Source organism: Carex rostrata, chromosome 9 (assembly GCF_964058835.1).
Source record: "Carex rostrata chromosome 9, lpCarRost1.2, whole genome shotgun sequence".
NCBI lineage: Eukaryota > Viridiplantae > Streptophyta > Magnoliopsida > Poales > Cyperaceae > Carex > Carex rostrata.
The window spans coordinates 7,119,484-7,191,572 of NC_135926.1; the positions used below are offsets into that span (position 1 = coordinate 7,119,484).

The following is a 72,089-nucleotide window of genomic DNA, read 5'->3' on the forward strand; positions in this document are numbered from 1 at the left end:
ATATATATATATATATAGGATTTGGCTAATATGCTATGGGTAGCTAAGAGGCCTCCCGTGCTACGGCTCAATATTCGACTTTTCAAAATCCTAACGGTCGATCCGAACCGTTCATCTTGTTCTCCATATTAATATGTGTTTGGAGACCAAATTTTACATTTTTTGGAAATTTTTTACTATTTTTTTAGATTTATTGAATATCGCTGTTTTTTATGGTCCAGATTTGTCTGAAAAACAACGATTTTCAATAAATCTAAAAAAATAGTAAAAAATTTCCAAAAAATGTAAAATTTGGTCTCCAAGCACATATTGATGCGCGCAAAAGCATATGCACAAAGTTTCAATACAAAGATGTACTTTTTAAACCTTTAACACACGTTTGAGTTAAATTGCAAGTGCACAATTCTATCAAAGTAGTATTTGAGGTATTGAACCACAGGGAGTACGATAAAAACTTAGTTTAAACTTTAGTAATAAATTTCAGAAAATAAAATAAAGTAAAGTGCAATAAAAGTAAATTGGGGGGTTTGTTCTAACAATTCCTAAATTTGGGTTCAATACCCGAATAGAGAGTTTTTAAAACAATAAGAGTAAATGAATGAAAAAGAAAGGAATTGATTTATTTTCAAGATTTAGAGATCTATGGGTCTTTGGTCTACATTCCCTTGCTAACTATATCTATTCGGTATTTGTTTAAGTTCATGTATGATTTGATGAGGTTTCTAACCTAATATGTCATTAAGGGTCACTTTCGTGAATTAATAACGTGTCTAAGTAATTCGGACTTCACGGTTAGGTCCTTCACCCTAGCTACTTAGACCATAAGCTCTTGTTAGTCTCTGATCTCCTCAAATATTGATACTTCACGATTAAGTCCTTCATACCAATACCCGATTCGATTTGAGATGTCCTAATTAGGGTTTTCCTTCACGGTTAGGTTCTTCACCAAATTCCTAACCTTAATTTCTATAGTTCCGGCTTAGATTACAAATTGGTTACAATCCTAATCTAAACCTAGGGTATTTGCATTCATAATTTGGTACTCTCCTCTCGTCCTAACTTCTTTGGATCCTTTGACAAAGAGATACCAAAGCGGGACTACTGCGATTTCAAGTACTAATTATGTAATTAACACAAATGATAAATCACAGAAATTAACATCAAATCTCATAAAACAATCATAACAAAGACAAATAACCGAATAAGATACAATTAAACAAGTTCATGCATTGACCTAAACCCCTAGAGAGAGAACTACTCCCTCATGGAGAGATCCATTACAAAAATTGGCAAAGTAAGAAGAAATGAAATAAAAGAAGTAGTTACACCCTTTAACAAATCAAAAATATCTATCTTGCCGACTTCTTGCTCAGGAAACCCTTATTCTCTTTGCTTGAAAGCTTCCTTTTTCTCCAGAATTTATCGCTAAGTATTGTGTATAGAGAGAGAATGAAAGAGGAAGAGATGATTATGGATGGATAGAGATGATGAATGATTTTGATCTTTGCGAAGAGATGCATTGAATGGATAATGAATCCCCTCTTTTATAACTAAAGACCATGTCCAATTCAGAGGCTAGGAAGTGGAGTTAGTGGGTGCTATATTTGGATTGTTTTCCAGGATTGCATTGTCCACATTTGGCTGTAAAAACGTGTCCTTCGTGCGCCAAAAATAGAAACTGTGTAATTTTGGCTGTCTGCGAGTTTAGTGCGTCCAAATGACTCCAAATTTCCTTTTTTAGTTTCTCATGTTGTAGATCTTCTTCCTAGCTTTCCAAAAAGTGGTCGCAAGCCTAAATCGGAGTTACGAGTCAAAAGTTATGGCTATTTTAAGATCAGGCTCCAGTTATGCGTTCTGCTACAGTGTGTCCGCACTGCTACAGTACCATCCGTACTGCGGCTGCATCGAGATCCGTGCATCCGCACGGATTTTGATGTATAGCTTATTATACCTTTTTAAAATTGGCGCGCGTCCAGAAATCCATCTAAGTACTTATTGTGGCCATATCGCAAACTGTGTGTTTTCTTCGGTTTTCTTCATTTTTCTTCATTTCCTGCAAGTTAAAACCAAGCAAACACAGTAACTTGATCCTAGGTGTATTCTATTCACTTTATATTCAAAATACAAGATATTTGGTGTTATTTTGTGATAAAAATCAGATCGAATATGTATATAATTTAGGCCTATCACATATTAATATGGAAAATAAGATAAACAATTCGGATCGACCGTTCGAATTTTGAAAAGTCGAATATTGAGCCGTAGCACGGGAGGCCTCTTAAATGAGTTTATAAAAAAAAATTGTATATATGTGTATATGTGTATATGTATATGTGTATATTATACATATATTATAAAAACCAGAATAAAGGTCAAATTCTTAATTAGTGTTATATTTAGACTTGTGATATCCAACTGACAAATAAAATCAAAGTTCACCAAAAAAAAAAAAATCAAAGTTATAAAAATTTACGACATCACTTATATCAAATATTTTATTTTTTGGCATACACTATAAATAAGAAAACTTTTTTTTTCACAAAATTATTCAAATCAAAATACTAAAAAAAAAAAAAAATGTGAACAGTGAACCGCCCGTGCCACGGGCGCCCCGCTAGTTGACCCGCCAGTGGGACAGACGGTCCGCTTTTGTTTTGGGCCGCCCGTGGGCCTGACAGTTGGGGCATTTTTAAAAAGAAATTCAATGTGGGGGTATTTTTAAAATTAATTTTTTTTAAGGATATTAATAAAAATGGCCGGATATATTGGCACTAAAATTGATGTGCCTTTTGCTAACATTAGCATGAATAACTATTATGCAAGTAAATGTTACTGTTTGAAAAATACATCCAACTTAATTAATGATCTTATAACTTAAAATGATGTCTCAATTGATTAAAAAGATTAATAAAGGTAAATCTGTATCCCAACTATAAATATTCGAACAAAATGTTGATGCATTTTTTCAAATCAGCATAAATAGATTCATGTTGCAACTAGTTTTTTTGGAAGCTTGACAGTGGCTTATCATATTACGAACAAAATGTTGATGAATCTGTAACTCCGAAATTATCAAGTATTGCGATCAAACAAACTAAAAAAATATTACTATCAACCACATGCAGTATTAGAACTATTGGTGTTCTATATAATAGATTGATGTATCGTTAGTATAATTAGAGTGAGGTTGCGGTAAATTGTAAATTAAGAATCATTTTTACTTCATATATACAATTTTTGATTCAGAGTTCAAATAGTTAATTTGAACATTAAATAGATTTCTATACAAAAATATTCTTGAAGAACAAATTTCACATTTTTTTAATCTTTTTATTTTTTTTTCAGACAGGTAAAAAATTGTTCTTCTTCGATGATTCAAAATCTTCGAAAAACATTAATTTTTCTACACATCTACAAAAATAGTAAAAAATTATAAAATATAAATTTGATCTACGAGTACATTTTAATAAATAAATTATATTAAACAGTTTGAATCGACTGTTTTGAATTTAAAAAAAAATTATAAATATAAAATAAAACAAAACTCTCACTTCAAACTCATTATACTCCAACTCGTATGATTAATATATTTTTCTCGTGTAATGAGAATATCTCATGAATATATGTTACCTTTCCCTATTACATATCTTAAATAATGTCCAAATTGATTAAAGTACCAAAAGACGTATGCATAACGCTATGAATCTAACTTAACAATATATATTTGCACCGTTTCTAATAAACGCAAATAAATTATTTTACAATTAAAAAAACTAGCTTTTATCTATTTGATCTAGTAGTAAAAACACATAACTTCTATTTAAAATTCACAAAGCGAAACTTTCTTATATGATATAAATATGAGTTTGAAAAAAAAAATTAGTAAGCTAGTTAGCTAGACATCCATCTTTCAATTTAAAAAATATATATTTTACAAGTAAATCTATAAATGATACTTTTGGATAATATATATTTAAAAGAAGAGTGATGCTTCTATGGACATAAGGACCTATTTGTAAAATGAACATATTTTTATTTTCAAAGTTCAAACAGTCGATCCGAACCGTTCATCTTGTTCTCCATATTAATATGTGCTTGGAGAAAAATGTAAATTTTGGTCTCCAAGCACATATTAATATGGAGAACAAGATGAACGGTTCGGATCGACTGTTTAAACTTTGAAAATAAAAATATGTTCATTTTACAAATAGGTCCTTATGTCCATAGAAGCCTTTGCCTTAAAAGAAAATTACTTTCCTGGACGAGGAAAGTAATTTTAGAATTTGTAAGGGTATAGATGAATTCTACCAAGCACCTCGGAGACTGACCAGAGCTATCGGAGGAAAACCCTCGATTCCTCTCCCTATAATACTCGATTCTCATCTCTTGCTGCGCGCAATCTCGCCTCTCTCGTCCGATCACCCCATTTCTCACTTTATCGCAACAAGACAATCTCCGGTGGGTCCAAACCGCTACCACAACCATGTACAGAGCCGCCGCTTCCCATCTCAGATCTCTCAAGGTTCGATCTCGCTAACCTAATAAGTTCCATTAGATCTCTCTATCCTCTCTCTGGGCTTTATTTTTCTTTGATCCAATGGTGACAATTTGTGAAATGAGGATCAACGATTGATGCTGCTTTGGTCGTTTTGTAAGGAAATATGTAGTCATCAGTATAATCAGTTGATAACTTGCAAAGTTTATCGATTAGCTGTGCCGATAGAGTGATGCCTAGTACCTAACACACAAAATCGATTGGTCAATACATAAGATGCTGATATAAGAGCAAAAGGTTTCAGTCTGTATGAACGTGTTCAATGCTCAGGGCTATTTTTTCGCTGTTTATCAAAATGCTATATAACACGACTCAGCTTAAGTTCAGCGGTTGACTAGTCAAACATGATTAGTCCTTAACTAACTCTGTTTACTAGGCTGTTACTAATTCAGTTAGATAGTTTGTTACTGTACTGTCCAGTATCTATAAACAATGAGTTGTAAATAATAGATACAAGAAAACCATGCAAATCAATTTCAATCACTCTCTGTCTTTCTGTTCTCTGTATCACACATCTATTTTGTATCTTCTCTGATCGTTTATGATATCAGAGCCATTTCACTTGTCCATAAAATTTCTTTCTTGAAATCATGGCTACAAGTAGCCTACGGGCATGTTTCTCAATTAAAAAACGTAGCTCCCCTACCTCACAGCCTACACCTCCCTCTCCAATCTTGAATGATCGAGTAATACAAATTACCATTCCCGTCTCTACAAAATTAGACAGGGACAATTTTCTTACTTGGAAATCACAAATTGAGCCAATTATCAATGAATTTGGCCTTTCACACCATCTGGATACTTCAGTGTCGCCTCCAGCAAGAAATCTGGTAATTGAAGGTGTCCCACAAATCAACCTGAGCTTCCTCTCATGGGACAAGCAAGATCAGATCTTGCTCAGATGGCTCCGTTCTTCGATCACCGAACCAGTGCTCTCTCAATACGCGACATGTCAGACTGCTGGCCAGCTTTGGACTTCACTTCACAGAGTATTTGTTGTTACTCTACAGTATATAAACAACAAGTTGTAAAGAATAGATACAAGAAAACAATGCATATCAATTTAAATCATTCTGTCTTTCTCTTCTCTGTATCACACATCTTCTTTGTATCTTTTCTGATCGTGTACTATAACTTCATATAATGTTGCTCCTTTTTATTAAAGCATATCTCATCAAGATGTATGCTATAACTATCATATCTAGACTAGTCTTCTACAAAACTAGTGAAGAAAGACTTTAAGCTAAATCACTTTTACTATAACTATGAAATTGTTGTATTTAATATAATAACTGTTTGAATCATTTTCTCCTTTCCTTCTCAGTGTGTGACATACCCTGGAAATGTGAGTGCACCAATTAGATATGCATGCACAAGTTCTGGGAATAATAGACAAGTACTCTTCCCAGAGTAATGAAAATACAAATACCTTGTGCTTCTATCTTGTACAAGACTTTTTTAAATATCTCTTTTTTTCTTCTGCGAAAAAGAAAAATATCAATGCAAGTCTATGGCAGCAAGAAATTTTCTAAATGATTTTTATTTTTCATATGGTAGCATGGTGGGCTCTTCAGGCGACTTGCTGGCGGTGAATCCTGCTACAGTCAGTTGGCAGCTCTTGATGCCCCACTGCCTGGATTCTCTCTCCCGGATACTCTGCCTGATTATGTGGAGCCCGGAAAGACCAAAATTACTACTTTGTCGAATGGTGTTAAAATTGCCTCTGAGACATCCCCGGTACGTCTCCTTTTTCCTTTCTGCTTGGGAGCTGGGAAAACTGTATGTAGGGGGTTGCTTTACTATTTTGTGACACATTGATACCAATTTATTTGATCATGTTTATTTTACCCAAACTTATTGGGTCTATTTGCACTGTTGAGGGCTTGAGGCTACTTGAGAAGGATTTAGGTTTAGGGGAGCTTTTGCTTTGCTGAACTTAGAATATGTTGTAAATTTACTAAACTGGTTGAGGCACAGATTAACTGGCTTATTCATGTTAATATTGGCTGGTTTTAGTCTCTGTTGGGTATACTATGCACCTTTTAGCTGGAAAAAATGAATTCAGTGCATTAGACACCGCTAAAATTAAATCCAGCCTCATTTTTTTTTTTTTTTTTTTTTTTTTTTTTTTTTAAGTATAAGCCTGTAAGCACACAGACCCCACTTGCAGGCCTCCAAATTAAACCCCCGAACTGAAAACCTACTGGGACTTGATGCATGAATTTGCACTATAGGAGACTTCCACTAACATGAGACTGTAGCCTCAGTGGCAATTAGGCCTCAATTTAAGTCAAATTAAGCACTAACCTCTAGTCTGTAAGTAATAATCCATTGTGAAATAATGTTTGTTGGGACTCGGTTGGTGTGGAGTGTAACTAGATCATTTTACCCTCTCAGTATACATGATCAATGTTTAATTCATCCTTTACCAGGCAGGAAGGAGAATGAAGGAAAAGAAAGTAAAGAGAATGATGCTTTGTACATACCAAAATAAATGTAATCGTGCCAAATTGACCTCCTATAAAATTGACGGAATTACATTTTGAATTGAATAAATGCACCCTTGTTATACATAATATGAAGGGAATGGCATTGACTTTATGATGAATTATTGTTGTGCAGAATCCCGTTGCCTCAATTGGGATATACATTAACAGTGGGTCAGTTTATGAGACTCCCGGCACAATGGGCGTCTCACACCTGCTAGAGAAGATGGCATTTAAGACGACAACTAACAGGAGCCACCTACGGCTAATTCGGGAGATAGAGGCGATTGGAGGGAATGTTACAGCCTCAGCTTCACGGGAACAGATGAGCTACACCTATGATGCCCTCAAGACCCACCTGCCTGCAATGGTTGAAGTGCTTGTTGATAGCGTTAGGAACCCAGCATTCCTCGATTGGGAGGTGAAAGAACAGGTATTATTCTATTTTGTTTTAGTGTTTTGATCCAATAGTTGCAATCCAGGCTGTCTGGCTTTGATGAGATGACCATGGTTAATTCTTGGATCATCCAAAATGGCTGAACCTGGCAGTATTTTTAGATGGATTTTTTTTTTCTCTGTGGTTAAGAGGAGAGGGGGAGGGTATTGAGGGGGTATTAAATTGTGATTGAGGGGGAGGGTACTGAGGGTATTAAATTGTGATTCTCTCAGTTTTTTTTATTAGTTTTTTTTCTGCTAGTTAGGACGTGATTCAACTGTAAGATGCCAACCAAACAAACTGCACCCTTTTTATTGAAGCACCATGTACCAAGATGGTACTCAATAGTTACTTCTGGTTGCGTACTCTAAATATTTGAAAGCAGATGTTAGTGTAACTGCTGTTACAAATCTATTGCCTTAGATCTTATATTTTCATGTTTTCATCCGCACTTATGTTTTAGCATAATTTCTGTCATTTTCTCTGCACTTAAACAAAAGAGTGCTAGAAATTTTTTGAGAGCTGTTCAGTTATAATTCTTTTTTTTATATTAAAACTGTAGCTAAACAAACTAAAGGCGGAGCTAGAAGAAGCAGCAGAGAACCCTCAAGGGGTACTTTTGGAGGCAATTCACTCTGCTGGCTTTTCTGGTGCACTTGCTAACCCTCTGACTGCTCCAGAATCTGCGATTAGCCAATTGGATGCAAATGTCTTGGAAGAATTTGTTTGTGTAAGAGTCATTTTAAACTAGGTTTTAGTTTATCACGGTGTTGTATGCTACTTTTATTAGGTTTTAAATATTGTGCAAATCTCATCCCAGTTGTCATTATGTAACTACCTGATCATGTAAATTTTCGATTTTAGTCTATACATAGCCAGCTTTAATTGTTGAACCTGCATGGTATTATTGTGTCAACTTCCAAAATAATCCTCTATATAAACCAGATTAACTACTGCCTTTACCTAATTCAGATCAAAATAACCTCACTTCTGCAACAAGGACTGAACTAAAGTACAGTTTAACACAAAGTTTGTCTCAACTTACTCTTAATTGCCCAATTAGGCACACACCTGCCAAGAAAAACATAAATGATAGTTAAAGAGAAGGAAAATATTTCCTGGTTCATATTAGCTCTAAAGCGGGAAACATATTCTTGCTAAATTTTGAGAAGTCTTTGTGGAACTAATATTAAATTTTTGCAGGAAAACTACATTGCACCACGTATAGTTCTAGCGGCATCAGGTGTGGACCATGAAGAGCTGTTGTCTCTCGCTGAGCCACTCTTAGGTGACCTTGCAGCAAAGCCACTCCCCCAGGAGCCAAAGTCCGTCTATGTCGGTGGTGACTACAGACATCAAGCTGATCCTTCGGTTTGTTTCATCTTTTGTATCAATTCAATTGAACATCATTGTGCATGAAATGCCATTTTATTTAGGATACATGATATTGTCCTGCCTTGAGACCTTTTTATATTCTCTTCTAGTGGTTATTTTGCTTCATGTTGTCTTTTTCTTTGGGGAAGAGTTTGGTTGGACGGCTAGGGAGTATTATTGTGGTGCTTGGTGGCTTGTATTAAACCATTGGTGTATTAAATGGTACTTGTGCTTGTGGTGCTCGGTGGAATCTTATATTAATCATTAGTGTATTAAATGATATATTTGCTTGGCCTGGTCATTATTGTGTATGGTTCCTCATGAAGATGTTCCGTTGGTAATCAGTTGGAAGTTGCTGCATGTGACCTGAACGAAACAATTAACATAAAATAAAAGCATATAATAAAAACGAGTGTTTCTGTTTTTTTATTATGGTATTCTCAGCCAAACTTCTAAACTTTACTTTTTGATGTAATTGGGTAAAATAGAGCACGCATGTAGCCCTAGCTTTTGAGGTGCCTGGTGGTTGGCGCAAAGATAAGGATGCCATGACTCTCTCAGTCCTTCAGGTATGGAAAAACAAAATAAAAGTATCCGTAATTCCCATTTTTATGTAATACGCATTATCGTCTTTGCCATTTATCCTTTGTTAAAGCTCTTAACCTTCATTTATGCAATTAAAATGTGATGTAAACTAATTGTACCACTTACCAAACCCAATAAAGTGAAATAATTCTTATTCTGACTTCAGTTCTGCAAAATGAAAACAAGTCAATGTAAAATAGTAAACAAACAACAGAAAGTTGGTGAAATTGGCACTGGACCTTGTGATGACAGAAAATATGGCAACGCTAAATCAGTACACTTATTTTTTATTCTAAGATGTGTGGAACTCTGTCGTTTTAAATAGACTTTAATGGGAGGAGGTGGCTCGTTTTCTGCTGGTGGCCCTGGAAAAGGAATGCACTCCCGGCTGTGTAAGTTATTCTTTTTTGGTTGTTGTACCTTTTTTTTTTTTGATAACTCAATTAGTCGCAACCCGAATGCAAGTTGTGCATGCACTTTTCTCTGTTGAAGCATAGATATCAATGCTTGCATACATGCATACCATTTGATCTGCACCATGGGTTGTCTATTACTTTAAAAATGCTGGAGCTATGCATATATGGTACTTGAGCAATTTCTCAACTGGAACCATGGTAAATAGCTAGATGAAGCATTTAAATTTTCTTCCTCAAACGATTTTATAGAGTGCACTTTATGACCTGCAAGTGAAGCACATATATTTAATATAAACTTTTTAGGATTTACTTAAGTTCCTAATGTCAATAAATTTTGATCCTTTCTTCTTTTTTTCTTTGCCCCAGATCTACGGGTGTTGAATGAGTTCTCACAGGTTCAGTCATTTTCTGCCTTCAATAGCATTTACAATAATACTGGCATTTTTGGAATCCATGCAACAACTGTAAGTTCTGTTTTCTTTAATTTGTGTCCTTACTTTTACATCTTGTAATTGGGAATAGGGTTTTAAGAATTTACGTGTCCCATTAATTTAGAAATCACCGGCATCTTATATTTACATTTAATAAATGTCTATTACTTTGCGATTAGCATCCAACTATGGCTTAGGCTGAAATGTTAACAAGCTCCATTATGTGTTGACAAATCGATCCATGACTGTATAAAAAAATTTCTTCTGTAATATTCAATTTAACTAAAATCTAGCAAAATAGATCGAAGTGCTAAGTTTCAAGTTTATATGGAATTATGGTGAATATAATTTGGTTTAGTCTGATATGAAAAAGATCCAGGCAAATGGTCATTTTTGTTGTAACATTGTTTCAGTGGTTTAGTGTGCAGTTTGCAAATTACTTGGAAAAATATGGGAGGTATATTTAATTGCAAATATTATAAATAGTGCGTGTTTGCATATTAAAGACTTGTACCATTCACTGGTAATGTTATCCAACAATAAAGATACAGTTGTAATTCAATAGATTCTTACCAAATTAGTGTCTCCAATTTGCAATGGTCATTCTAGCTATATAAGAAATATTATAAAGAACCGTTTCAATAAAGAATGCTAAGATTTATTAATGATATTTTGTTAGTAATTTTATTATTTCTTAATATTGATCCAAATTATTTTGATCTCTATTACTAAAAATAGTGAAACTTTATTAAAATAATCGGTTTTCAATGTTGGTTAGACCTTAAACTCAGGTCAATAATATGAGGTTTTTCTTCTTTTTTATTCTGTCTATACCTGATATGAGAATTGTCGCTTACAATATTGAAGTACATTTTTAATACAATAACCTCAAGAGTGGCTTCATTGTATCTGTTTTCTTTTTGCCAAAATATTTAGGGCTCAGAATTTGCCCCTAAAGCTGTAGATTTGGCAGTTAGAGAGTTCCTATCTGTTGCCACTCCAGGACAAGGTATGACCTCCCTTCTTTTTCTGTAATAATTTATATTCTTGGTACATTTCTTTTCCCTGTACAATTCTTAATGAATTCCTTCTATTATTTTCTGGATCAGTGGACCAGGCACAGCTGGATCGTGCCAAAAAGTCTACTAAGTCAGCTATTTTGATGAACCTGGAGTCCAGAGTATGTCTCTACTTATGTATATTTTCTATTTGTTTGTACCTTTTGTGTTTTCTAGTGAGCATATAATTTGGATTATTTTTAATAATTTTGTCTTTGCCTTCTGTGTAGAGTGTAGCCTGTGAAGATATTGGAAGGCAGATTTTGACTTATGGTGAAAGGTAAGCCATTTTCCCAGAAGAGGTCATGCTAACATTAGTTGCAAGTCTGCTCTTTTGAATTCTAATTCACCATAAGGTTGCTTTTCATGTTGATTAAGATAAATAGAAGATTCAGTCTCAAACCAAATAATTACTGGAGTAGGGTTAAAATGCCCCCCATTGTTTTTGTGCCCCAATCATGCCTCACATCCTTATCTCTGTTTTCAAATCCAAACAGTCGGTCTGAACTGCTTAACATGATCTCCATATTAAAATGTGCCTAGCGACCAATTTTGTTTTTTTTTTAGAATTTTTTACTAATTTTTTAGATAGGTACAAGATCACTGTTTTTGGATGGTCCAAAATCTTCCGAAAAACAGTGATTTTGTATTTATCTAAAGAATAGTAAAAAAATTCCAAAAAATATAAAAATTGGTCTCCAAGAACATTTTAATATGGAGATTGAGCGGTTCAGATTGACTATTGGACTTTGAAAACGGAGATAAGGATGTGAGGCATGATTGGGGCATTTTAACCCCACTCTAATTACTGTTCAAATTAACTGTCCTTATTATTTTGGTGCAATTATGTATGCCCATGCCAAAAGTCAAGGTGTCATTTTATAATCCTTTGAAGCCTAAGTTTAAATGTCAAAATGTACCTCCGAAAGATGGAACCTCTGCCTCTTATCTCTTTAGGCCCTGTTCGGCAGCAAAACGCAAATTACTGTTCACGTGGGGAAAAAAAAATTCAATCAGACCGAATATTTTTTTCCCATGTGAACAGTATTTTTCAGTTCAAAATTTTTAATTCCTATTCCCAATAGGGCTGCCGAACAGGGCCTAATCAGTGAAAAACAGTGGGAAAGGAGTAATTTGGACATCTTTTAAAGAAAATAAGGATACTGTTGGATAGTGAGATTTTGCATTTTTTTTTTTTTTTTTTATGGGGCATAATTGAAATATCCTTTATTCTGATGCAGGAAACCTGTGGATAATTTCCTGAAAGCAATAGATGCTGTAACATTGAAAGATATAAGTTCACTTGCTGAAAAGATGATTTCTTCTCCTCTTACCATGGCCTCATGGGGTGATGGTATGTTAATTGTCCTTTAACAACTGTTGCAACTCTTTCTTAACCTTGACATTTCTTTCTGGTGTTCTCTTGTGAAATGAAAACTATCAGCGCATCTTTAAGGAATGACAAAAATAATCTATAATATAACCTCATAACATACTTGGGCGTGTTTGAATTTTTGGGAAGAAAATTGTATGGGAAGTGTATTTGGAGACATGGCAGGGACATTTTGTAAAGTTACGAGCGAAAATTTATCTGTTGGATGGGTGCGTATGAAATTTCCCATGATGCTTTTTGAATATCTATTTGTGACATTTTTTTTTTCTTTTTCAGTTATTCATATGCCGAGCTATGAATCTGTCAGCCGCAAGTTCCACGCCAAATGAGTTCCTTGAACTTTTGTTGTTTTTGTTTCCTTTTTCTTGTCATTTTAGAAAATTCAAATGGTTTCTTTTGTTTAGTGCCCTGTTTGTGAGGGGGAGTGGGTTAATAAAGACCACAAAGGATAAGAAAAGGTCCAACTGGATTGGTCAATTGGTAATATACTTGGACAGATTTAATTTCTTAGAAATCTCTGTTGTATATCATTTTTGCAATTGCTAACAGTCGGAACTAAATAAGTATATTTGAATCCAGAACGTTACAGATAATGAATTTGCAATTTCTTTTAGCAAAACAGGCTGAGATACTGCAGTATCTGATGATGTTATATGCACTGTTCAAATTTCTGCCTTGAATTATTGTTCTGTTGAATGTGAAATCAATTCATTTCAAATTTTCGTGCTTGCGTCTGCTAATTGTGGTAGGAATTGTAGTCTTTTGCACTAAAATAGCTTTGGTTGTAATTTCATGTGTAGCTTGGAATTAATCCGGTTTTTAGTGTTTTAATAAGCAATGATGGATAATAGAAACATGCATAGTTACCTTTAATCTTTTGTCATATTTTTCTTGGTATGTATGATATAAGAAAAAAAAGGATTGAAATGAACTCTTTGTGACAGCTAGGTTTTATCTCTTGTCAAATTAATATTATTTCCCACAGTTCTACGGGAGTCTAACAGGAATCTTAAGTTTCAATTTGGGGTGTTCATCAGGTCGGTTTAATGGGTTTTAAATTGAACCGAGAGAATTCAGTTTAAATGGTTGGTTTTTCTGGTTAAATGATTTGGTTTGGTTCATTTTTTAAGACCAGTTTAATACTTTGGTTTGGTTCGGGTCGGTTTGCTTTTTTATTATCCAATAAAAGTTTAATTTGCCTATTTTAATTCGGTTTGGAGTGAGGTTCGATGAACACCCCTAGTTTCAATTGCAAGGAAGTTATAACCTGTAACTCGTTTATAATATATATGGCTCAGAACTAGAAGCCCCATTATATCCCAGTAACATTCTTTCCATTTCCATCAGAGAGCTTTTAAAATGAAACTAACATCTTACCCGTGCGTTGCAACGGAAACAAATTATTTCATTATAAAATATTATAAAATAAAGAAGATCAAGCGTTTCATTATTTCATTATTTGCGTGACCTTTTTGAAAATCAACCGTTCAAATACGTGCTGCACAAATCTCAAAGCAATAATAATACTAATACGATACGGATACAGCGATACGACAATTTTCAAAAATGAAGGATACGATACGGCTATTAATATATATATATATATATATATTTATTATTTTATATATGATATTTATATAATTATAATTTAAATCAAATTTGTAGAGAAAAATAGTTAAATACTATATTTATCTACAAGATAACACATGTGAACTCTAGTGTAGTGGTAAGAATTTTAGCACCAACAGAAGCTAACTGGGTTCGAATCCCGCCTTCAGCAGAAAAAAAGGGTGCGCGGTGCACAGGCTCAGTCCGCAGGCGCCGTGCGTGGTTCAGAAGTGCAATCCACGAGTGCGGCGCGCGGTCTACAGGCTCTGAGATCATATGCGGCGCGACCAGTGCACGCTTAAGTGTTGAAGCATTGCCAACCAATTTTTTTTGTTAAATAATAAAAAGGAACAACTACTAAGAACTTCGAAGTCTTAACACCCCTCACATACAATAAAGACATTCTTGTGCTGTTATTACTGACAAAGAAAAAATCTCAATAACTCTAGAATACCTACTTTAGCATGTACTCCAGATACTGACAAAACCCTGACACCAACACAAAATGGTGCACCATTTTCATAATTCAGATCCAGTGCGGTACCCTAACGTGTACAATGAGATCTGCATCATCTGTTTTAAAGCGGACCCCCCCTACAAAGAAGAGTAACCAAAGGAACAACCGTTTATGGAGATGCCGCCTTGCTCGGGTTGTAGCGTTTTCATGTAGCATTTGGACCCACGAGATTTATTTATTTTTTTCCTCTTCTCCTCGGGTAGTGATTCCATTGAGCACTCTGAGAAACCTCGCCTCTCAAACCTGTTACCAGTTAGCACACATGGGTTCATCCATTTCAGTTTCAATTACCATAACTACATTTATACTAACTGCAAATTTAGCAAGCCAATTCATAAAAAGAAAAAAGAGTTTGTGTTCATGTTATGGTAGAAAAGCAAGTTGGTTGAGATTCGTGCCAATTTTTCAGTTTATCTAAAGAAAAGAATCTGAGACCTCTGAGATTTCTCAAATTTTCAGTTTATCTAAAGCCAGGCCAATTTTTTTTGCAGTGTCTATTTGGAATGCAGGGGGGGCAGTATTATTATGCTTTGAGATCCGTGAGGAAAATATTTGAACGGTCCAGATTTTCCAAAGATCATCTCAAAGTTTGAGATATCTCAGAGGATGAGAATTCGTTTGCCTTTTAGGCAGTTAAAGGAGGACTTGGTCACATAAGGAATGATTAAAAACTTGGTTCAAGGTCAAATAAAAATTGGTGATTTCATTTTTTTCTTTTTTCTTTGGAAAGTTACAAATAAGCATTTGTTCATTGGTTTCAGCAGAAAACAGTTCTGATCCTTTCATTAGGCACAGATGAACAGAGTTGCACTTGAAGCACAAAAGCTACAAGTCACAATTACTTGAAGCAAGAAAAAATACCAGTCCAAGGCACGCGTAGTAAGCAGGAAAAGCCTCTCCAGTCCAAGAGATGCAGCCTTCTTTTCAATATAATCTGACAAATAAAAAACTTTATGTTTTGGTCTATATAATATCAAAAAAATATTAATAAAAAAATTAGAAAGATAAAAAGTTTTATTCTTTGTATTTTTTGATAAAAAAAATTAAACTTTGTATTAACAAAGAAAAAGTATTTCTCATATTAAACTACATTTCTTTTAGTTCCGATTTTTTTGTTGTATATGCTTAATATTCTCATTCTAATAGCAGACTTAATTTGAAATGTATACATTTCATTCCAAATTCAAAAAAGAAGAGACCAACAATCCAACCTTTTTAGTTAATCTATTGGAATATTCAATAACCAATTAAAGAGCAAAGGAATAACCAGAGAGAGAGAGAGCTACCGAGAAGCTTATCTCCTTGACCAGTTCCACGACATTCAGGAGATACCGCAAAGGCGGCAACCTCGGCACATTTATCAGAAAGAAAAGGGAACAGTGCTGCACATGCTATCAATGATCCATCTCTTTCCACCACTACATAGTTTCCAATTGACGCAACCAGCTGTACCAGTTTTAAACAGTGTTAACGCTATGAGTACCACATATTTTTATAAATAAATCAATGGATCAAGAAGAAAACCTCGTCATCCGTTCGGTAAATTAAAGCACCAGAATCTTCTAGAGGTTTCAAAAGTAGCTTGATTCCTGCTATATCACCCTCTGTTGCTATCCTTGCTCCTTCGTACATATCACTAAAGTCATAAATGATAATTAGTAAGGAACTATAGTCCACTCCCAGTTTCCCAACAAAAGAAAGTACAGAAAAAAAAAAATCAAGTTACAATTTACAAATCGTGTAGTGGTAAAAAGCCTAGTGTACTGAGTCTCAGTTCATGCAATCAAAATCAAACATTAGAGCTGCGAAAGAGAAATTCAAGAGCAGCAACTTATGGTCTTAACAGATTAATAGGGTTATTTGGTGAGTGAGGCTATGGTACTATGCATAGCGCGGATTGGTCCGTACTATGAATCAATATCTATGCTTTTGAAGTTCAAATAGTCGATCTTAGCCATTCAACATGATCCCCATATGAAAATATACTTGCAGACTAAATGTTACATTTTTTACAATTTTTTTACTATTTTTTTAGATAGTTAGAAAATCACTACTTCAGAATCATCTAGAATTTTTAGATCAAGAGATTTTCTGCCTATCTAAAAAAATAGTAAAAAATAGTAAAAAAAATGTAAAATTTGATCTACAAGTATATTTTCTTATGGGGATCATATTGAACAGTTCAGATTGGACTTTCAAAATGGAGACATTGATCCATAGCACGTACCAATCCACGCTGTGCATAGTACCATAGCTTCACTCTTATTTGGTGCATAGTTTAAGAGCCCAAACAAGGACCTCACTGTTCTATAGTAACTGTTCATGGGTCTGGTACAAGGAAATAAGTCCCTATTTGGTTCTTATCCAGGTGCTTTGCCAAATGATCCCTCCTCTAGCTAAGTACAAGTTTTTTTCTTACGTATGCACCAGGTAATTAGTTGAATATATATATACCTGGCAACCATAGTACCCACTCCATCCCTGGTAAATAGCTCCAGTAGTAACGCTCCATGGCGTCTCCCATCTACCAAATGCACTCTCTGGACCCCACCCTACAAAACCCAAGAAACCAATCAAGCATTGTATAGTTAGTAGAGCGAGGCTATGGTACTATGCATAGCGCAGATTGATCTGTACTATGGATCAATTACTCTTGCAATGTCCAAAAAGTTGATCCGAATTGTTCAACATGATCACCATATGAAAGTGTACTTGTAAATCAAAATAGATGTTTAACTTTTGTACTATTTTTTTTAGATAGGTAGAAAAAGATGATCTAAAGATTCTAGACCATTCAAGAGTAGTGATTTTTGACATGTCCAAAAAAAAAATAGTAATTTTTTTTTCTAAAAAATATAAAATTTAGTATGCAAGTACATTGTCATAAGATCATGTTAAACGGTTCAGATCGACTGTCTAGACTTTGAAAACAGAAATATTGATCCATAGCATGGACCAATCCGCGCTATGCATAGTACAGCCTCACTCTAGTCAATAAATAAAGACAAATTAACTAGGTAAGGAAAGACCCTATATAACCAAGACTCCTCTACCTGACAAACAAAAGCAGCAGCAGTCAATTCAGAGAAGTAACCATTCAACCTACTTTGCCTCTCTTCACCACCTATAGCGAATCCCTGTTGACCTCCAGTCCACAACCCATTTCCATTATCAAACCCGACTCCATTTTGAAATCTGGCATTATATGCTCTGACCCGGTTAAAGAGATCACTAGTACCAGTACTTGCAGTTGAACTCTTGTTAACATATGTTGCTGCCGTAGGGCTCTGCTCCGCTCTCTTTCGGATCAACATGTCGGCATCTTGTAGTGTCATGAAGCGAATCAGACGATTATTCTCATCAGATATCTCACCATCTATTATACATATCAGTTTTTCGGCCTGTAGTGCCAGAGCACTTGCAGTTGCCACCTCGTATGTGCTGTACTTGTTTGGTACATGAAATACATTAGTAAAATAGAAAACTATCAACTACAAAGTATCACTCAATTCATCAACTCTACTCACAAATACTAGAAAAGAAAACAATGAGTAGGAATAAAATGCCCCACTGTTTTTGTGCCCCAATCATACCTCACATGATCTCCATATAAAAATGTGCTTGGAGACCAAAATTTATATTTTTTGGGGAATTTTACTTTTTGGTTTTAGATAGGTACAAAATCACCATTTTTGGATGGTCCAGAATCTTCTGAAAAAAGAGTGATTTTATACCTATCTAAAAAAAATAGTAAAAAATTTCCAAAAAATATAAAATTTGGTCTCCAAGCACATGTTTATATAGAGATCATGTTGAGCGGTTCTGATCGACTATTTGGGCTTTGAAATCAGAGATAAGGATATGAGGCAATGGGACATTTTAACCCTACTCAGAAAATAATAGGAGGAATCAAAGAAAATGTGCGTACTTGCAGTTAAGAATCTCGCCTGAGCTCGCATATCCCAAGTTGCTAACAACTACAATACAGTCTCGCTCCAATCTCTCTTTGATGCTCTCCACATTTATCTTTTTCACTAAACCGGTTGCTCCAAAATCAACACCTTCAACTACACCCCTTCTCTAACAACCCAAAATATACATTCAAACACAGAGAAACAGTATAAGGATGAGTGAGGCTATGGTACTATGCATAGCGCACTTTGGTCCGTACTATGGATGCATATCTCCATTTTCAAAGTCCAACTGTTGATCTGAACCACTCAAATGATTTTTATTTGAAGATGAACTTGGAGGCCAAAATTTATATTCTTTTAGATGGGAGAAAATCACTACTTTCGGATGGTCCAAAATCTTTAAATCAAGTGATATTGTACCTATTTAAAAAAATAGTAAAAAGTATCCAAAAAATGTAAAATTTGGCCTCCAAGTTCATTTTTCAATGGAGATTGTGATGAACGGTTCGGATCTACAATTTGGACTTCGAATATGAAGGTATGGATCCATAGTACGGACAAAAGTGCGCTATGCATAGTACCATAACCTCACTCGTATAAGGTTTACTTAACTTCTAACAAAAAATGGTGAGACAGAAGCAAAGTTCAAGAGGCACCACAAAAAATGTACTTGGAGGCCAAATTTTATATATTTTTTTTAATTTTTTTACTATTTTTTTGGATAGGTAGAAAATCACTACTTTCGAATGGTCCAAGATCTAAAAAATGTAAAATTTGGCCTCCAACTGCATTTTCATATAAAGATTGTGATGAACGGATCGGATCAATTATTTGGACTTCGAAAATGAAGATATGGATCCATAGTACGGACCAAAGTGCGCTATGCACAGTATGATATCCTTCACTCATACAAGTTACTTAACTTTTTCTAAAAAAGAAAATGGTGAGAAAGAAGAGAAAAAAAGAGGCACCACACCTTAGCAGCGAGGAAATTGCCACTTGCTACTGCTACGCCAAGTTCATGCCACCGGCTGTTATCTCCATGCCGGCGCAAATTCAACATGGGCGGGCCTGGGGACAGTTTGGCCTCTATTGTCAGACGTACTCTCCCTGCTGCTACTACAGCAGCTTCTAGAGATTCGCTATCAGTGATTCTATATGGGCCCACATACTTCCCCTCACTTCCTCTCTGCTTCAAGATATTATCTATTTGCACCCATGTCCCCGGAACAATCACAAATCTGATCCCCAGTCCATGTAGCAGTGAAATATCCTATTATACAAAAAAAATTATGTATAATTGGATTTTTATTTGGTGAGAGATTAGACAAAATTGATATTCGATATTTAACTTTCAACTTAACAAACAATGTTAGAGAAATGTCAGTGGTTGAAGGTTTTGGCACAGTAGGTGCTCAATGAAATGTCCAAGAAAAGGAAACATGGTCCTTTGAACATTAAATAACAAGCAAGTCATTCTATACAATTTACTCCAAACGAGGACAAAAGCCAGTTTAAACAATTTTTGTTCTGAAAAGCATGGTTCATACTTAGCAGTTGGCACATAAAACCCAAAATAATTAAAAAAAAAATTAATTGGGATAGTTAGAAACAAGTAATTAGGTTGGAGTAAAAAAAATGTACTATAAGATATTCCCGGAAACATTCTGCTACTCTCTTCCAATTATGAAATCTTTATCTATATTAAATATAGATAAAATGCATCTGATTGGGTGCTAAAGATTCATGATTGAACCTAGATTTTATGAACTGAATGATAAAATGTTTGATTTAATACACTTGAGGTTAAAAAAAAATCAGAAATTTTTTTTGTTTTGTAATAGGAGTATTTTATTAGTCGTAATAGTCTATTATGACTAAAAATAATATGTTCCCAGAATTGATAAATTAGTATTAAATTACAATCCAAGAAGTGATAAATACTTGGGCATCGATTTGTAAACCTACTATTTGCTGGGTCCAGATTCCCTAAAGTTTGAGATTGCATCCGAACCGTCCAATCAGAATCCAGGCCAATACGGTGCGAGGTGGAATGCACAGGGCCCTTTTAATATCTGTGCCAAAACAGATCGGACAGTTCGGATTAAAACCCAAAATTTGGGGTATTTTTAAGGGATCCGAATTCCTATTTGCCAAGATGACAAGTCAAAGTAATACCTGGAGAATGGTGTCTAAATGGGGGCTATCCATAATCTCACCAGAGATAACAACAACAAAGGTGCTTCCTCTGTGGCCTCTTATATACGGCCAAGCCTGTCTAAACCAATCCACAAATCGTGCCTCCTCTCTCACATCTCCTTGCTTTGTTGACATGTAACTATCCGAATCCGCATCAAAAGCAGATTCTATTCTCATAACTCTACGCCCAATAACTCTTTTGCCCGTGCCTGATTTGGCAAAAGAGATGAGTTGAGCGCCATTTTTCCTTCTAGGGGAGTGATAGGAGGGAAATACTCCCCTGACGAACTGGGACCCGCAAGTAACCATTTGAGACTGAGAATCCGATATTAACAACTTGCCAATAAAAAGAAAAAAGATATCAAATCAAGTAGTGTTCATGCAACCTTCTCAAATATCTATTGAGCTTGTAATAAGAAAAGGTAAAACATACATTCTGAAATATCACATGTGTGTGTCTTCTTTGCTTCTTCAGTAGTGCTAATTCCAACTGCCGAATCTGAATTTGTATTGTATTTGTCAGTGAAATTAGCCAATTATGCTTCAAGAAAGGAGAAAGAGAAGAGAATATAAGTCAGATACCAGATTCCAAATTGATATCAGACAACTTAATCAGAATAATTTAAACAAAGTTTGGAATTTTTCATTTCAGCCGGTTTGGTCATAACTAGATGTTTAAGTCTCAAACTATCCTTGGATGAAAACCAATAAAATACTGGTAAGGTTGAGTGAGTCAGTGAGAGTTTTCCGGATGACTGGTAATAGCAGGGGCGGATCCAGGATTTCTGTCAGGGTAGGGCACTAATCGGATTCAAATTATTTAATCGGGTTCAAACCCATTAACTAATCAGGTATGCTAACTGATTTCTTCTCGCAAGAGATAGAAATGGAAGATCGCTGGATGAGCGCTTCTTCAGAACTGAGAGGATGCTTTAATCAATCCAATCCAATTTTAAATCACCTTAGGCTAAACAAAATAGGGGTTAATTTCTAAGCAGTTTTTATTTTGCCAGTTTAATCTCTTTTCTGTTGCAGTAAAATAGTGCCAAACAGGAAACTGGTATAATGTTGCCCAATTACCTTTCTTGTAGTGAAATTTTGATTTATGAATGAAATTATTTCCACAGACTTTGAATAAAAAAAGCTCATATGACCAATCAGCCCACTTAGTTATCCTATCTGTCAACGAGCTCATCACAAAAGGGCAATGGATTTTCTATATGACATGATTTCTAAAAAGCATCAGCCTGATATCGTGAATAACACCCTTATTTGAGGGCTGTGAAAGAAAGATGAAATTGAGAACACTGGTGCGATTCAAGCACTAGTTCAAGATGAAATTGTCTAAAGGGTGTGAGTCGAAGGTCGTGACTTAGAATACTTTTATAAATGGATTACGCAAGATAGTCAATTCAACCAGAAATTCAATTCAAGCATCAAACCTAAGGTTGACACGATCTCCTCTGAATTCTGATCCTCTCTGACTCTAGGACTGTGGTCTCCTCTCTGTACGAACTCGCGATCGATTCTAAGCGAGAGCGGGCGACTCAGGGACTGGCGCGAATTGTTTCTCTCGGAGGCGGAGGAGTTTGTCTCTAGCGAAGTATCTTTTTTGAGTTTCAGCGGAGGCAGGAGCTAGGAGCGTGCTGAACTACAGAACTAGTGCTTATCTTGACTGGGCCGTATTATTTTTGGGCCAGGGTTAGGCACCAGACTAAATGGCACATGTACAGAACTGCTGTAGTGGCCTTAAAAAAAAAAAAAAAAAATCAAATTCAGGGTAGGCACTTGCCTCCCCTGAGCCTTTATGGACCTGCTCCTGAAAATTAGGTTATGCTTAAGTTCTGATATTAAAAAGTGAAAACTCAATATGAGCACATGCTTACCAGAAAACATAAACTTATAAATTATATTTATGAGCTGATATGATATACATGCAATTACATGTGAATTTAAACTTCACATTCGAATTTATCCAAAATTGGCACAAAATTAAGAAAAATGCCCCAAATTGACTCTCAAAATACAACAAATTGTAATTGTACCCCTCAATTCAGAAAACAACTATAGCTAGAATTAACTGAAGCAACTCGTGCTAGAGAAAAGCATCGTACCGAGATGAGCAACAGTAAAGATTGTACCGGGAAGCGGCGCTACGGCCTACGACGAGGCGCTATATGAGGTAGAGAAAGAGCAATTTTTGGGGTTTAGTTTCCTAAAGTAACTCAAAATTTGAGTTTGTATATGGATCGTCCGATCAAAGTATGGATCAATCCGACCAATGATGTTCCAAATAGCAAAGTAGCGAGAGATGGAGAGAACGAGAGTCAATCTAAGGGAGAGAAACGGAGAGAGAAGAGATTTGACCGAAGACACTTTTTTGTGAAGCACTAGTACTTACTTGTTTTCCTAGTAGGGCCAGCGAAATTCATTTGTTTTTTCATTTCGAGTCGTCGGATCGTTTTCGCAAGTGAAGAATTACTTATCGGGGATGACAACTGTGCCAGAAGCACCTGTAGGATGTAGCCTAGTCCTTCCTCTTTCTCATTTTCTGCTCTAATCGGACGGTACAGATCCAAATCTAAATTTTGAGTTACTTTACCGGAACCTAATTCCAATTTTGTTGACGATTTTAATTTGAACCTTTTTTTTAGCTTTCGAGACCTTCGATTTTTGGCTAGTTTTTATAGGTGACTTGTATTAGGTCATGCTTAAGTACATGTATATTAAGTGATCCAAACTTTGGGGCAAATCAGATGTTAAGAAATATCGGACAACAAAGTTGAAGGGCAACCCACTAGCAGCAAAAACTGTAAGTGCTCTGTTAAAAGATAATCTTGCCACAGTACATTGGATGGCAATCAGTGACAATGAACAATGGAAATCTCAGAGTGGTCCAAATGATATCATGCCCGCACTCCGGTTAAGTTATGAGCATATGCCCTTTCATCTCCAAAGGTGTTTCTCATACTGTGCTATGTTTCCCGAGGATCACCATTTTACACGTAAGGAGATGGTATATCTATGGATGGCTGATGACTTTAAATGAGACTACTAACTTTTAGTATGTATAAATATATACTTAGTTACCATAATGCTACTCTGTCGGATTACAAGTGCATAATCCTACCATGTAGTAGTATCGGGTGTCGATCCACAGGGATAGATCTTAGTAGTTTAACAACAATAATACTAGTCTAGGTTTTTCGGGTTTGTTTGGTACTCGTGAATACTAATTAAAATAAAATAAATGATAATAATAATAATAATAATAATAATAATAATAATGATGATGATGATAATAATGATGATAATGATGATGATAATGATGATGATAATGATGATGATAATGATGATGATAATAATAATGATAATAATGATAATAATAATAATAATAACAATAATAACAATAATAACAATAATAACAATAATAACAACAATAACAACAATAACAACAATAATAACAATAACAACAATAATAACAATAATAATAATAATAATAATAATAATAATAATAATAATAATAATAATAATAATAACAATAATAATAGAGTGATGCCGTCATGGATCAATTTTTTTTTTCAGATTTTTGACTGAATTAATCACAACCGTTAATATCAAAAGGGTAAAATTGGAATAGCATCGTATAATAATCTTTTCGTTAATATTTCTGTTAGATCTTCGTCTCTTCCTCTCATAGATCACCCCTCCCTAGGCGAATTCGCATCTCTGAGATCTCTACCTCCCGTCGTCTCTTCCTCTCGTGGATCGCACCCCATCCCCCCCCTTGGCAAATTCGCATCCTCTGAGATCTCTCCCTCCCTCCCGTCGGTCGGCCCCTTTCCTTTGCTCGATATCTCTCCAGTCGCTTTGTATCCTCTCGCCGGTCTTTGTCTCACACACACACAAGACCCTCTCATCAAAAGGATGCCAAAGCATGTAACTGATTCTTTCTCTGGGTTTGAAGCATCGGTTTGACAATCATTACCAGTATGTATGTCAATTGGCCTTTATGCCTGATGATTTATTTTGCCTTGTGGAGTGTCATAACATTGGTCCTGAGTTTTGCATGTTTTTAAGTAAATTTGAATCGATTTTACTTCAGGATTTTAGTTAATCTCTTTTATTTGTTCTACATTTATGTGTAAGATAAGCCCATTTTTTGACACCTCTTTTTCCTCTTCTCTCGAATTCCAATTCGGCGCCACAAAACCAAATTCATTGCATAACTTCAATTTTGTAATATCAACAGTTTCATTGGTTTGTACCAATAGGCATGATTTGCTAGTCGGGGTGTTGTGCCGTACCAGTGAGGTACTTTCAATAGGAGGGGTAATAGGGGCCATGAGGGTATCGATATCTCTCGTGTTGGTACCATGACTTGTCATGATATTTTTGAATAAAAGGGTTGGTTTTGTATAACTTGAATATGTGCCCTTTAGGTTCGGAATGAACTGTTCTGAATTGCTTGCATATTTATCTGCATATTGGGAATGAACTTGAGTTGAAGGAGATTGTAATAGAAAAAAAAATTATGTAATTATTACAAAAGAGCAGTAGCTGGGACAGTAATATTTTACTACAAACCTTTAAAGAAAACTTTTGCTGGTACGAGAGGCTTTACCATTGAAGGTCCAATTTGCACTGTAAAATCCTTCAATTTGGTACCTTCTCTCCCATACTCACATATTTTCCCATTCTTTGTTTTTTCTGGTTGTTTTGCTGATTGGATTATATGAGAAGGCGACTCCTCCTCGTATGAAGAGCTACTGACAAGCCACTTCTCAGTATCTTCTCATTTTTTTTAGAAGCTAGGCAGTTGCTGCCAAGTTGGTATTATAATAAAAGTTTTACATCTATCAAAAGTACCTCCTTACTGTACTGTACCGAACCCCAAAAATTCCACTGATATACATAATCAAGTCGATGTTCTTTTCTATCTAACTATAAATTACTCAACATTGTAAACAATTCAAAACGACAGAAATCCAAAAAAAATGAAAAATTTGGTCTCCAAGCACATTTTAATATAGATTGAACATCTAACGGTTTGGATTTGTTGTTTGAACATCAAATACTAAAATTTGACCCCGTAAGCACTTAGATCGAAGTGTTACTGGTAGCAATTTAGTTATTCTCTAAATATATATATTTGTATGAAGATGATACATGATACAATAAAATTTTGTATTTTATTAAATTTTCATAATACAAATTAGTTGTATTCATTATTTTTTTCTTGTTTTGAAAAATAATTTATCGAACACACAAAACAAAATATCAATAACACTTTTTTATCCATTATCCGACCCGTACCGTATTAAAAAAGATGAGTACGAATAGAGATTTTTTTCATTATCATAAGAGATACGGAAATAAAAATGTCTCCACCAAACCCGTATTGTATCGTATCCGTTGACACTCCTACTACTTAGCTTGATTTCCACGTTCACAGTATAATGTGTAAAAATTTGTTACCACGTTCACAGTATAATGTGTAAAAATTTGTTAGTAATGAGATGAAAGATCTAATACAGCGTAAATTACTAAATAATTATGTCATCGTAAAATTCTAATGTATGGTTATTAGAATGAACAAATTATATTTATTGTGTATTAATCTTGCTAACTCATCGATATCAATCTTGCCATAAAATAATATATAATTTTCTATTTATAAGCTAGAAAGACGTGTTACAATTATAAAGGAAAAAATGAATGCCAATAGTAATGGAGTAATAGGACAATGAATTGAGAATTAATATTGAAAATTACAGAATGAACATCTGCGTCAATTTTATTTTATAACAGTTAGTTAATTATTACCAAATCTAATATGATATCTCGAATATATTGTAAATGTGCCTTATTATTTCATTAAAGAGAATGGGCCTTATTTCAAAAAACAAATTATATGTGTTTAATTTTCTCTCACAATTTGGAACTTTCGTTTCATTTTATTATTAAAGGTATTAACAACTAGCATGAACTGTCAGCACTTGAAAATAAAATTTTTATCAGTACAACAAGAATAAACGAAAAATAGATTTTACCAGTATCTTACAGTATCTCTTTATTATCTAACTATAACCTTGTCGTATCATTATGAATTATGAAAATATTAATAACATAAAAAGATCCATAAAAAGTTATTATTTCCATTCTGGTTTTCACCTAATCACGATTTTTTTTTTCAGCGGAGGATTCGTGTTTCATACTATCCAGTAACTTCTAGAATAACAATATTAAGGAGAAAATAACAAATTAAGTGAAGAGGAAAACAATAAGAATAGTAAAGAGGAATTACAATTATGTGTAGCAAAATTTACCAAATTTATCAGCATAAGAGGAGATTGTACGCATATATGTGCAAAATAAAAAGGACATTTCCAAAAATTACAGTCAAATTGGTAAAATAATGACCAAAATGCATATTATGTGGCTAAAACTACTATAATACAATCATGTCCTAGTAGTTAACAAATTAATATAATTCCTCATATTCAAGAGTAATCGTGCAACTATAAATTTTACAAAAATATCCTCGCCTTGTCACTTGATTCATCTTTCCATCTCTTGCATCAGGGTTGGTAAACCTTTAGTCATCTTTCCCACATTTTGCAATAGCCCAGGCACTGAACCAACTTGATTATATCTATATGACAATACAACCAAAAAAAATACAATAAAAATACAATTGAAAATTCAAACGGCATCAAAGTTTTTATCCTTTTACCAGCATTAGCATTGAGCAAGTCATATCCAAAATGTGTATTCATAATTGTTTCTACTAAATAAATAAAGGGAAAATGTCACGTACCAACTTTTTAGCTTAACTCTCCAGCTTGCTTGCATCTTTTGGCATATGAAGTCTAGGTGAGATTTCACAGTTGCCAGCTTGATCAAAAGGAACTGAAAAAAAGATTGAAGGAATCAAACTTTCATGAAACGAAATATTTGAAACAAAAATATATGCCCAGGTGTTACAAATTTTTTTAACTGAAATATCATATTAGAATGTTCCAAGTTTCTGTGCTGAAAATGTCAGATTAACCAGTAATTACTACTGCCAATTACCAATAGAAGAATCACATTTAAATTCTCCTCTAGTTCAACATTAATAAAGAAAGCAAGAATAAATTAAGAAAAAACTAAATCAAAAGTAGCAAAGAGGAATCACAGTTCAGCATTAGAAAATTTTCCTTACCAGTAAACAAGGGCATGTCAGTCATTAATAAATTTGACCGAACAAGGGACATACTTTAGAACTAAGCACTTCTCCTGTAATTGCTAGACTAATAATATTAAGACTATCTGTAGATGCTTAAAAGTTTGTTACTAATAGATGCAAACAAATGTTTGATATCTGACCTTAGCTCAGGACCAAAATGCCCCTGGTGCAGTTCATAACAGATGATCGCTTAGAGGAGTATATAAAGCAATATTTTAGCACATTTGGTGTAAATGATGACCATTAATGAAAGTTAGATTAACCCAATCAAACAACAACATATATTGATCCAAATTGAGGAGCATATCACTAGTTCGAGGATGTCAATGTAGGCTTGGCAAGTTGGAGAGTGCATTCACGTATGCTTCTAGCTTCTAACATGAAATTAAAAAGGGAAAGTGAAGCAATGCATTTGTATGGTTTCACTTTAGAAGTTTCATATTCAGATCCATATGTAAACAAATGAAACTCCTGTTTAAAATTAATCAGTAGAAATCAGCTACGCATTGTTCTAGCAAAGATCGCTAGCAAAACATATAAAAAAAAGGTGTAAATTAATATATTACAAAGAAATATATCACTGAAAGAAAAATTATAAACATAAAAGAAATAAAAGATCAAAGGCCAGGGCTAATAGATAGTGAAAATGGTATACTGGTACAATGGGCAACACATGAACCAATTTCAGTACCTAATTATCCAAGAATGAAATATAATCTGATCTGGAATTATAAAAATGAGAATGCCAACGTTAATGTAACTTCCTGTAGCCACAACACAAGCAAAAGCACCAATGATTCATTTCAATATGGGCAGTTAAATTGAATCTATTGCTTATACAGAAGTTCAAATCGATTTCAACTTGGTCTTGATTGACTATGTGATGACCCAATACTATGCAAGTCTGGTCATGCAAAGTAATGACCTAGTTCGAAGAGCAAGGTCTGCTGTTGGAGAATAAGTTACTTGAATTATAGTTAAAAGAAAATTACTTAACCTCAAGGGCTGCTTTGGATTGGTCAAACTTTCTTGGTTGTTGGCGACTCGCAAGACTTCCACTTGGACAACCTCCTCTTCAATGCGTCCCACGTCTCAAGTACACTGCAAGCAGTCCTGCCTTCCCTTTCGGTAGACTGGATCCAGCGATAGAGCGAGCTCCAATGAAGATTTCCTTCTTCTAGAGACCCTTCATGGAGCAGCGAGGAGGTGGTGGAGCTGTGGAGAGATTTTCCGGTGAAAGCAGCCGCGGCTAAATATGTGAATCGTTCGATCGCGAATAAATGGACGGTCCAATTTTTTTTTTGATCCATTCCAGAATTTGCCTTCTTTTTAATGTTCCCTTTCAGTCTAAGAACATTCAAATTTCCATCATCTTGATCCCTACCAGCTTACTTAGCCAAATCAATTGACAAAAACCAAAACATAAGAAAAAAAATAAAATAATAAAGCACATAAAAGAATGATGATTCTGAGGAGGCCATACATATTTTAAAATACAATATCGGTTTTACAAAACCAGTCTACATAGTCATGTAGAGGTCATACATTCTCTATGGATACAAATCAAGGTTTTTAGAGCCGTTAGAATTAAGCCTTAACATGGAAATAAAAGGAGTTGCCATTTTAACTTTATTCTGGTAAGCACTAGAATTAATAGGAAAAAGAAAGGAAATGAAGATGGGATTAAATCTGCAAAGTTAATCTAACATCTATGCTAAGTGTACCCCTGAAATAGGATCTCCCATGTAGAGAATTACCAAGTCTTATGCTTTGGTACTGTAATTCGAAAATTTCCAATCCATATTCCCTTTGCGCAAAGTACTAGCACGGTGGTAGGTTTATTCCTTGATTTTGAAAGGGTTTTCATTTTTTGTCTCTTCTTCAATTTTGGCCTTTGCTTAATTGCTATTCATATCCCGTTATTTTCTAGTTTTCTGCTGTTCTGAACCTAATTTTTGTGATGTGCATTAGTTAGCAGCAGCTTTATGTACTCTTATTTGCCTAATTCAATAACAGTATACAATATCAATTTCTGAGATTTTCTAATCCTAGCTGTTAAATAATGCTACATAACAATCAGTCGTGTTGAAGAGTACAATATAATACATTTTTCATAACATGGATGAAATAAGAGTACCTTCTTGGCCTTTGTAGCAGGTTCGATTGAGAACTGGGGTAAGAGGTTCGTGAAGTGTACAAAGCACAAGAAATTATCTCCAAGACTACTTTGGAATGGCCAAACACCCTCAAATCTTTGGCAACCTGAAAAGCTCCCAGTTGATAGCCTCCTCTTCGGGTGTCCCACGTATCAAGTACACAGTGAAGCTTCCTTCCCTTTCGGTAGGCAGGATCCAGCGATAGAGCGAGCTCCAATGGAGATTTCTCTTCTTCTGGAGGCCCTTGACGGAGCAGCGAGGCGTTGGTAGAGCTGTGGAGGGATTTTTCGGTGGAGCCGCCGTGGAGGTGGAAGTAGCCGCGATGCTTAGGAATGAGGCGGACATGGGATATATTTGAGAAAGATCCAAAAGATAGTAAGGGGGTTCGTTGTTATAGTTTCATGACTATTTTACCCTTCCAAAAAAATTTTCCGTTATATTAAACAAAGAGTTTTGGTCCTTGCAAAACTTTCTGAACCGTTGGATCGTGACTAAATGGACGGTCCAAAATATTTTTGATCCATTCCAGAATTTGCCATAATGATAATAGTAATAATAGTAATAATAATAATAATAATAGATGCAGTTTGATTTTACAGTTTACTCTGGCGAATTTATAGGTGGAGATACTAATTGTTGTAAACCAAGTTTAGGGAGTCTCTAGGGTTTTGGACGAATTACTTCTGATTAACTCAATACAATATTTATGGTACTCATGTCTACCTGTATACGGCACTGTCACTACTGCATACGATCTCGCCTACGGCCTTCTGTCACTGTCGTATGCGATATAGACCACCCCGCTGAGCAGAGCCACATACCGGTACTATAATTCCTCACGGATTACTTGGGTTCGGTTCTATGCATATTTGAAAGGTTCTCCGACTATAAGGTCGGCTTATGGGGGATAATTATGATAATCACATGATATAATGTAATTAAACCACTCACACCAATCTAATCAATTATATTCCCCTATTACTCGCTAAATAATAACCCTAAACCCTATTTATTACAAGTAATGACCCATTATTATGTTGCTTAGGTGCTAGTACTTACATATTTGTCCGGACGCAACGACTATGAAACAAATGCTAGTACTTACATGTTTGTCACACAAGGACGCAACGACTATGAAACCTCATATGATATGGATTACAAATAATAAATAAATTCCTAATTAAACCTCGAAATCCTATCTAGTCTATATCTTGCCAAAGGAGCCCACTGGGTTCGAACCCTAGCCTTTGAACCGCGGCCAGGCCTCGTTAGCCGAAGTGTTTATAGTACTTACATGTATCCCCTCTCACACCGAGGTACAACGACTTATGACACCTATTGGTATGTGGATGGCACTGGACCATCTGTAGACAGAACTATGTATGCAATGACATATTTCAATAGCATTCTAAGTATAAAGAAATCTCAAATAGACATAAAAGAAAAATAACTATTATAGTAAAGAGCAATTAAAATTCATTACATCCATCCCTAGAGAGGAGGAGCTTAGCTACTCAAAGTCATGAAAAAATAAAAGAAGTAATAAAAGAAAGACATAACCTAGAACCTAGAACACCTCTTCCTTAGAATACTTTTGCCTTGGACTTCGAGCGCCTCTTCTTCTCCACGACTCCAAATATTTCACGCAATATTCTGCTCTAAACTATGGACTTACACAACTAAAACATGCACACTAATTTCTATTACAAGAGAGGTTTATATAGCTTAGCATATGGGTGAGGAGTCATGGAGAACATGGAGATCATGGGAGATCATGGGTGCCAAATATTTATGCTATATTTGGAGCGCTAAACTTAGACTTCAAGGCAAGGCAAGGCCTGCCACATCTGAAAATGCGTCCTTCTAGAAGCTTGCTGTCTAACGGCTGAGATTTAATCCAAACTAGACAGTCCACAGATTCAATCCGTGTGCCCCTGTGGCATAGGCTTTTATGCTGCATGCGACATATCTGAGGCCGTAGGGCACTGTACTTAGCCAAATTTTAGTGAATTTTGCCATGTTGCATGTTGTGCACTTCGTGTAAGGTGTTTGCATACTCCATGTGTTGCCATATTTTGACGCCTTTTTCAGAATCGACTTAAATATGATATTTTTACTCCGTTTTTGGCCTAAATTTGCAACTTTCTCCAAAACCTATCAAAATAGCCTAAAAACACGTTTGCGGTGAATAATTCAGAAAAATAGGTACTTTGCATACGCATTTCCACCATTTTTTGTACTAAAAAATAGTGATTTTCGCTATATATTTTGGCGTTATCAATGGCTCAAAGTTTTCTCAATGTAATATCTGTGGATATTGGGAGTAATTACCTTAATCATCTAGTCAACCGTGGTTTCTTCCAAACCACACAATCAACATATGATGATAAAGAGTATTATACATTTCATGACTTGATTCATGATTTGGCACATGACGTTGCCTTTAAAGAATGTTTAACCATTAATGGTCCAGAACCAAGAAAAATTCCATGTCCACCAACCATTCGTCACATGTCAATCTCTTATACTTGGGAATCAAAAGAAGCCGAACTTGAAGAAGTAATAGTCAGGGCATTGCCTTGTTTGGAAGGAGACAACCTAAGTACGATACTATTAATCAGTTGGGAAGAGTTTTCTTCTGGTACTTTCGAAGGTATTTTGGACCTCCTAAAAAAAGCAAAATTTCTCCGTGCACTGAGGTTAAATCTATTTCCATGGTACAGCCGCATAATTTCAACTTTCAGAATTTTGTTAGCCTTCGTTATTTGAAATTAAGTTCCAGTGACACCGCTCGCAATACTCTTCCAAGAGAAATATGTAAGCTATATCACCTAGAAGTATTTGAAATTGCAAATGGGTGGAATCTGGTTGAGTTGCCAAATAATTTTAGTGACCTTGTTAGCTTGCGGTATTTTATTGTTGGAGAGAAGCTATACTCTGAAACATGGGGTGAACTAACCACTCTGCACTCTATGATACGTGGTGTAGGAAAATTAACCTCTCTGCAAGAGCTAAATCATTTTAATGTCCAACAAAAGATGGGCTTCGAGATATAACAATTAGGCTCTCTTAATGAGATTGGAGGATCACCCCACATCTTAAATCTTGAGAACGTATACACTGAGAGAGAGGCAAACAAGGCTAGACTAGCAAAGAAAGAGAAGCTTAATGCCTTGTATTTAAAATGGAATCATGGTGAATAAGAGCACAAAGGTGTCTTGAAGGGTCTTAAACCAAACAACAACCTCAAATTGCTTGAGATACGTGGATATGGTGGTAGAGTTTCTCCCACGTGGTTGAATTCCTCTCTCATTTTTCTCGGGTCCCTAACTCTAGAGGATTGTTACATATGGGAGGTGCTTCCACCTATAGGGGAGTTGGAGTGTCTCAAGCATTTGAAGCTCTCTAAATTGGCTGTGAGAAAAATTGGACATAAGTGTTATGGTACTCGTCAAAGCATGAAATTTCCATCTTTGGAAGTGTTGAAGACAATATAAAACATAATTAAGTTCATATTATAATTAGTTCATTGGTTGAATTGTTGAGTTAATTGATCGAATTGTTAGTGTATTAGCAGCAATATATTAGTTAAATATATAATGTTTATATAAAATACTATACAATATAAAACATTTTTATTGAAAATGATCAAAATTATTAGAATATGTTGGAAATGGTATTTTGTTTCTTTATTAGATGATTTTTTATATCCTAACATACTATTCTCTAATTAGAACTTGTAATTCTTAATGTACAGAGTAAGTATAATTTTTCTTTAAGATAATTTTAGGGTTTAATGATATGTTCTCAAATTATGAAATTAAAAATTATATTTAATGCACGATATCTTGCTTACTATTTTTATGTTAATCAGTTGTAAATTTTAATACTTTTATATATAATAACATGAAACAATAAAAATCAAGGACCCAAAAAAAATGTATTATTCTTCATAATAACAAAACAACAAAAACAAAACGTTTTTTTTTTTTGGAGCCGCTACACCTTTTTTTTTTTAGGAACAACCGTCTGGGTTTTTTTATTTTTCAAGATACATGCACATTTGGTCTTTTATCTAGATCAAATCGGATTTGGGTTCAGATCTGATTTTTGTATACTGAGAATTCTGATGTTAATTACATGAATGGGGCAAGGACAAATTGGCAAAAAGAAGTTCATTTTAATATCATTCAAACAACTAAAATAAGTTTACCCAAAATGTGTAATGACATACACCATGTGGTTATTAAGATATATAAGATGAATTGAAGTTTGCCGCACAATTGGTGAGTGGAGGGTGATCATGTCTAGTTTTGTTTTTGGTGGGCTTATTTACTACTAAAATTTGGGCTAGAAAAAAGATATCTGGAGTTAAGACTATTTTGGGCCTACTGAAATTGAATTATTGAAAATGTTGAATATGGAATGTAGGGATTGATGATCCACTGTAAGGATCGAGAAAAAAAATGTGATCTTAGAAAATATTTATATGTTAAGCCTCTAAGAAAACTAAATAATGTAAACTAATTAATGATTTAGGAGTAGATTTGACCTGGTCAAAAGAATGAAAGAGGAAGAAGGAAAGAAAGTTGGACCAGTTCAGTTGCTATTGAGCCGAGTAAAACATGAGAACTAACAAAAGTATGCTTTCCTGACGAGTGGGCCTCTACTTGTCAGGTGAAATAACGTGGTACCTGAAATCAGAAAGAGAGAGCAAGAGAGATGCAGTGATTCTATGTCGCGTGAGGGTAGCGGTCAGCGATTCTGAGTGGAGAGTGGTCAACTTGTGTATTCCGTGAATGTTTTTAATCACCTCGACAGGAATGTTGGTTCATGTAATGTAAGCTAACAAGATTGGTCATTTCAGTTGTTTCAACACCCTCATAATATAAATCTCAATACGGTATTTCTTGCACTTGTAGATGGTAAAGATTATAAATTGAATTGTGAAGCAAATATCTATATGATTCCTTCATATATAGGTTGATCTTTAGAAAATGAAGATACAACAAACTATTATTCTCCGACAGTTCACATCTATGAAATAGATGGAAGGAAATGATGATTGAACTAAACAAACTATAAACTATACTTGAACTATTATTGTTATATTCCGAAATTTTAAAACGTGATTTGTTTCTAAATTGAGCTTTACACTAAATAAAATTTTCTAACCAAAATAAAAATCGATCAGATTTAGCTGATCAATTTAAAAAAAAACTAATCTAAAAATTTCGAAATATAAATTATGAAATTACGTATATTAAAAATGTAGGAATTTTAAAAAATAAAATAATTGAGTTCGTATGTATAAATAAATAATTGAATTCTAATTAAGAGTATGATTATACGAAATTATTTGTACAAATAAATTATAGGATTTATAAGACTCGTTCATTTAGGAATTTTAGAATGTATATAATTATATAAATCGATATCAAATTCTTCGGATCCTAAATTGAAATGTAATTACTCAAATAAATCGTAACAAATTTTCCAATCAAATTCATTGAAATCAAATTAACTAATCAAGTGATAACAATTAAGAGCATCTATTCATTTCCAGAAATTCTTTCACCCATTGGATCCCATCCAGCACGGATCTTGAAGTCATCTCAAACTTTAATTTTAATTAAATGGAACATGGGGGATTTAACCCCATTTGATAACCCTTCGGGTCCGCCCCTCTCCCTCTCCATTTCTCTGTCTCTCCCTCTCTCGCTGACTTCCCTCCCCCACAGAGGAGATCCCCTCGTGGCTTGCTTCGGCGAGAAGCAAGGCTCCCGCCCTTCTCCTTTTTGGTCGAATTTGTCACCGCTGTCTCTTCCCTTGTCATGGGACTCGTCCTTCCGATGACTTTGTTCGTCCGTCAGATACCTACTCGGTACTTCTCTGACTCTTGCGTGATTTTGGGTTTCCTTGCCTATATATTGGGTTCTCTCTCTCTCTCGTTGGTTTTTGTTCTTGATTTTCGCTCATGTGCTGAGAAAATATCTCTGTCCCCCTCTTTCTGTTGTTTCTGGCTTGTTCTGGTACGCCTATTGGCTGGTACCGTTCTGGTGCTTGGCTGGTGCTATTCGGTGCTGGCTGGTGCTATCTATGGTGAACTCGGAGGTGGCCGTGAGGCGAGGCAAACCCCTTGGAACCGGCCTCTTTCTTGCCCCTCTTTGCAAATTGCTTCTCTCGGGTAAATGTCTAAGCACAACCTTTTTCTTAATTCGTTGCTGCAATGCTCGTTAAATCCGTCGTGTGATGCTTGTTATGATCTTTATTCAATGAAAGTTTTGCGCGGGTTGTTGATTTTCCCGGCTTGACTATTAATTGTTCTTCTTCTCTTATATGGCCATTGTGATGGCGTGCATACCGATTGGGACGCCTTCTTGGTTGCGGCCTTTCTTGTTGAATTCTGAAATTTACTGGTACCGGCACTAGTACCATCTGCGATGCCTATTTTTGACTTCGATTTTTCTAACACCAAGTTGGTGTTTTCCTTGGTGTTGACCTTGCTAATTTGTGCCTTTCATTTATTTGGGCTTGAGCGTATGTGTTGTGCTGTAGCATTTTGAGAGGATTTTGTGGTGCTGGTACCAACCTTGATCTGATAGGGACTAAATTGTGAATAAATCTATTTTGAGGGTTACTTGCATAAATTATAGGCTTTCATGTGATATATAAAATTTATATGGGCTTAGGTGTAAAAATGGGACTTTTAAACTTGAAGGTGGTAATTTCTCTTATTATATGGGTTTATGTGTAATTTGAAACATTTAGTTGAATGGGTTCGGTTGTGACCGAATTAGAGTTTTTAAAGAAATTAATTTGACTAATTATTAGAATGTGAATTAATGGGTGTTCATCTGAAAATTAAAATAAAACCTATCTGAGATGAAGATTCGGTAATAATTATGGGTCCAAGAATTGAACTGAATTGAAATTGATTTTTATGGAGCGTTGCTGCTTCAGAGTTTAGACTAGGTAGAAAATTTAAAGCATTTATAAAGGCCCTATTAATTTAACTTTAACTAAAAATATGAAATAGAAATGAGTTTGTTTTACTTGAGTACTTAGATTCGTGAGATAAAAATAAAAGAAGAAATTAAATAAAATAAAGCTTAGGATCTTTTAGGCACGGTCTAAGAATTTGAAATAGTAATCAAATTTAAGCAAGGTTGCGTCGGTGCCTTTGTGTTGAGTTTAGAAATTAGAATTTACATAATTAAACTATTATGTTTGAATAAATTAAAACACCCAACACATTAAAATAAAATAAAAGTTTCATAAGAGGTTTTTAAATTAAAACATTCCTTTTAAACATTTTCAAACTTGTACGAAAACTCATTGCTAATTAATAAATGACAATTAATTAGTAACGAAAAATATTATTTCTGACTTAGATTCGAAACGACTAATTATACGTAGAATTAGATTAGTTATAAAATAACGAACTGCTCGACTTAGAAATAATTAGCAAAACACGTAAAATAGGTAAACATTTCTTTTCTAAAATTTTCGTAAAACAAGTTTACGTATCTAAAATTTTAATATAACTAAAGACATATTATAATACTTATTAGTTTAGTAATAATTACATAAGTTATGCATTTTTATAAGAATAGTAATATTAGGAATTTTTAATAATAAATTAATTTTTTGAAAATGCAATTCGATCGGTTAGAATAATTATAGTTAAGTTAGAATAAATCAAATATCTAAGTAATTAGGATATATTAAATAGGTAAGAACATGTATAAAATTTATGTAACTCACGAATAATAATTTTACGAATATTTCGACTTTAAAATTTTTATATAAGCAACTTATTTTCAAATTAAATTATTAAAACTATAAATTATTTAGAATTAAAATTTGGATAATTTAAATCAAAGTAAATAATTAATATCTGACTAACCGGTTCAGTCGGACTGACTGAATCGGTAACCTTTATCAAATCGAAATAATTGATAATTTAATTTACATATTAACTGGGGCGAGGGTTAGAATAATTTAGCGTAGATTTTAATTAGTGTAATTTTGTGATTTCAGATCAGTCGACTCCGTACGAGTCTGATCCGTGGATCGATCCGACTGACCCACAGTTCGGAGCATACGCGGAGCACGCTGATTATTAGCGACAGAGACTCCAGCCCTACAGGTGTGGGATATCTGAATTATTTTCTTTCGTGGGCGTACTCTTACCAGTCGATCCATCTGACCTGACATTCGCACTTTATTTTAAGTAGTTGCATTAAAACTGTAGAGCATGTTTATCCTTTTCTGCACTATAGGTAGAATTGCATAAGCCCCGAAAAACCTGAATTTACTGTATTGTAGGAGTAGAGTAATTAAATAATACTATATTTATATTATTAGAATATTAGGATACTAGTTTGTCTTCTTCTCGTGGAGACAATATATTATTATTATATTACGTGCATACGCATGCATTGGTGAGAGCTGAGCAGAGCCGAGTGACTTCGTTCTGTCTTGGTGTCACTTGGCATGGAACGGCCCGACAGCCACTGAGCTGAGGGTCACTTGATCCTTGGATGGCTTTAGGATTTATATTATATGTATAAACTTGATTATGTATCATTTTCGATCATTTTACTATTTGACGTGAGCAGTTCCGGACTCGAGTTCTGTGGCACGATACGATTCGGGATTTATTCCTTCCCTACATTAGGAGCTACTTTGCCTAGAACGGGATTCCAAGCCGGGTAGTGTTGGGTAGAATCTTGTACGGGGTTCCAGCACCGGTTTGGGTAAAATCCAAAACGGGATTCCAAGCCGAGTAGTGTTGGGTAGAATCTTGTACGAGGTTCCAGCATCGGTTTGGGTAGAATCCATGTGTTGTGTCCTATTGGTCTGGCCGGACGGTAGAGTTCTCTTCTGCTCATGAGGAAAGAGATTAACTTTTTACGACCTGCATTGTATGATTTCTCCTATTGGATATGTTTGGGTGATGAATCGTTAGGCGAGATGACACATTGGATTTGATATAACCATCGGCTAGTGTGCTATTATCTCGTGGAGCAATGCTCGATGTCACTAGGCAACGTGTATCATTGCACTCTGATCACAGTCCTTGGATTATATTGTTTGGATCTTTTTGATCCTATTGGCATGGCACGGGGTGATTACTTTATCCATATTATTATTATTATTATTATTATTATTGTATTTGGGCACACAGTGCAAGGAGTACTGGATTCCGACTTGATTTACATCCGTAATTACACCTTGATTTTATTTTGGGTTTATTTCGCATGTTGGCATAATAGAATAATCGCATCATGGCATCATTCAAAAGTATAATAAATTCTATTAGATATTAATAAAGGTTCACACATGTGCATATTTTTAATTGTATTCATTTTATAAATAAAAGTGCTTTGACCGTAGAGGATCCCTGAGGGGATAATTCTGGGTCACATACTGGGCGATTCGTCGCTCACCCACAAGTTGTTTCGTGGGTTTTAGGTACAGGTTCTGGCGGTCCGTAGCAAGAGATGTTAGGAGCTGTCCCCGAGGGCCATACCACTTGACCTGGTTAGGGTTGGGCTTTTGATTAGGTTTACGAGTCCCGTATTTCCTGTGTTATATATACGGGCTCGATAGATCATGTATCCCCTTTTATAGATGGTGTTATTTGGATCCGAGATGGATCGAATTATATGTTATGTATGTGTATGTTTATTTATTTGCTATGTGACTGATGCTTGACATTTATATTATTTTGCTTCCGCTGCTGTTGATTTATTATTTATGATTAGCCTTGCGTGCTTAATGATTAATTAAGCACGAGGCGAGGTTGATCACACCTTAATCCAGAATTCCTGGTTTGGGGTGTGACAATTATAATTCGGTCGGTTCGATTTAGTTGGTTTTAAAAGATCTAAACCGAACCGATTCATTTAAATTGAAATAATTTAAAAATTCAACCGATCCGATTCATTTAGACCGAACAATCAAATTATTTAAACCAGAATTTTTCGATTAGATTGAAAATCAAACAATCCGAACCGTTTAAATACTCATGAGAGCTACAATTTTCACTAGTCCTTTTATGTATGGTCTTTTCTTATGTGTAATTGTGTAGACATGACCCGCATGAGGCACTACGTCAGAGAACCGTATTGATGTGAGTTAATTTTTTCTTTTTCTTTTTGAACAAGGATGTTTGGACTTTAGAATGTGATTTTCGTCCTATCATAACTTTTAATTCTGTATTGGCAGCCTCTGTCAATCTAAATCTCTATATAAAAAGGAAGCAGCTAACAGTTTCTGACCCTCAGTTCTTTGAAAATCTCCGGACTTTTTACACTAATCCTATAAACAAGTTAATTAGATCCTATAATACTATGAAAACAATCATATAAACAAGTTCAATGGATGTAATGCAGATGAAACCGCATGGTCCCAGATGAAAACGCGTGAGAGCTGTTAAAAACGCGTGAAGCTGTTGAAAACACGTGACAGCTCTTGGGGACCACCTTCTGTGAAAATACACATAGTATCCTGTGAACATACACATATTATCCTGTGAACATACACATACTATCCTGTGAACATACACATATTATCCTGTGAACATACATATTATACTTGAAATTATGGCAGTTGAAAGCGCGTCGGAACTAAGTTAAAAAGGGAAGGCTTTTATACACGGGGATTTTCGAGGGACTGTAGCTCGGAACGTTACCTTTTCTCATATAAAAAAAGACTATTAATTCTTACATTATGTTAGGTTTTATCTTTATTTTTTCTCTGATCACAGGCCGTAGGCTCAAAATAAGTCCAATAAGAAATAATTGATAATTAAAATACAGATATAACAAGTGAAATAAGTGCGTTATCATTTGACATTTGTGGTGATCCATAGTTAGGAATTGAAATGAAGGGATCACATTAAATGCTTGCATTATTTTGATCTCGTCTTTTTCTTAATTTAAAATAAGATATCTGTGCAGCGGAATTTTATGTATATAATTATTGGTCCCGTGATATCTTATCTGACATCTTGATAAGCACTGAGATCATTCTAGAATATTGGTCCAGATTGTAGTCTGGTCTTCGATTCCAACAAAAAAAAAAAAAATGAACTACTAAAAAGAGAAGATAAGAGAAACAGAAAAATTGAAAGAAGATCGTCAACATCTATGAGATTCTAGAAACGGACATTTTTCTTTACAAAAACTATAAAGGTCAAGCCTCCATATTTCTAGAAACGGACAAGAATTAGAAGACGGTAACGTTCATTAACAATTTCTTAACGTCGTAATCCCAATTAAGTGCTTCGGTATTTTTATCCACAAAAAAAAAAGTGCCAAAATTATTCAATGAAAACAATCCGTAAAAATCCGTTAAATGATGAAAATTTCAAATTGTTCAAGGAATTATAAAATATACGTCCTTCCTTTAAATTCTATACCTTTTTATTTTAAGTTAGTGGCTTAAATTTTACATTTTTCATGTGTATCAGTTACAAGTTTACAACTATATAAATCACAATAAAATATATGATTTCGATTGCTTGTATTATTAGATTAAAATATTGTGAAGGACTATAAATCCAACTAAAAGTTTTCTTTTCATGCGATACTGATTATATAACTAATAAGTAATAACGCAACATTTTTTTTATTATGGACAAATTTATCTTGACCTCTTAATTTATGATGAATGTCTGAGATTTATTTTTCTATATTTTCATCTTTATTTTCAACATATACTTATTTGTGATTAGAAAACTGAAAACTATTGATTCACAATTGACGATCTAAAGCCAAGATTAGGAGAATCCAACATTTCCTCCTTTTTCCATTTTCATGAAAGAAATGGAAAGTAAAAGGTCGTCAAGATCACAAAGGATGTTTGATGTTTCAGGCACCGAAAGGTTATTTGAATAAAGCTCATGCAACCAGTGTTACAAAGCACCGATACACTTGTTTTCTTTTAAAAAATTAAAACAGAAGGTTATATTGATAACAAAATAGTTTGCAACTGTGATAACTGGCTTATAATTATCAAAATAATAAAAAAAAAGTTTTATTCACATTAATGTTGATAATGATTGAATGATTTTTAAAATTATATCAAAATTGATTCACAATCTATCTATATCATAGAGAAAATATATATATATATATATAAATAGGCTGTGGCTAATTTGCTGCTGGCAGCATTTCTGCCGGCGGTGCTGCCACTGTTTTTTCTATTTTTTTGATGTTCAAACGACAAATCTAAACCGTTAGATGTTTAATCTATATTATAATCTACTTGGAGACCAAATTTTACATTTTTTGGAATTTTTTTACTATATATTAAGCTGGTTTGAAAACCGCTGATTTCAATGCTGCAGAAATTTACTGAAATCAGCAGTTTTCAAACCAGCTTAATATATAGTAAAAAAATTCCAAAAAATGTAAAATTTGGTCTCCAAGTAGATTATAATATAGATTAAACATCTAACGGTTTGGATTTGTTGTTTGGACATCACACGGCTAAATATAGCCCCGGCAGCACCTCTGCCGAAATGCTGCCAGCAGCAATTTAGACAGACCCTATATAAATATATATATTTTTTAATCTATATAACTTGTTTCTGTTGTCAAACAAAGATAGTTATCGTATATCACTATAAATTGGTAAATGTCTAAATGATAATTAAGCATTTAAATGAATAATGGTGACCCCAAAGTGAACTCATTAACAGTGACCTAAGTATAAACAATGGAAACTTTTGAGTATACTAGACAAAGACCTAACAAACAAATTTATTAATGGTGAGTGCCAATTAACCAATGTAATTCCTTGACAAAGACCTAACATATTTGTAAACCTATAATTCTCCCTCTTAATACTGCTAAAATTCCTCTTAACCAAAGTTCATGGCTTGCATATATGCTCAACTGAAATAATGTGGGTACTCAAGCTAGGCAATTTACACGGTGAGAGTTTATGCCTTTTAAAGTTTGCAATAGATGAAGATTGTTATTACATACATACATAATAATAACCTAACACGCATTAATTCAATTTTATGGGTGAAATTATGGTACTCTACGAGGCACGGATAAAGTTATATTATGAATATATATATATATCTTCATTTTTAAGATCCAAACAATTTATCTGAACCGGTCAACGTGATCTTCATATGAGAGTATACTTGGAGATAAAATTTTGTATTGTTTATAATTTTTTACAATTTTTTAGAGGGATAAAATTATTATTTTGGATGAAGTTATTTTTTTACTTATATAAAAAATAAGTAATTTTTTAAAAGTAAAATTTCATCTCAAAGTAAATTTCTTAATATACAAATCATGTTAAGTGACTTTCGAATCAACTAGACTTTAAAATGAAAAAAAAAATCATAGCACAGACCGATAAAATTGCAGATTACCATAACCTCACTCAAATTGATAAACAAATATATATAAATAAAATTTTATTAAATGTGTGTGAACACATTGTTTATATGAGTAGGGTTAAAATGCACCATTGGTTTCTGCCCCAACCATGCCTCATCTCTATATCTCCGTTTACAAAGTTCAAATAGTCGATCCGAACCGTTCATCTTGTTCTACATATTAAAATGTACTTAGAGACCAAATTTTATATTTTTTGGAATTATTTTACTATTTTTTTAGATAGGTACAAAATCACCGTTTTTGGATGGTCCAGATGTAGTGATTTTGTACCTATCTAAAAAAATAGTAAAAAAATTTCAAAAAATATAAAATTTGGTCTCTAAGCACATTTTAATATGTAGAACAAGATGAACGGTTCGGATCGACTATTTGGACTTTGTAAATGGAGATATAGAGATGGGGCATGATTGGGGCAAAAACCAATGGTGCATTTTAACCCTACTCTGTTTATATATGGAAACTAATTAGTGTCACCATGGTGGCGGAGCCGATCATTCCTTCAACATTAAAAATGTGATAAGGAACAAGTGCAAGTAGCAATCGCAAGTAGACCCCACTAAGTATGATATATTAATTGATAAAAGTAGCATAAAAAATGTACTTCATTCAGCTTATCAACAAGCACAAATATTGGAATCTAATACATGCACCAATCCCATGTAAAAAGATTCTACTTTCACAATTCAACCACTTGTAATGAGTTGTAATTTTAAATCAAGTTCGCCGAAAGCACAATTGTTTATCATTTAACTGTCCTGTGGGTCGCGGGTCGCCCACAGATACAAGTTGTTGTTTTCTATCAAATCAAAGATTGATAATTACTTAATTAGTATGTCCGTACATGGTTGAACTGATCAGATGGCATGTTATTTGCCCGGAGCAATCTCATTTGGCATGAAATTGGCAAATGCAGAAAGCAAAAATATAAAAAATAACACACTTTCTTGATTAAAAGGTTTTTCGCTTTCCAAATCAGCTAGCACAATAAAGTTATACCGCCAAAAGAGCACAAATGTATCCGAATATTTCGATCGTTTACCCAATAATAATTCATTATTTTACTTTACTATTTAACATCAATATTTTAAATAAATTTAGTATATTCTCAGTTTAACATTACTTTAATTTCAACGTAAGGTTAATATACATTTTTCTGAGGATCAACTTTGGTTCGCTAGCTATTAATTTGTAGGCATTACATCTGTTAATAAATTATGGTAGGAACCAATTAGATAATGTATAATCAGACATAATACATTGATTCCAAGAAGATAAAGTATCGACTTGGTACATCAGACAATGCAATATTGCAGGAAATAGTACGAGCTGTCACCAGATTTATTCCATGCATCAGATATTCAGATGTACTATAAATCATTACTTAATGTTCTACTAAATATTCTATAACTTGGCAGCTGTTAATGATACATTTATATTTGCATAAGCCAACAAAACTCCACAATAGTCCCTTTAGTTAGAGACTATATTTATGACGGTCACATGGAAACGCACTAATTTTGCAACTATAAGTACGTGGTACGCCTGATCAGAGACTACTACAAGTTGACATAATCAATTAAGTTATATCACAGTATATATTATTTTGGATGTTGGGATCTAGTGTAAAAAAAAATGTGACATAACATGACGTAACTAACACATCGTGATTTAGTCACATTACGTCATAACACGTGGTTAAAATTTATTTTCACGTAACGTGACGTAACTAATATGATGGAGCATTGTCATGTCACATAAATGGTCACATGATATGTAGTCATGAGGTACCACACATCATGTAATCAAACATTACATGACTGATTATATATGTTAATTATTTTTTTCAGGTTTTACCTTAATTCATAGATAATAACAACAGAGATACTTAAAATAAAAAACTAGATACATAATAATAAAAAGAATTGATAAATTGGTCACTTAATGTGAAATAACATGATGTGACCGAATCAATTTGTATAATGTGATGTGATTAAAATGATTGAGACCAGTCATGTCACAAATAACCACCTTGTGTGACACGTTAGCCACGATTCGAGTTCTGTACCAGTTCGGTACGTACTGCCTCTAGTGAGGAGTTGAAGCGAAAGTAGCTGCAAAATTATGATCAAATGCAATACCTGACCGAGTACAATTATACCCAAGTCAGTTTTAACTTAGACACGAATTTTAAAACAAATCTCTATATTTAAATAAAGAGTAAGGCTACGGTGTTATGGGTTGCATAGAGGGTTACGGTGCTACGGTTTAATATTCGAGTTTTCAAAATTTTAACGGTCGATCCGAACCATTCATCTTGTTTTCCATATTAATATGTGTTTGGAGACCAAATTTTTACTATTTTTTTAGATAGGTAGAAAATCAAATATAATTTTTTAGATTAAGTGATTTTCTGCTTATCTAAAAAAAAAGAAAAAATAGTAAAAAAAAAAATTTCAAAAAATGTAAAATTTGGTCTCCAAACACATATTAATACGGAGAACAAGATAAACGGTTCGGATTGACCGTTAGAATTTTGAAAACTCAAATATTAACCCATAGCACCATAGTCTTACTCTTAAATAAACACTCAATTTCAATTGCTCGGCTGAGAGCTAATAGTACTCAGTCAGTTACCCTGGACGATACGAACTGGTAGCTGCACCGGTGCTCTGTTAAAAATTATTACTTGAAAAATATTTTAGGAAATTGATCGTGTGTGGAAGCATCAATGTGCGATTTGACGAAGAGAAGAAAAAAAAAACAGGGAGCGCGCGCGCGAGCGATCAACCGTTTTTAAGTCGTCCACCGAAACCTGCGGAGAGAAACTGCGTCCTGAGTCCTGACTGGTGACTTGAAAACTAAAATTCCCTTTTTGACCAACACCGACAAATCATCGTCTTCTAGATAACAAGAATTCTGCATCTACAATTTCTTTCGTCATCTTTTCATACAAATTTAGTCGGTTTTTTTTGTACAAATTTCGGACGGGATGTGAATCGCCAAAAAGTACACAATGATATTATGATATAGCATTATATAAATCTCTTTTCACTTTATTCTTCTTTTAGGATAAATTTAAACAAAATTATCAGTAAATATGAATCAAAATCAACAAATCACACCATTTTTTGTATGTAGATTGAATTTTGAACTTCCAATTTATTCTAAAACCAAGTTATATTTAGAAAGAAAAAATAACGTTTACAAATTTTTGTTTTTGTTTTTTTGAAGATGATTTCAAGAGGACTAGACTTGAGTTAATTAATTTATTGCGTATTATGGCCATTAACAACATTTTGAGGACGTATTAAGTGAAAAAATAAATTATATTTATTGGACTCGCTACTGATACCATAAAGGAGCACATATTATATATACAAAGTTGACAATCATTCTTTAATTAGTGGTAAAAATAATATTATGTGTGAGAAATTACATTTTCGAAATCAGGAAGGAGCAATCTTTTACAAGAGGAGAGTTTAAATGCACCATAATTTTGTACTCCAGTATGCTCTACATCCTAACAGTCGATTCGAGCCGATGAAGTGATATTGTATTTAAGAGTAATAATTGATTCGAACCGTTTACAAAGTCCGAACAGTTGATTCGAGCCGCTCAACATGATCTTCATAATAAAATATGCTTAGAGACCAATTTTTATATTTTTTAGATATGTACGAAATCACTGTTTTAAGAAGACTCTGAACCATCCGATGAAGTGATATTGTACCTATATATTTATATAGTAAAAGAATTCTTCTTAAAACAATGATTTTGTACCTATCTAAAAAAATAGTAAAAGAATTTTAAAAAATATGAAATTTGATATCTAAAAATATATTATTATGAAGATCATATTGAGCGGTTCGAATCAAATATTCAGACTTTGAAAATGAAGAAAAAATATGTAGAGTATATTAGAGCACAAAATTATGATGCATTTGAATCCTTCTTTTTAAATATTAAATAATTTAGTGGCAATCTTTTATATCATACTCGAGAGAAACTTTTCTGAAACATCCATGCATTAAAATTTCAAGTTACTTCTTTTCTTTCTCTTTATTATTTTATAATATTTTTAATAAAAAAAGTCTCGAATAAACGGGATCTATAGACGAGTTCACACCATCCCAGGTACCTGACGAGGACGGGATCTATAGACGAGCTCACATCCTCTCATGTACCTGATGAGGGAGAGAATCTTTTACAGTTAGTGGATCCGAACCGTTCTTTTTAACATTGCACGAATCTCGAAGCCTAATAATACTCTCTTGCGCTGGCCTAAATCCTAAAGCGTCTGAGAATTAATCTTAAACCGTAAAGTGGGGAACATCTTCTACGGTATCTGGGAGGGATCCGTATCCTCCCAGGTACCTGACTCAAACAAATTGAAACTAACGGTCCAGATATAATTTCAGCCGGATCAAACTCAATCTTTTTTTGGTTAAAAAGGCCGAGACCCAGTTCCATTTGATTAAAACGAAACAAGTTTAGATACAATGATCAAACTCAATCTAATTCCTGTAAAGACTGTAAGGGTCTATTTTGAGATTCGTGCCAAACTAAAAACCGTCTTATTGTAATTGTCTTCAGTCAGATAACCTGAGGGGACGTGAATTCATCTGGGAGGATACGGATCCATCTATAGACAGTTAAACACCCAGGTGCAGGCTCCTCTCCTTAATACCGCGCCACGCGTAACGGAAATATTAAATTATTTAGAAGCTGTTCTTTTTTGGTGGCTTCCATCTTTCGTTGGATTCGGTTGTTTTCGACCAGTCGACCAGAAATGCTCACGAGCACCTTGCCGACTTATCTTCTGCGGTCGTCTGAAAATCTAATTATTGTATCACCACCACCAACAATTAAAAAAAAAAAAAAAAACAGATTTTAGGTTTTGTTATTTGCACTTGTCAGGGACTTACTATGCTATGCGGATTCTCTGCAGTCGACATAAGGAATCAGAAAGTAATGTCCTTCTCCGCGGCGTGACTTGTCCCGTGCCAGAACTTTGGTACGTGGGATCAAGTGTGCCAAGTGTGTTCGATACATTAAAGAGTGCTCAATTATCTATTTATGAAGTTCCAAATACGATTTTGTTTTGTTCGGTGAAAGCGTACAATGTGAAGCTTTTTTTTTTAAGAAAATAGTTCAAATGTCTATTTTTTGTCTTTATTATATTTTTATATTTAAAAATATTAATAATTAAGGATTAAAAACATAAATGTCAAAATAAATCTATTATATGCAATTTATATTATTTTCACTATGTGCTCATAAAAATTTATCACATTTCAATTTATATTTATATGTGAATCAATAAGTTGAAAATTCAATATCTAGAAATTATCTGTATCAACATATTTTTACAACCTCCCGATGACAAACAAACTAAAGTTGAAATGTCATAGTTTTTTACATGTGTATAGATAAAATGATGTAAATCATATCTAATAGTTTTATTTTGACTTTTAAGTTTTAAACTTTAAGTTATTAAAATTTTAAAAAATAAAAGTATGATGGAAGCATTTGAAGCCTCCTCTTTAAAGAAATAGTAAATCATATTCTAAAAAATATAAATTTTGATATCCAAGCGCATTTTCATACAAATATCATGTTAAGCAGTTCAAATTGAATATTTGAACTTTGAAATAGAAATATACATCCACAATATAAATTTTGATATTCAAGCATATTCATACAAAGATCATTTTGAGATTAAATGTTTGAACTTTAAAATAAAAATATACATCCATAGTACATACCAATATACATTATGCATAGTACCGTAGTCTCACTTATTTCTAAGAACATTTTCATTCCTATAGTCACACAAAATTGTGTTTTTTTTGCATTAACCATTTAGCATTGACCTTTCAATTAATATTAGATTAATACTAAGTAATTTTGTAAAATTAACCATTGCTTTATCTCTTTATAATTGATACTGTAAGTGTTACATGAACGTTTGTAAAATGATTTTGCAATTTAGACAGTGCTATGATTGATAATAAAACTTGTGGGTTTTCACGCTCGTTCAAATGAAGACGTTTCCTCTGCATTAACTCAAAAGAAAATCTTTTGAGTTAATAAGTGTAAATTGTACGAGCATGCGCCAAGAGCAAGCAACTTCGTTCCTTTGGTCTAACACCGTTTAATATTTTCTCTTTCTTCAGTAATTACTAGAATAGTCTTCTCTTCTTCCTTCCTGGCTTCCTCCCAGCTCTCCTTCCCCAAGTCACAATCAGAACACAAGCTCAAAGAAAACAGGAAAAAAAAAAAAGCACGAAATCACACGCCACCTGTTTCGTCAGACCCTACTTTGAACGGTCTCGATTTTTCTCTCTCTATATAAACAATGATGTCTTGCCTTATCTCATCATTTCCAGACAAAAATAAAAGACATTTAACATTTTCTCATGGATTCACTTTCTGGTTCTTCCTTGCCGCAGAAAATCCAGTCAAACCCCAACAGTAGCATACTTGATTTGAAAAACCGGTTGTCAGCCGTGAAGATACCTGAGCCGGTAAAGCCGAGAGGAGGTCGAAGGATGTCGTCGGCCGAGGGCAAACCTGTCATCAGTAAAAAGATCGTGACTGGAGATGTAGGCTATGTTTTGGAAGATGTGCCTCATCTCACTGATTACTTGCCCGATCTTCCAGTGAGTTTCTGTATACTGTGTATAGCTCTTTTCTTTGCTCACAGCTGGGTGTTAGCTAGTTTTATTTATTTATTTGTATTCTGTTTTGCTGGAAGGGGCTTTATCTTTTTATATAGGTTTTGCAATAATAAATATGATAATAGAAGAGAGAGAACACTTGACAGGGGTTATATTCGTTACTTTGAGTCCTTTTTAGCTTTTTTTTTTCTCATGTATAAAGTTAGGTTTTTCTGTATATACCTTTTGGGAGGTTTTGTTCTCACGCCTCATCCAATTTACAGAATTACATTGCTCAGCATTATTACTTAAAAAAAGTTACTCTCATTTAGGGACTGTTTTGAAATACAAAACTGTTGTTTATACGTTAAAAGCATCAATTATGTAGCCGTGCTTCAATTGTTTTATGTAGCAGTTGTAGACATCTGTTTCATGACCACTGCTTCAGCACGTATGTCCCAATTTACAATTTATCGTTATAATATTTCTGAAATTGAGATTTGATTTGCTATTCTGCAATATTTCCTTCTGCTTTCCTAGATAATGTTAATTTTCCTGAAATTTGTGAATATAGAATAATACTTTTTGGTCAGAACTTATTATGTGTTGAATTCTTGAATTCTCATTTGTGCGTAGTGTATAATATCAAGTTGGAATAAAAATTTTGAATTGATAAAGTCAAATACTAACTGAATTCATTTTCAGACATATCCAAACCCTCTTCAAAATAACCCGGCCTACTCAGTTGTAAAGTAAGCTTTCTGTCTTTGTTGCATTTTCTAATTAATTAATTAATTAATTTCATTCAATTTACCTGTTAGTTGGTTTTAACTCTACTATGTTTATTCCAGACAGTACTTCGTTAACACTGATGACACAGTTACCCAGACGGTATGTTTATCCCCAATTTCTTTATCAACCTTAAAAGAAAATTATCTTGTATTGATCGGAGTACATAGTGAATTTTTTGAAATGTTTTGTGATGTAGATTGTGGTTCACAATAGTAGCCCCAGAGGGACCCACTTCAGACGTGCTGGGCCTCGTCAGAGAGTAAGTCTTAAACAAAATTACAAAGGTAGTTTTAACGCCTGCCCTGGAGTAACTTTTAAGTATACCCTTGGTAGGAGAAATTTTGTGGCTGTCCATCTAATAATATGAAATAGTTGAGGGGGTGGGGAGAAGGGGGTGTTGTTTTTGCCTCTTTGTAAGATGCCTCACAGTTTCTAATTTAGATTGCAACTTACATGACATCTTTTCAAAACAACCGCTCACTATTTATCCTGTGTTTGATTTTTTGTTCTTTCCTTTTATTTGAAAAATGGTAGCAAAGCTACCCGTTTCATTACTGAAACAAATTTTGGACAGACTCTTTAACTGACTCAAGGCAAAGCACAGCCAGTACCTACCAGAAAACTAGATTTGAAGCTTTGGTACCGATACCCTTAGCAATGCTTCATTGGCTACTCTTGAAAAGGGACTGGTTAAATAGTGTACTCCCCTTCCCCAACAGATCCCTTTCAAGACTACCCACATAACCAGATTCAAAGCTCTGGTACCAGTACCTTCAGCAATGCAACACTATGTTTTGATTTCTTTTTTTAATACTTGCAACTCTTCTGATTTTTTAGGTGTATTTTGAGTCTGATGAAGTGAATGCATGCATTGTTACATGTGGCGGTTTGTGCCCTGGACTTAATACTGTCATTAGAGAAATTGTGTGTGGCCTTTATGACATGTATGGTGTCAGGAGAATCCTTGGCATTGAGGTATGCTATTATGTATTACATATTGTTATACTGGAATTGTTGGTGACTGAAACAATACCAAACCAGCAATGCAGTGTGGTTTCTGGATTGCAATCTCATTTAGGAGACTGAGTAGGGTTAATTTGATTTTGCACAATTAAGTTATTGCATTTAGTTCAATTGGGCATGCAAGTGCCACTATTCAGCGACCTACAATCAAATTCTTTGATTGTACAGTAGAAATATCATTTGATGGTTAACATATATAAATTATTTTGAGTTTTGACAGGGTGGATACAGAGGTTTCTATGCGAAGAACACAATCAACTTAACGCCGAAAACAGTAAATGATATTCACAAAAGAGGAGGTACTGTTCTTGGTACATCCCGAGGTGGTCATGACACCACCAAAATTGTTGATAGCATTGAAGACCGTGGTATTAACCAGGTAAGGATTCTCTCTCTCTCTCTCTCTCCGACCCACACACCCTAAAATAATCATTGAATTGATATCTTGCTTTGCTTAGTCTGAATTTCTATTTGGTCATAGGTATATATTCTTGGTGGTGACGGCACACAAAGGGGCGCATCTGTAATTTTTGAGGTTGGTTATTTGTTTGCACCGACTAAATAAAGCTTATCCTTTTGTAAAATAGTATTTGCTCAAAACTTTTTCCATTTTTCAGGAAGTTCAAAGGCGGGGTCTGAAGGTTGCTGTTGTTGGCGTTCCGAAAACCATAGATAACGACATTGAGGTACTTTTGTTTCTTCAAGTTTCCCATGCACGATAGATAAGGACATTGAGGTACTTTATGTCTGTCCAAACTTCATGTGTACTTATTGGGGCCATATATAAAATTGCGGGCAGGTTATTGACAAGTCATTTGGGTTTGACACGGCTGTTGAGGAGGCACAAAGGGCGATAAATGCAGCTCATGTGGAGGCTTTGAGCCAGGAGAACGGTATTGGCCTTGTCAAATTGATGGGACGCAACAGCGGTAGGTACCACTTGTCATTTCAAATCTTCACTTGGTCATCACAATTGAAAGCACATCGACTCCATACACACAAATACCTAAGTAATTTTCTTCTCTCAATTATTGCAGGCTTTATTGCAATGTACGCTACACTTGCCAGCAGAGATGTGGTAAGGTTCTGTTCAATAAGAGCACATCTTATATACAACTGCAAAACCTATAAATATCTTTTTGCATGATGTTTTGTTGACACGTGTTATTCTTTTAGGATTGTTGTTTAATTCCTGAATCGCCGTTCTATCTGGAGGGAAAAGGGGGACTACTGGAGTTCATAGAGAAGCGTCTCAAGGAGAATGAGCACATGGTGATAGTGGTTGCAGAGGGGGCGGGGCAGGACCTCATTGCTCAGGACATGCGGTCCATGGATATCCATGATGCTTCTGGAAACAAGCTGTTCCTCGATGTGGGCCTCTGGCTCTCTCAAAAAATCAAGGTTTGGTTCTACTTTTTTCTACAGATGATGTATCTACTGTCTACTAGGCATTTTAAGTACTATGGTTTTAGGACAACTCTTTGTTGTCTTTTCACAAATGGGATTGTATTTTACCATTTACAAAAGGCCTGTATAATGATCTATTTTCTTTGCAGAGTTTAGTATATAATATGCAAGCAACTATAGCTCATTGTCCACTTGACAGCTGCTGTCAAGTTTTCTTCAAAAAAAAAAAAAAAAAACAAAAAAAAAACTATAGCTCTTTATTTATTTTATTTCTACTCAATTGGATTGGTTACATGAGAAGCTAGTAATGGTCCTGGTTTTGGTTTCCCCACCTTTCTTATCCCTTTTCTTTTCTTTTCTTTTTTTGCTATCCATTTGTGTCTTCTTGTCTTGTTGCTGTTTATACATGGCTTCCCTAGGTGAGTATGGTATGACAGCTTTTCTGTGGTGCGACCACCAAGAATTTTCGATTTTTTTAGAGAAAGGATATTTTTTTTAAAATAATTTATGTAGTTTGGTGAATTTTTTTATTAATTCTCTGCTTCATAATTTGTGCAGGAGCATTTTGTGAAAAAACCGAAGATGCCCATCAATCTCAAATACATAGGTGTGGTAAAATTTCAAGCAATACAATTCGGTGTCTGCTGCCACTATTGTGATGGCAGGCATGATAACACATTCATGCAATCACACTAATGGCATCATCAGAAGTGAATTATCAGCTATATACATACATATCTTTTCGTTTTATATGCTTATATGTGAGTCAAATTATCTTTCAGATCCGACTTACATGGTTCGTGCGGTTCCTAGCAATGCATCAGACAATGTTTATTGCACCCTTTTGGCCCACAGCGCCTTACATGGTGCCATGGCTGGATATACAGGGTTTACGGTGGGGCCAGTAAATGGTAGACATGCATATATTCCATTCTATGTAAGTACACCTCATTCAGATGATTCTCGTTCCTTTATCTTTTTATTTTAGTCAATTCGTAAAATACAACTTGTGTTATTAAGATTTTAAATAGGTGATTTTCATTCACAACCCCCTCCCAAAAGAAGCAAAATTACCACTCCATTAAACACTGAACATTGGTGGTGTTCACAAGCCCCACTTAAGGGTCATTTAGACTCCTCAGTCTCTTAATCGTACCGAACAACATCTTTTTAGTCCGGATTAAGCTTTGCTCCTTTTGACTGGATTAAGCCTCCTTAGCTCCTTTTACTCGGATTCTCAAGGCACCAATTCTATTGGATTAAGCCTCCTTAGCACCTTTTCCTTCCTCCTTGGCACCTTTTTTAAATCCGGCTCTACCGAACAAGTGTTCCTTAGTCCCACTTAAAATTTAATCCCACCTATTGTGCCAAACAGCCCTATTGAGACTATGCTTCATTCTCTCTCCCTGCACAAGTGGTTGCTGAGGGATTATTTGGGTACTCTGCAATGGGTGGGGGTGAGTGCTTGCAGTGTTTGGGCATTTAGCAGGGTTGTCTTTGTGAAGTTCACTGAAGGAACCTATTCTTTAAGGATTGAATTCTTTTATTTATTCCTTGAATGATTAAATCTCAATTCACATAATTTTTTTTCTTTGACAGAATTAGAAATTTATCAGGATGAACCTTATACTTGGTTTATTTACATGTATTTGTTTTTTCTGTAAATCACAGAGGATTACAGAGAAGCAAAAGAAGGTGGTGATAACTGACAGGATGTGGGCCCGGCTGCTTTCCTCCACAAATCAGCCTAGTTTTCTGAGCAAGAAGTGTATTGAAGATTCAAAAAAAGATAATGAAACTCATAATGATACTGGCAAAGGGGAGCATGCCAGCACCAATGTGTCACAGTGCAATGGCTCTACCTGAGGCGATTGAACGGGGTTGGTTAGGTTAAATAGTGATGGGATACGTAAGATGTAATATATCTTGGTTTTAACTATGAGAGGCTAATAAATGCATTGGACTCCCAGCTTTTATCAACTTGTGTAGTTCTGTTGATATTTTTTTGAGATGTGTATCAGGCATTACCTGAAAAAAACAGATGTGATCTTTCCAAAGTACCAGGAATTGATATGATGGTTCAAGTTATTTTCACAGGTAACTTGGCATGTAGAGCCTATCAGATTGCTAGTTTTTAAATAATACTGCAATACTGCATCTACTACTTATTTAAGATTATATACAAAAAGAGGTTAGTTTCCATGCGCTCATCAAGGAATATCTAAATCACGCGTGAATCTTATTATCCCTTTTTAGGACTAAACTAAAAAACTATTTTAATGTTGGTTATGGGCCTTATGGTGGATGACAGTTCCGATCTCCAAGCATTTTGTGTGAAGCGGTTGAGAATTTTTCTAAATCCGAAAATGCATCCCTGTGAAAACGCTAACTTCAAAAGTTGTGATTCCTATGTAGAATCTTCTATTCGTTTTTTCTTTTCATTTGAGCCACCTCTTTTTGTGATCTTTCGTACACAGCACTCGATTGTTCGATTTTTTTTTTCCCATCTCTCCGCTCTCAAAACCTTTTTTCTCTTGAATAACAGTGAAAAAATTCACCGACTTTTACCAGTATTACTAAATGTCGGTACTTGAAAGTGGTACCTCTAACCTCCATCTAGCACAATCATGTTCTAAATAGCTAGTTATAACGAAGTTATAGTGCAACTATAGCGGTTTTGGACCTAGAAAGCTAAGTTACGAGGTAAAACTGCGTTAATCGGGCTACAGCCGCTATAGCACGTAGCGCATAGCGGCCGCTATGCTATATGGGCTTATGATTTTACAATTTTAATGGGCCTTAATGTCCATATGAACTTTTTTTTTACTTTATCAAGTTATATTAATACAATAGAATATGTGCGGGCTATACCGCTATATCAATTAAATTTTGTATCATACATTAATATATGGTAGTGGTATATTTTGAATATCAAATATATCGATAATATAAAATATATCGATAGTTTTTGAATTAGAGATATTTTGAATGATAATTTGAAATTTGTGTTGGTTCAATATGAATATTAGAACTTAATCAATTTGGTGTTTTTTTCTTGATGAGACATGTTTACTATTAGTAGAAATATAAAATATAATTTTTGAAATAAAAAAAGCTATTTATGATAACTTTTGCTATAACTTTGTTTTTTGGTCTCCCCGCTATACCGCTATAAACGCTATTTAGAACCTTGAGCACAATACATAACAGTAGCAGAAGCTACAATATTATATCAAATATAAAAAGATTTAAAGCTGATAACATATTTCAAACTAAGCAACTACTACCAAAACCAAAAGCATGGCATCACATAGTACTAACAGTTTAATCCTAACCACATAACAACTGAGTAAACATAAGCATGAGTAAATTCAAAACAGTAAACTATCATAGCATACAGGCGTGACAAGGTCTAGCTCGGAACATAAGTAAGAGTCATCCTCATTGGGTGGGCCGTGGGCCTCCTCCTCCAGATATTAGACTCAGAATATTGCTCTCATCCTCCAGTTTCATAATGATCTCCGTAAAATCTCCAATAAAATTGTCCGGTTCCGTCATAGCTAAGAGGTCTAGCTCTAGAGGAAGAGTGTAATTCCTGTACTAGATTTATCTGTGAAGGTAATTTCTTAACATCAGAAGGGCAATACATGAGTTAAGTTTAAAAGATTAGCATCTTTAAAGATAATCTTATTTCTTTTCAGCCATATCGATCAAATTACAGCACCTTTTACTAACTCTATTAATAATCGATCTTTAAACGGAATAGAAGTATCAATAAACCACAAATCTTGTAAAGTTCTATAAGCATAAATAAAGTTATTATAATGAGCAATTCAAAACCAAATGGCAGATACATAAGAACAACTAGTCTCTCTCAAAACTTGATACAAGTTATTAAGTGAAAGAGTACAAAACCTTGGTATTAAACTACTGGTACCAGCAGCATACAGAAAGAAAAAAAGAGAACCACTACAGCACAGATAACCTTCTACCTATCCTAATGAATGGAGCTACCAACTGTCAAGACAAATAACAGAGTTGAATTTAGAATATACTTACAGAACAGCCCTTAAAATGTATTAAAATTACAGCATTATCTGATTATCAAGATCATTTTATCAAAACAGAATTAAAGTTTAGGTCTTCTCTTCTACTCCTAAATCAAAGGTGGCTTAGTGGCGTCAGATTGAGTCAGAGTTAAGATCGATGGTGAATGACAGTTAGATCTTTTTTTTAATAGTATTTTACAATAGATGTTTAATCCTTGGTTTGTTATACGTTTTTATTTGCTCAATTTAATAGATGATTACTAGATGCTTACTGTTATTATTGGGCATCATTTATTGAACTCAAATTAAAACAAAGTGAACCTGTTAGTGGGCTCAGTTTGATGTGTCCTATTGCATCGTTTCTTCTAAAAGGCCCAAGCTCAATAAAGAATTTCTCGGAAATATTTCTCCGCTGTTTTAGCTTAACATATATGAGATTAAATTAATCTCCGTGACAATGACATTAGTAGGGAAAAAATAATCAATCATCAATCATCATGACAATAAATTTTTAAGAGAAAGAAGGCTCCGAAAATATTATATGTTTTTCTATTTTGATGTTCCTTAGTCCTTACTCCGTCGTTTTCTCTCAGTGGCACGTGTTTTAAAATAGCCTACTTGCAGACTATTATGAGTTAAATGCAAACTGCCGAAGTTTTATGTGATATTTTGTTATAGTTGGGCACAACATACCTGTTTTCTTTTGTTACCTGTTTTTTTTTTTTTTGGGGGGGGGGGGTCTCTCTTGTTTTTTTGGTAATTTTTGCAATATCATTGAGAAATTTTTTTTAGCTTATTAAAATGCCATTTAATTAAAAAAAAATGCTAGCACTCAAATAAAGTTCTTTCATCTTGTTTAAGGGGAATTTCATTTATACCCTTTAGAAACATCAAAATTGTGTTTTTCCCTTCTAAATTTCATAGTATCATATTTACCCTTCTAAATTATTAAAACTTACAAATTTACACAATTTATTGTCTTTTTTATTAACACTCATTTTAATTTATAAAGTTCTCATTTTATCATTTAAAAAATATGTAGCATGTGTAAAACACATATTTAATCTTTTCATTGGCCAATTTGCTAGGGCAAGTGGTTCATTTTTCTACTAGTGATACATACATAGTGGCATGTAGGCAAACAATTGTTAGTGTTATAAATAGAAAAGAAAATAATTTGTCCTCACAAACTGGCATATTAGAAGGTTGATAATTTCTCTCGGTATATTTTTTTTAATATAAAGAGTAAAATGGGAAGTTAATAAAATTTATATGAGTTTTAACATAAAAGTCAATAAATTGAGTAAATTTGTGAGTTTTTAAAATTTAGAAGGGTAAATATGATATTATGAATTTCAGAAGGAGAGACTATGCAAGTTTTATGTTTTGAGGGGGTATATATGAAATTTCTTCTAATATGAATATGTTGTTGATTGGATTTTATACTAAGTAATCGGGCCTTAAGAAAACCTGATTAAAAAACTCATTTCTAACAAGTTTTGACCGTAGTTTTATAATCATTTCGTATGAAATTAAGATTGAATTATGGTAGAATTGCGAATTTAGTGTGGTGGGCCTGGTGGCACGAGCACTCGTTTAGATGTAGGTTTAAGTTTATGTGAAAGTTTATCTTGAAAACTCAAAAATTTAAAATTTTAATTCAATATTTGCTAAAAATCTATATTTGTGATATTTACAAACTTGCAACACTTGGGAGCCTCTTCCAAGTTTTCCAAAAAAAAAAAGATATTTACAAACTTGAGCGGCTAATAAAAATCTCATATCGAATTCATTCTAAATGGAGTAATTGAATCAACCTTCATTTCTCTCTGTTCGGTACTGGAAAAAGAAATTAAATAAAATGAATGACGGGTGTATGCATGATAACAGAAACAATTTGAATAACAATTAACCTATCTTTTAGATTCATTCTCTAATTAGATAATTAGTCTCTCCTCTCCTTATTAAGGCACCCTTCCAGACAAATATATTCACTGTGAAATCCTACTCTCTTTTCTTGATTTGCCCCTACAGGCTACATATAATGAATTCTTCTGATTTATTCTCGATTTAACATTTTGTCTCAGTCTTATTAAATTGTGATCCTTGCCTAATATCATAGAGTTATTATTGGTTGCTTCTATAGCCGTGCTCTTAGTAGCAAGATCTCTAGATTATCTCTTGATGGTAATTGGTAATTTCAAATCTTGCACGATAGAGACAAAATATGCTTAAGAACAATGCTTTGCACGATTCCGGTATTATCCTTTCAATTTGATTTATTTTATTTCAAATTTTAACTATCCAAATATTCTAAAAAATTATTCCAATATTTTCGAAATAGTATTTAAGAAATACTGAAAATGTACTGGAGCTTTTAATAATAAAAAAATGGTTTATGGGAGCAATTGTCCAGAATTCAACTATGAAGCGAGATATAATATTCTCTCATCCAGAATTAGAACAATTGCAAATTAACTTCCAGACTAAAAAGTGTACTACGCGTATTACTCAAGATAATAACTTTATATATTTTTGTGAACAAGAATTTTGAACGAGCGGTATGATACAAGCACGTAATGATAAAACTTAGCTATCTATATTAAAGTGTAATTATCCCTTTGTACTGCAACCTCGTCAAATCGATCTCCTTTCGGATGCTCCTTTATCTCCTCTAAGTAAAATTGCTTTCAAAGTTCATGGAACTTTCCAACCATTTCTCTTTATTAGAAAGAAACTGCTCAAATGTTTATTTCAAAAGCTATGTTGATCTATATTCCATTATTAGTCCTAGTCAATGACTAGGGTTGGCTAAAAAAAGTTTGTTGTTCGTTTGAAATTGGCTCGCAAAATTCATAATTAGTTCTTTGATTTTGATTTGGCTCATCACTAGCGAGTTCAAACTTGATACAGTTCAACTCGTGCTAATTCTACTCATTTTTTACCGATTTTTTTAAAAATACCCATTAAAAAAATTAATTTAATAAAAATAACCAGATCTGAACAGAAATTTTAAAACTATCCAGATCGCGGATTTTTTTCGCGGGCCGGATTTTAATTTTTTTTTATTTTTTTTTATTTTTTTATTTAGAGTTTGGAGGAAAAAAAATTATTTTTTTTGGTCCAACTTTGCACCTCTGGTTAACATATCAAAACACCTTCAAAAATCATGAAAATTTACCGACATGCATTCTTGACTTCATAGAATAAGACTGTAAAGTTTCATACAAAATCTCAAAACAGATTGTGAGATATCGGCTCTCAAAAATTGCCCGAACTGCTGAAGGAGTGCTTCTGACCCCAACTTTGCACCTCTGATTAACATACCAAAACACCTTCAAAAATCATGAAAATTTACCGACATGCATTCTTGACTTCATAAAATAACATTGTGAAGTTTCATACAAAATCTCAAAACAGATAGTGAGATATCGGCTCTCAAAAATTGCCCAAACTGCTGAAGGAGTGCTTATGAACCCAAATTTGCACCCCTGATTAACATATCAAAGCACCTTCAAAGACTAGATCGTTTAACCTGAACTCTCTCAATTCAAATTTAAATCGATTAAATCGGACCTGATCAACACCCCTACTCTTAAAAAATATTAATACTACTTGCACATCATTGCAAACAAAAATCTCTAGAAGCAACCCCAGGGTGAGAAGCAAGCTACCAAACCCTAGAAGTCTGGAGCTCTCCGAAGCTCAGGGACACTCGCCTCCGCAGGATCTCCCAAGGCAGAACATACGAGACAAATCGTGATTATATGCATTTAAAAGTCTTGCGCTATTTTTATAAAGTTTTTAGATTATTTGACAATACAAGATTAAGTCTCCTTAAATTTTCTTTCCACTTCCTTAATTTAGTTTCTTTTGTCGCTTAATTAATTCTTTCAAATACTGGCTTCTTAGTGAGAATTAAGATCCTATCTTTTAATCTTCTTTTATCTGAAAGGCTGAAACCTTAAGGCATCTCTATCTCAGAATTAAATCTCCTAACTTTTACATCTGAATTCAGACAACTAAACATGAGTCCTTAAGACGGGTTAAGATTTAATCAGACTACGAAAATCGTGGGTTTTTTGAAAGAGAGGACAGATGAAAAAAGTCACGCTGTGTGCGTGTTTTCTTTCAATCTGACAAATCAGCCCTTGCTTTGAATAATGAAAAACATTAAAAAAAAAATGACAATTAGTCAAACTTATTATTGCTCCTGGAAATCATCTGACAGCTTCTATCATTCTATCCATATTTAAGTCAATCTTGACTAACTATATATTTTTTTTTCTGCATATTTTTTTTGCCGTGATATTCGATAGCGATTGCCCACCAAAAGTGGTTTAGCAAAATAACCCGGGAAATTGTACTAATTACGAAAATGCAATCTTGTACACTGACATTCTTTATCGAAATGCAAAGATGAGCACTTATATATATTAATATATACTAGTGTGCAATTTTTAAAGGAACGTAAGATGTGAACTTATATAGTTATATATATACATAAAACGACAAGCTATACAAGTTGTATGACAATGACACACGCAATTCATAATAGGGAATATAAACTATACAAAAAAAAATGATATTGTCATATTTTTCGGTGAGCATCAGCATTATTCTTCGGTGAGCATCAGCATTATTCTTCATTCAAATGTTTGTTGCGTTATATACAATAAGAGTGAGGCTACAGTGCTATGGGTTGCATAGAGGGCTACGGTGTTACGACTCAATATTCGACTTTTCAAAATTCTAATGGTTGATCAGAACCGTTCATCTTGTTCTTCATATTAATATGTATTTGGAGACCAAATTTTACATTTTTGAAAAAAATTTACTATTTTTTTAAATAGGTAGAAAATCAAATATCTGAATGGTGCAAAAAATTTTAGATCAAGCGATTTTCTACCTATCTAAAAAAATAGTAAAAAATATAAAATTTGATCTCCAAAAATATATTAATATGGAGAATAAGATGAATGGTTCGGATTGACCGTTAGAATTTTGAAAACTCGAATATTGAGCCGTAGCACTGTAGCCCTCTATGCAACCCATAGCACCGTAGCCTTACTCATACTATAATATACAAGCTTTCCAAAATTGCAATCTGATTTTTTTTCTAACAAAAGAAACAAACGTAGAGAGTAATTGAAAAAGGCAACTGCATCTAGTGGCTGTACAAGTACATTACATTTTTGGAAAACAGAGAAAGTTAAATGGCTATAGATCATATTTAATTTTTTGTTTTCAACCCCCTGACATTGCGGGTAATATCAACAAAAGAAAATTAATAAAAATAATGTTGTAGTTAATAAAGGCTTGTTTGATAGAAACAGTATCATTAATCAAAATTATATCTATGAATATATCCAACGGTTGAAAAATCTATAACACCAATTTTTCATTCGCCCCCCATCAAACCATTTTGCTCCCTTCATTTTATTGGAATTGTGCTATTCGATGAATAGTGAATTTACAAAAATAATTTGATAGCAACACGAGTACAACATAGACACAATGTTGGAAAAATATGAACTAACTAATTAGTTTTAAATCTGAATTTTGATCATTAAATAAATAACAATTATATTAAAAAAATATAATTAAAACTTTATTACCCGGTGCTGCAAAATGCTGACCTAAGGCAACTTCCCGTCCTAAGCGCAGGAATAATCGGTTAAGCTTGCTCCCAAGTTACGCCGGTATTCCTCTACCTTCGGGCGCAACCGTGGTAGAGGTTGATGTAGTTTCTTTCAACAATAATAGCATGATAATATGTTTTCTATAAAGAAAATATTTGTTTGTGGGAGAATAGAAATTGAATTTATGAATTATAGAGCTAATAGGAAGAGCAAGAGAATATGAATTGTTGAATAGATTATTGGATTATCTACTCTTCAAGTATTATGTATTATTTATAGGCAAATATATGCATTAATGACATTCATATTCATTATATTTTAACGTTCCAAATATTAATGAAAATGAATGAGTCATATAGTAGCTCAAACGGGTAAATTCATCAATGGAATGAATTGAATGATTTTGAAGCTGACGCTTCATAATTTATTTGCCTATAAATATTGGATTGATTCACCAGCACATATCTCATATATTATTGTTCGATCTTTTGTGGCGACAAACAATAAACTTCTATGTAGACATTGGATCAATGAAATTAAGTTACAAATAGCTCTATAATTCATAAAAAACCGTTAATATTAAAATAAAAATTATTTAAATTTTGAGTTTTAAAATAAATTTCTAACACACAATACATAAATGACGAATGATTCTTCCACGTGTAAATATGAGTCGTCCGATGATAATCACATGATTATCATCGACAGTCTAGAGTGAGGAGAAAATATTGAGCTTAAGATTGAACTGTGAATTCTTCCCTCAACTAATCAACTTTTGCTCCGGTTCATCCTCTTCTCCTGTCAATAAAAAAAAAATCAAATCAAAAAGTTAAATGTGTCCATATCGTATTTAGATATATCCACATTATGTGTTTGTTTGACATAATATGGATACATCTAAATACGATTTGGACACATTTAACACTTTGATTTTTTTTTTTTTAAATTCTTTAACAGGATAAGAGGATGAACCGAGCAAAAGTTGATTAGTTGAGGGAAGAATTCATAGTTCAATCCACAAGTCCATATATGTTCTCCTCACTCTAAACTGTCAATGATGATTATGATAGGACGGCTCATATTTAAACCGGAACAAACACCTACAATTAAGTTAATATGTTCGCGTCGTATTTTTTTTTAAATACAACAATATGAGTATTTATTTTACCAAAATGTTTATCAATATTCTAAAAAAGTTCCAAAATTCAAATACAACATCAAATTTCTAAAATCTCGGATTATGGTGCATATCGCTGGCATGGTCAGCGGTAGATTGGTCCTCTACTGTTGGCATGTTAGTTATACCATTTCTCCCATACCACTGACAATGTCCGTACTACCATTTTTTTTGAAAAATTTGAAGTATTTCTTTTGCGATGAAAGATAGAAAGACCTTAATTATTTTGCATTGGTGCTTCATTGATGTTTTTGCAATGAAATATCAATGCACCACTGTCGAGATTAACCATGTTATATTATATCGGGGTGCCATTAATATTTTGGGAGGAAAAGATTTTGTAAGATGGATGGTTGTGTTTAATTTATGTTAGTTCAGGGCGTTGTAATTTTTTTAATTTTCTTATAATGTTGACATCCACTGCCAATGATTTATTTAAAAAAAACACTGATGTCTTGTTTTCAAATTTTAAATAATCATAATTTTTTGTAGAAACTCCAATTTAAATGTTTGACTTTAATTTGGAAAGCTCGCAAAGAGACAGAAGGCCAAGTGACCGGTGCTTTAATCCGAAAAGTTGACACAATCAAAATTGCGAAAAATTATCGTTTAAGGCCTTAAAATTTCAGTTGAAGTTTTTTATTTTACGATCCGAGAATTATACATCAGAAATTTTATTTTATAATTATAAACATTATAAAATTGAATATCAATATTACAAAAATTAAAATGTCAAGAAAAAATTAAACACATGCTCTAACCATATTTTAATTTTGTTTGAAAACTAAAAACAAAACGGAACCGCTGGCAATGTAAACGGTAATAGAAAAATACTAAATAGTATTGCTGGCAAATTGAAAAATTTATATTTAATTTTGAAAAATGAAAATTTATATTTAATTTTGAAATATTAACTTTAGTTAATTGAGCAGCTGAAAAACATTCTATTTTTTTATACCACAATAAAATTCATTATGTAATAGTTTTGATCTTACTAATGGCTCGCGTCATGTCCGACTAAATATATAATAAAAATATTAATATGGCGCGCGGGTCTAAGTCATGGGTGAGGATTTTGTCCAAACGGCTTTGGACAAAATCTCATCCAAAGCTGGACTTGAACCGTCTGATTTGCGTCAAAATTCGAACAAACATTTAGATTCAAGAAACTATTTAAATTTATTAAGTTTTAAATATATTTGCACGAATCTTAATGCAAATCGGACGTTTATGCTTAGCTTTAGATGAAGAACAAAACCCAATCACGTTAGTCATAGTCTCATAGGTTACATCAAGTCCGACTAGATATTTAATATTTTACAAAGACTCATGTATCACATCTTATCTTATGTACATCAAGGACCGAAGTTGCGAACAACTTGGTAATTAATGTAGGGGTGTAAACGGATAGGATAATATCCGATTTCGTCGGAATCCGAATCCGAATCCAGAAAAGTACTTAAATTATTCGATTCGTATCCGTATTCAAGACTATCTGTATCCGTATCCGTATCCGTATCTGTATCCGAAAAATAATAACGGATACGGATACGGTAAGGCATTTTACTATCCATACCCGACCGTTTATACTTTAAACCACAACAAATGTGATTTATGTTTTTAAATTTATTTATTAAATTGCATATTGTACGAATAATTTATTAAATTGCATATAGATATATATTTTGATGAACAATATAACACTATGACATAATTAGTGACTCATATTTTAATAATATAATAGATGCTTTATAACTAACTAGTTAATTATGAAAAATATCCGTATCAGTCCGATATCCGATCTGTATCCGTAACATTTAATATCTGATCCGTATCCGTATCTGAGACTATCCGTATCCGTATCCATATCCGAAAAATTATAATGGATACGGATACGGTAAGACCACTATTCGATCCGTATCCGACCGTTTACACCCCTAAATTAATGTACCTTTTCTCTGTTTTTCTTTTTCTTTCTATTTTGGAGTAAATTTTAAATTATGACTTCTTTTCGGATACATCTCTAAAATAGAAAAAAATTGCTGAAAAAACAAAAAAAATTTAAAATTGAGATAACGTCTATCAGATTAAATTACAACAAAAGAATATATATATATATATATATATATAGGGATGGGCTACGCTACTCCATGGAGTAAAACGCGTTTGTACTCCATGCCATATTTTCATTTTAAAAATTCAAACGACCGATCCAAACCGTTAGATGTGATCTTCATATTGAAATGTGCTTGGAGACCAAATTTTACATTTTTTGGAATTGTTTTACTATTTATTAAGCATTTTTCAAAAATTCTGTTTTGCTGTGAACAATAAAATTTTCTGGACCATCGAATCGGCAATTTTTAAAAATGCTTAATAAATAGTAAAAAAATTCCAAAAAAAATGTAAAATATGGTCTCCAATTATATTTCAATATGGAGATCACATCTAACGGTTCGGATCGATCGTTTGGATTTTCAAAATAAAAATATGGCAGCGTGGAGCACCAACTCATTTTACTCCATGGAGTAGCGTAGCCCATCCCATATATATATATATATATATATATATATATGAGGAGGGTTCAAATACCTCCATGTTTTTGTGCCTCCATCTCTCTCCATCATTTTCAAAGTTCAAACAGTCGATCCGAACCGCTCAATCTAACCTCCATACTAAAATATGTTTGGAGACCAAATTTTATATTTTTAGGAATTTTTTTACTATTTTTTTAGATAGGTACAAAAATACTGTTTTTAGATGGTTCAGATTTACTGATTTTGTACCTATCTAAAAAAATAGTAAAAAAAATCATAAAAATATAAAATTTGGTCTCCAAACATATTTTAGTATGGAGGTTAGGTTGAGCGGTTCAGATCGACTGTTTGAACTTTGAAAATGATGGAGGCACAAAACCATGGAGGCATTTGAACCCTCATATATATATATATATAGATATATATAGAGAGAGAGAGAGAGAGAGAATGACTAATATACTTTCGGTAGCATATGGACCGAAGTGCTACCGGTTCAAATTTGAAATTTCAAAATCCAAAAAGTCGATCTGAATCATTTATCTTGTTCTCCATATTAATATGTACTTGGAGACCAAATTTTATATTTTTCTAAATTTTTTTACTATTTATTAAGCCACTTTGAAAATCGCTGATTCAAAGGTGGCACTGTTTTGTTAAGCCACCGTTGGATCAGCGATTTTCAAAGTGGCTTAATAAATAGTAAAAAAATTTAGAAAAATGTAAAATTTGGTCATATTAATATGGAGAACAAGATGAATGGTTCAGATCGACTTTTTGGATTTTAAAATTTCAAATTTGGACCGATAGCACTTCGGCCCATATGCTATCGAAAGCATATTAGTCTCTCTCTCTCTCTCTCTCTCTCTCTATATATATATAGAGGTTGGCTAAGATCAAAGTGGTAGTTCCCGAGCTTTGGTGCTACCAATTCGTTTTTCAATTTTCAAAGTTCAAAACATCGATCCGAACTATTCAAATTGATCTCTATATTAAAATATGCTTGGAGACCAAATTTTATATTTTTATGAATTTTTTTACTATTTATTAAGCCACTTTGAAAATCCCTAATCCAACGGTGGCTTCTGATTTTACTGTTTTGTTAAGCCACCGTTGGATTAGCAATTTTCAAAGTGGCTTAATAAATAGTAAAAAAATTCAGAAAAAATATAAAATTTGGTCTCCAAGCACATTTTAATATAGAGATCAACTTGAACAGTTCAGATCGACGTTTTGGACTTTGAAAATTAAAAAACAAATTGGTAGCACCAAAGCTCACGAACTACCACTTTGATCTTAGCCAACCTAGATGAGTTACGCTACTCCATGGAGTAAAACGCGTTGGTACTCCATGGCACTATATTTTTATTTTGAAAATCCAAATGACAAATCCGAACCGCTCAACATGATCTCCATATTGAAATGTGCTTGGAGACCAAATTTTACATTTTTTGGAATTGTTTTACTATTTATTAAGCAATTTTAAAAATCATTGATCCGATGTTCCAGAAAGTTTTACTGTTCACAGCAAAACAGCAATTTTCAAAATTGCTTAATAAATAGTAAAAAAAATTTAAAAAAATGTAAAATTTGGTCTCCAAGCACATTTCAATATGGAGATCACATCTAACGGTTCAAATCAGTCGTTTGGACTTTCAAAATGAAAATACGACGTGGAGTATAAACACGTTTTACTCCATAGAATAGCGTAGCTCATATATATATATATATATGAGGAGGGATCCGATTACACCATTTTTTGGTGACACCGAATTATGCCCTATGTTTATAAAATCCAAACTGTTCAACTTGTTGGATATGTTAAAATGTGCTTGCAGATCAAATTTTATATTTTTCTGAATTTTTTTACTATTTATTAAGATGGGTACAGAAATTCAACGGTCTGAATATAGCGATTTTGTTAAATACTTAATAAATAGTAAAAAAATTCCAAAAAATGTAAAATTTGATCTGCAAGCACATTTTAACATATCCAACAAGTAGAAGGATTTGGACCGACTGTTTGAACTTTGTAAACTTTGAAAATGGAGAGTGTTATTCGGTGTCACCAAAAAATGGTGTAATCGGATTCCTCCTCTATATATATATATGCATAAAAATCTAATAGAACCAGACAATAATATTCCAATTCATGTATTATTAGGTGGACCTACACAATAATGACGGAATCCGTAAAAAAAATAAAATACATCATCTTATAATTCAACAAAAAAATATGAATTGTTAGATTATGAAATTCAATACAGAAGAAGATGATCAAATGAACAAAAGTACACAAGAGCACACATATAAGCACAGTAATTAGTGTATGTAAATGGGACCGTCTATAGCTATTTATGAGAAAAAAAAAAATCTGGTCATATCATGTTCAAGGTTCTTTATTTGTTAGTGCATATTTTCTCACTCTTTACTTCAATGTTGTAATCATACGAATAAGATCCGACCAAAATTGTTAGTTAGTGCATATGTCTCTTGTACTTCAAATTAAACTTGTTTTTAGTGTGTTACACAAACGGCCAAAACTACAAAAATTTGACTGGTGGGTTGAAATAAAGTGCACAATACATGGCTTGTGAAATTTGAACTCAAGCTAGTTTTCACAATCACAAAATATAATTTTAATCAGTAAACTGTAAGTATATATTTAGTATTTTATGAGAAAGTTTAGCCATATAATAAAATTTCCTACAAAAACTTCAATTAAATTTTAATATACATAATTAAAACATTTAAAAATTACAAAGATAATACATTTATAATTAGTTGCCTGCACTTATACTCGTTATACTTGCAACAACATTTGTAGCTTCATCATACATGTCACAGAAAAACCTTGAGTGAGAGGAGGCACTAGAAAGATAAGTTTTCTCCTCTCTTGGTCTCTGACCTGTTCAAAATTTCATGTGGCTCGTGCGCAAAATTCAGGTCTTTCACATTTTATTTTTCTCTCCATTTCCACTATTTAGGTGGCTACAGGGCCCATATAAAATGTCCCTTCTCTATAAAAAAAATAGAGTTCAACTTGCATTCCTCTTACTTTGAGATTCAAATGGATCAAGAAAATATACAACTCTTGAAAGATAATATATTAATAAATTATTATCAGAACAAAGTTGAATTGAAATTAATTAGAAAGAAGGATGACAATTAATTTTGATCTAGTAATTAAAAATAATGTTTCCGTGTGATATATAAGTCGTATAGGCTAGACATTCAGATGTTTTTTTTGTGTGTGAATATTAATGGATCATGAGTGGCTTGACCTTAAAACTCTCATTACAAAAAATGATGGCTATTTCAAATTTTGTGAAGAACAACAATAAATACTTAGTTTATAAATAAGAGACCATTTAATATAAGATCTTCCTTATCTGCAAAATATAAAAATTTAATTTTAGTACAATAGACCGCCAATCATCATCAATAATAAATTAAAAACCAAATAAATGCTTCAACTAAACAATCAGATCGTTTAAAATTAATGACTCTGACAAATTGAAAGAATCAGCACTTATTTATTTTGGGTAATTAGCTTGAGCACTCGTGCCCAGTGTTGTGTACTCTGGCATTATGGCATGAAAACAGCTAGCAAGTCTTTTTCACATGCATTAACTCAATAAAACAATAATGGGTCCCACTGAACAATCTAATATTAGACACCAGATCAAACAAAAACAGTGTCAAATAAAACAAGTCAATCCACGCAATTAAACACACTAAAAAAATTCTCATGTCGGGACCAATGATTTTTTAATACCTGTACTCGAGAAAAAATAATTATTTTCATAACAGCCTAGTCTCTTTCTCCTGTTCATACACATGATGCTATCACTTCGACCATGATATATTCCATCAAGTAAAACACAGCAATGTTATTAAATAGAAAAAAAGAGGGAAGAATTTTGAAATTGCCCTTACAAAAAAAAAAACTTCTTTATTTTGAGACAAAGTAAGGTGAGGTTTAAATTGAACAATTTTATTGAAATTTTACAAATATTAACTTCCTACAATCTGAGGCATGAATACTGCATGCAGGATCAAGGGATTGCTCTCTAATTTAAGATTTTGTAGGTATAAATGCAATTATCTTTAAACAAAGCACAAGATAAGACTGAAGTCCTAAACAAAGTTTAAGCTTGGTACTAGCTACACCCATGTGGTTTTGTCTCATGAGGAGAAGAATAAAAAGCACCAAGAAATTGATCATCAAACAAAAAACCACAATTGCTATTGTCCAATAAAAGAGATTGGTAATTAAAGTCTAAATTTAACCCAAACCCTAATCCAGCAGTGTTGCTTGTAGACCCCAGTGTAGGTGCCAAGAAATCATCACACGTGTAGGTCTCTGTTTTTACCGTCGGTATTACGAGCGGTGCGATAGGTGGTGAAGGTGACGGGGTGTTGATTGCTGTGCTAATTATGCTAATTGCACTATTTGTACTAGTAGGTGGAGATAGGGGACTAATTAATTGCTGATCCTGTTGCGGTGCCATCATTCGTTTCTTTAGCTTTGTGTTCCAGTAGTTCTTGACATCATTGTCGGTTCTTCCCGGGAGCTGAGCTGCGATAACCGACCATCTGATAACAGGGAAAAAGAAGATTAATTATGAAGTATAACAACTCTAAATTCAGCACAAAATCTTAATGTTAAGCACAAAAGATGTTTAAGATCCAGAAATGAAAAATTAAGAGTCACTGTTCACCTGCTAGTACTAATTATGTGAGTGATGACATCTAAATGTTGGAAACTACGAAAGCTTTTTATGGAAAATAATAACTCCATTTCAACATTCATAAAGACTCGAGGAGCACAGAATTTCGATATCAAATGGAAAAACTGTTTGTGATATCTAGAATTTGGGAAAAAAATATAGAAATTAAATGTTGTAGCCCCCATGTAATTATAACTAATTGTATACAGAAAATTATTCATTGAAAGAAACAGTACTTCTTTCAAAAAAGACTACAATTAGCAAGGGACATATGCAAC

The 72,089-nt window shown here is 33.7% G+C and overlaps 4 protein-coding genes and 2 long non-coding RNA genes across 10 annotated transcripts in view; 3 read left to right on the forward strand and 3 right to left on the reverse strand.

Moving 5' to 3' along the window:
• The first annotated feature begins 4,287 nt into the window (after positions 1-4,287).
• Positions 4,288-13,353, forward strand: LOC144559436 (mitochondrial-processing peptidase subunit alpha-like). The gene is made up of 13 exons (XM_078308461.1): positions 4,288-4,522; positions 6,113-6,292; positions 7,178-7,474; positions 8,040-8,207; positions 8,681-8,848; positions 9,340-9,420; positions 9,762-9,828; positions 10,219-10,316; positions 11,220-11,292; positions 11,393-11,463; positions 11,572-11,621; positions 12,583-12,695; positions 13,011-13,353. Exons 1-13 carry the CDS (start codon positions 4,484-4,486, stop codon positions 13,061-13,063), a joined length of 1,458 nt encoding a protein of 485 aa, XP_078164587.1. The 5' UTR covers positions 4,288-4,483; the 3' UTR covers positions 13,064-13,353.
• A 1,350-nt stretch (positions 13,354-14,703) lies between these two features.
• On the reverse strand, positions 14,704-23,122 carry LOC144559338 (putative amino-acid acetyltransferase NAGS1, chloroplastic). Of its 2 annotated transcripts, none has more exons than XM_078308353.1 (11): positions 23,087-23,122; positions 21,406-21,471; positions 20,952-21,308; positions 19,750-20,046; positions 18,788-18,939; positions 17,913-18,300; positions 17,314-17,411; positions 16,384-16,495; positions 16,146-16,305; positions 15,721-15,793; positions 14,704-15,102 (listed from the first exon to the last, which is right to left on the reverse strand). In XM_078308353.1, exons 3-11 carry the CDS (start codon positions 21,279-21,281, stop codon positions 14,937-14,939), a joined length of 1,776 nt encoding a protein of 591 aa, XP_078164479.1. In that variant the 5' UTR covers positions 21,282-21,308; positions 21,406-21,471; positions 23,087-23,122; the 3' UTR covers positions 14,704-14,936. The 2 variants fall into 2 exon arrangements, with proteins under 2 accessions (XP_078164479.1, XP_078164477.1); XM_078308351.1 differs by lacking the exon at positions 23,087-23,122 and adding an exon at positions 22,415-22,587.
• A 3,960-nt stretch (positions 23,123-27,082) lies between these two features.
• LOC144559437 (uncharacterized) lies at positions 27,083-30,680 on the reverse strand. 2 transcript variants are annotated; one of them, XR_013513139.1, is made up of 4 exons: positions 30,341-30,680; positions 29,201-29,594; positions 27,789-28,727; positions 27,083-27,627 (listed from the first exon to the last, which is right to left on the reverse strand). It is a non-coding gene; the product is annotated as an uncharacterized LOC144559437 (long non-coding RNA). The 2 variants fall into 2 exon arrangements; XR_013513138.1 differs by having other exon boundaries at positions 27,789-29,594.
• Positions 30,681-36,100: 5,420 nt separating this feature from the next.
• LOC144560003 (uncharacterized) lies at positions 36,101-40,101 on the forward strand. 2 transcript variants are annotated; one of them, XR_013513297.1, is made up of 3 exons: positions 36,101-36,243; positions 38,403-38,511; positions 39,840-40,101. It is a non-coding gene; the product is annotated as an uncharacterized LOC144560003 (long non-coding RNA). The 2 variants fall into 2 exon arrangements; XR_013513296.1 differs by lacking the exon at positions 36,101-36,243 and adding an exon at positions 36,274-36,546.
• Positions 40,102-49,976: 9,875 nt separating this feature from the next.
• Positions 49,977-55,775, forward strand: LOC144559438 (ATP-dependent 6-phosphofructokinase 6-like). Of its 2 annotated transcripts, XM_078308463.1 has the most exons (15): positions 49,977-50,124; positions 50,248-50,457; positions 51,160-51,206; positions 51,306-51,345; positions 51,443-51,505; positions 52,084-52,221; positions 52,490-52,648; positions 52,751-52,804; positions 52,887-52,955; positions 53,069-53,198; positions 53,307-53,347; positions 53,446-53,670; positions 54,235-54,283; positions 54,459-54,613; positions 55,348-55,775. In XM_078308463.1, exons 2-15 carry the CDS (start codon positions 50,347-50,349, stop codon positions 55,540-55,542), a joined length of 1,476 nt encoding a protein of 491 aa, XP_078164589.1. In that variant the 5' UTR covers positions 49,977-50,124; positions 50,248-50,346; the 3' UTR covers positions 55,543-55,775. The 2 variants fall into 2 exon arrangements, with proteins under 2 accessions (XP_078164589.1, XP_078164588.1); XM_078308462.1 differs by lacking the exon at positions 49,977-50,124 and having other exon boundaries at positions 50,149-50,457.
• Positions 55,776-71,051: 15,276 nt separating this feature from the next.
• LOC144559631 (transcription factor RAX2-like) overlaps positions 71,052-72,089 on the reverse strand; it is a 1,616-nt gene continuing 578 nt past the window's right edge. Inside the window, exon 3 of the mRNA XM_078308703.1 lies at positions 71,052-71,677. Coding sequence (XP_078164829.1) covers positions 71,242-71,677 — 436 coding nt within the window. The 3' untranslated portion in view covers positions 71,052-71,241. The remainder of the gene's footprint in view (positions 71,678-72,089) is intronic.

Bases quoted from the DNA above. Each gene is read 5' to 3' on its own strand.
- LOC144559436 (XM_078308461.1), top strand. From the start codon at position 4,484: ATGTACAGAGCCGCCGCTTCCCATCTCAGATCTCTCAAG. The intron at 6,293-7,177 runs GTACGTCTCCTT...ATTGTTGTGCAG, and splicing joins TTGCCTCTGAGACATCCCCG to AATCCCGTTGCCTCAATTGG. The intron at 9,829-10,218 runs GTAAGTTATTCT...TCTTTGCCCCAG, and splicing joins AGGAATGCACTCCCGGCTGT to ATCTACGGGTGTTGAATGAG.
- LOC144559338 (XM_078308353.1), bottom strand. From the start codon at position 21,281: ATGGTTACTTGCGGGTCCCAGTTCGTCAGGGGAGTATTTCCCTCCTAT. The intron at 16,496-17,313 runs GTATATATATAT...TTATGACTTTAG, and splicing joins GTGGGTACTATGGTTGCCAG to TGATATGTACGAAGGAGCAA. The intron at 16,306-16,383 runs GTTTTCTTCTTG...AAACTGGTACAG, and splicing joins TTTACCGAACGGATGACGAG to CTGGTTGCGTCAATTGGAAA.
- LOC144559438 (XM_078308462.1), top strand. From the start codon at position 50,215: ATGGATTCACTTTCTGGTTCTTCCTTGCCGCAGAAAATCCAGTCAAAC. The intron at 51,346-51,442 runs GTATGTTTATCC...TTTGTGATGTAG, and splicing joins ATGACACAGTTACCCAGACG to ATTGTGGTTCACAATAGTAG. The intron at 52,649-52,750 runs GTAAGGATTCTC...ATTTGGTCATAG, and splicing joins AAGACCGTGGTATTAACCAG to GTATATATTCTTGGTGGTGA.